The following is a 72,089-nucleotide window of genomic DNA, read 5'->3' on the forward strand; positions in this document are numbered from 1 at the left end:
CAGCTGGAATCCTGCAAAGAAGGGGGACACTTTTTAATATTAGTACTGTTAACTTGAGCGGCTGACAAAATAAAAGAATCTACATGCATTTCTGAAATAAAAGCAATCTAACTGATTATTACAGTTATTTACTAATTGTAAACCCTCCATTTTTCTTCCAAAATTGCCATTTTGCGGAGGGATTATTAGGGGAAGAGCAACATTTTGAGCCAAAATCAGGGACAGTTGAGAGGTTTGGATATGCCTAATTCTATAAAGCAATTTATTTGCATGTACCTCTCAACCTGTTAACGCAGGAAATCTGGACAAGGCCAAATACATGGGGGGATCATATAAACAGTATTAAAAATTGCTCTTGTATAAACTGACACAGTTGATAGAATAACAGGTCTTGCTTTAGCATGCATTTTTCTGAAGGTTATGAAGTCTGAAACTCAGTGTCTGTCATTTAGTGACTTCATTCCTAAATGATTTGACAGAAAACCACAAATTTTATGAGGAACAAACCAAAACTAAGAAGCAAAAATCTCTTCATTCTACAAAAATCTGGACAGTTGAGAGGTATAGTTCAGCTGGGGCTGTCTGAGTTTGCTGCCCTTCCCCCCTCACAAAATCATGGTCAAATGGAGCCCCCCCCCACACACACACACAGCCATTCCAATGAACTATTACTAGGCTATTTCACCCCATTTACCATAAACACTAACCGGGAAAAGCTGAAAAACAAAAACCATAAGCACTAATGTGCATACTGCTTTACTTTTGCGATGATTTGGACTTCATTTGAAAGTTTTATTTTGCATTTTACAGCGCAAACACTAATAGATATCATATCTGCTAAACAAAGCAATGCAGTCTCACAATGAAAACAGACTTAGCATTAAAACTTCTCTGCCCTTGAAAACTCACATTCACTGAAACAGCATTGAAACCCACATTCAAAGAAAATACATTTTGCCAGTGGCAGATTAACTTTGGGTTAGGGCTGTTTTCAAATCACAGGCCCCTTGCACACAAAGCATACACATGCTCTTTCATACACTTTCCTGATTGTATTAAATTATAGTCCTTGTACAATACAGTACAGTTTTAGAGGGTGTTTTAAATTTGTTTTGACATTTTTCCAGTAAACAATGAAACAAAATGCATGCACCAGTAATGACAAAACTGCCCAATTCAGAACATTTCCATCATAAAAGTCTACTCAAACTTCTACAGTCCACCAGTATCAGTACATATGCACAATCTCTGAAGAAGTAAAAGTCATCTAAATAATTCCACATTAAAGAGATCTGTAACTAATGAAGAGGTTGCTGCTAGCAAACAACTTTGTATTTCATTGTTTCATCTACAAATAAAGTGCCTGTTACCCTTGAGGAATATATTGCCTATCTTGCACTAAAAAAATGATAAGCTAGCAATATTACAATAGGGAATGGATGGTAAACTGATAACAGGTTCATAGTTACTAGGTATCTTCGCCAAAAAGGAGTGCAGCATCCACCCCCTTCGCACAGTACAGTATCAGCAATGCATCTATCTATGATGGGAGTAGAACCCACAGCCTTCTGCATCAAAAGCAAGTATACTACCTGTTGTGTTATTAACAAGACAAGCAAACTCAGTATAAGCAGCACTAAACTTTTGTTCCCCTGCAGCTCTCAGCTCCTTGTAAAATCTACTCATTCAACTGTATATCTGAACTTTGCAGCACAAAGAAATCTGGAAAAAGCCAAAGCTTATTGTGCGGGGGACAAAAGCCCAAAAACCAGGGACACATTTTAAACATTGCTTGTATAATGTTGGAAAGTTGCTAGAATAAAATGCTGTGTTACCACCATACATTTCACTGCCAAGCCTTAAACCCAGGACCCTGTGCAAAACAGTCAGAGCAACATACCACTATGCCAAACCAGCTGTTTTGTGAAAGAGGAAGACGGAAACTTAAATGGCTACCATTTAGTGAATTCAGTTCTCAGCATAGCACAGCTGTCAACCTCTTAGCACAAAACTCCTGAACAAAGCCAGTAATGGGTGAATACAGCCCCCATTCAGTGAATTCAGTTCTCACCATAGCTCTCAATCTCTTAGTAAAAAACACCCGGACAAAGCCAGTAATGGGGGAATATAGCCCCCAAACATATTCAGTGAATTCAGTTCTTACCATAGCTCTCAACCTTAGCACAAAAAACCTGGATGAAGCCAATAATAGGGGAATACAGTCCCAAAAATAGGAACAAATTTCAAATCTCCATCTTATACACTTAGAAAATTGCTAGAATAAAAGCTTTTGTGTTACCATGCACTTTCTGAAGAATATGAAGTTTGATATTCAGATGCGTGTCATTTTTAACATTTGTTAACCAGGAAAGTCTGACTTGGAACAAAAGCTAATTTTTAGCAGAGGCCCAGGGAGAAACACTCCAGACAGACATGTCTTTGTAAGATGGAAGGAAACTGGAGAAAACAAACACAAGGAGGGCATACAGACTCCACAGAGAAGGTAAGGCAACCCAGCCAAGAATCAAGCCAGAGAACTTGCAGCTGTCAGACAACAATGCTACCCCTGCACCAATGCACTACTGGCTTTGCAAGGACACAAAAATACAGAAACCACAGATTTTATGAGGAATAGAACAAGTGGTTGTCTTTCAGCTTTTCCCAGTTAGGGGTCACCAGAGCGAAACTCTGGTCTGCTAATGATTGGCAGTAGATTTTGACAAATGCTAAGGTGCCAGCTTGATGTTCAACCAAGGCATACCCATTTACACACGTCTTTCGAACACCACCCAGTCATAGGGAGGACATGCAGACTCCACACAGAAGGCACTCCAGCCGAGAATCGAACAGGAGAACCTCATGCTGTGAGGCAACAACACTAAACGCTACCACTGCACCACCGCAGATGTTAAATGTATATATAAATATATGTAAAAAAACAGCTCACATCCTCACTAACATCAGCTGATTGACATCACCACACTGTCACCTCACTTAAGCTTAGAGAACATTATTTACATAACCCAGTAGCAGAAATGCTGGAATGTTGCATTTATTAATAGTTTTATACCCCCATATACAGCCAAGTAATGAACAAACCAGACAGCAACAAAACCAAAATGGACATTTAATGCCATTTTATTTTGGTCAACTGCAGATTATCTTTCACGCAAAATGGTACCTGCTGATGGGGCACACATACCAGAAAATCAAAGAATATACCACTTTTAGTTATTAGCTAACTCTGCTTGCACTTTTTTGCCTTCACTTCATATATGACATTTGTCTAAAAGATAGTCTAAACTCTCAATAAAAAGTTAGTTACTGATTTGTCAAAAAAAATTCAAAATCACACTTACAACCAGCCAGCTGGTGTGTAGTGATGCAGGAAATGGACAGCATTCTATCCTTCCCCAGTCACCGTATTAAAGCCCCAACCAAACACTTCATAAGCCTTCTCAATTATAAAAGAAATTACATCAGTAAAGTAAACTGAAAACAGATCTTAAACTTTTTTTTTTGCAAATCTTAAAAATACTTTACAACTTCAGTCTTTCACAATGTCAGAATTTCAGACAACCAAAAACTTCCTTATTCTCAAAACAACCACCACCAGGTTATTTTCATATTTGTTTAGTTTTACCACATTTGTGCTACATTTGAACAGATCAGTATTGAGGAATAGAACAAGTATGAGGGAAAATCTGCAATGTTTTTACAAATGGTGGTGGGTAGGGAATTCAGGCACCTGCCACGTGAACTCAAGGTACAGGGTTCAAGCCTTATTCTCTACCCACCACCATGTAGCAACTGGGGCATTACACACACACACACACACACACACACACACACACACACACACACACACACACACACACACACACACCCTCCTGTTTGCAGCTAAGTCCTCCACAAAATGGCATCACACACACTACCTGTCCTCCATAAAATGCTCCTGTTTGCAGCTAAGTCCTCCACAAAACAGCTGCCAATCCATGAATCCTCTCCTGTGAAGCAGCTAAGTCCTCTGGCATTCTGACCTGCACATGGGTCTCCCATGAGAGATGACTTGTCCCACGAGAGTAGGCTGGAGCCTCCATCCTGTGGGCAATGCAGTCTGGTGACCTTTCAGTCTGTGCGGTTGTCACTGCACAGACCTCTGGGCTGGAAGGGCAGAGTTTCCTGCCTTTCCTATCTGGACTGCCTAACAGAGCAGTCTGGAGCTCTGGAATGAGCACGCATGCGTGCATGGAGTTCTAGTTTGCATAACACAGCAGTCGGGAACCATGCATGCATGCGTGGAGTTAATTTTCAATTTTATTGTTTTATTCTACAGGTGGGGGGGGGGGCTGCAGTCCTGCATTCCTATAGCACGAGATGCCCCTGTTTATTTGTATTTATTTGTCTTTGTTGATTGGGAAAGTCTGACTGGGCAGAGCCTATTTTTAGTGGAGGCCCGGGGAGAAAAGCTCCATCACAGTACATTTATATTAAGAAGTGAACCTCAGACAGTTCTCAGGAAAAACAACAGTTACATTTCTCATGGAAAAAAACAGAACTTAATTACAAGATGGGTATATACTGTATACTATTACTTCAACAATTGTTAAGTATATAAAGTTCTAGGTCTAAAATGTTGCAGGAGGTAAAGATTGATACTGCAGAAGGGAAAATGTTGCAAAGAAGTTTTTATTACATTTCAATAAAGAAAGGTTTGCAAGGAGTTCAAGATATGTAATGAACTAAGTTATAAAATTATGATGAAAGGGGGATTTTAGTATTATATAGGTTAATATCATAGGTATATGAAAGTAAATTGCAGCCTCTGAAGAAAACAAAAAATCAGTCTGCTATAGTGCACATGTAAGAAATTCCAGATTTGCAGTCATGATGAGAAAGGCTGGAAAATAAACTGAATAATTTGGAGACTAGAGCTTGTAGGAAGAACCTTTAAATTACAGGTTTTCCTAAATGGAAGAAAGATGAGCATCCTTTAGCTTTCATTAAACCAGAACTGGCAAATTTCCTGGCTGTGAGTGATGTTACTGTAGCAGAGTAAGCAGACTGAATAGCTTACAAGATGAGAACTGTAACTTTCCCTGTTGATGATTGTTCATCTTTAAAGTTCTGGCCTATAATCACAGAGTCAACATCTCAAAAAAAGCAAAGGAAATATTCACAAGCTTTACAGACTGCAGATCACGCTCCAAAAGTAGCCCTTTATTTTAGCAAAGCTTTATTTCATACCAGGAAAGCATGTATACTCTTCATCAGAAACATGCATGGAGCTGAACATGTAGGTGCAACGACTTCCTGAAAGATAACAGTCAAGATTAATAATTAATTACATTTGTCAAGGTGTTAATTCCCAAAAAATGGGGCAAACACATGATAGCAACTCCTACCAACTATCTAAACAGGAAGTCAGGCAGAGGTAACTCTAACTTAAGGGCAGTGCTATCACCTTCACGTTGGAAGCTGCCGTTGAGGCAGGACATCTTCATTACACAAAGACCAGGTTTGCGTTGGTACTTGATGTCGGGGACGAGGATAATGGGTATGTCACATCCATGCAGTCCATTAACATAACACTTCAATGCAAGAAATTAAATTGTAAAAGTCACAGGGATAAGAAGATCACTGAGAACAGCGGCAGCATCTATAAATACGACATGCGACTCATCTCTTGGCTGACTGTACTTCACTCTCATTGGTGCCTTTATGAATATCCTTCGGAGGCAGTGTGGTATTTGCTGTACTGCTATGTGGGTTAGTACCCAGCATGCCATAGACATGTTTACCTGTTAAAAGAATTAATGATTGTTTGGCTTACAGTTACAAAACGCGTATTAACCTTTGGATGCACAATTCTGTATGAATATAAGTTATATGCTTGTAATCTCATACAGATGTGATGTAGCCATTTCTTCATTATCCCACACCTTTTTTATTCAAACAAGTTGCCTATATGTAAGCATTGCAAGTTCTGTGGGGGGGGGGGGGGTTATGAACAAATGTTTCTCTCCATTGTGTATTATAGCCTCCACCATTTTTTCTTCTCCTCTCCCCCATGTTTTCCTCCCCTTTCCTTCCCTATATTTTCTTTCCCTCTTCCTTACTTCCTGGTGTGTAGCATGGAATGTATCTCTGCTGCTTTTGCTTTTGTTTTATGAGGAAGAAAATTCCAGGAGCATACTTTCCTGCATGTGATTGCAACTGTCTTCAGTGTGATATTGGTGCCACCTCCTAGTGCTGGAGCTTTATCGACTGAGAATAGTCCAGGATGTTTTCATGTTAAATGTAAATCACTTAAAAAAAACATAAAGAAGAAAGAAAAAAGGAAAAGAAGGGGGTCCTATCCAGTAGTCTGGTATGATAACCTATCAGAGTGATAAATGATGACAATCATTCCTCTCAGCTTTCCTGATGCCCATATTTTTGTCTCATATATTTGCTCTGTTCCTCATAAAATGTGTGTTTTTCTGGCAAACCATTGAGGACTGAAGTCATTAAATAATGACATGCATTTAAGTTTCATACTTCATATTTTTCAGGAAATGCATGCTAACACAAATCCTGCTATTCTAGCAACTGCCTCAGTTTAAAAGAGCAATATTTAAAATGAGTCCCTATTTTGGGCTTTGCAAACCCTCCCCTCCATTACTTCAAGCACTGCCCAGATTTCTTAGGCTAAGATGCTGAAAGGTATAATAACAGTTTAACTGCTCTGGGGCAGGGGGTGCCTTTATTCAGCCACTGGTTGCTTATATTCATTTGCAAGCTTATTAACCTTTTTAGGTACAAGTGAAGCCTGGGAGGATACGGAGGAGGAGGATGATGTTGAGGTGACAGCTTAGTTCTTGTTTTCTGATTAGGGAGTGACTTCTGGCATTGCTCTTGACTTAGGTGAATTAAGCAATAACCGATGACGTGGTGTGGTATACTGAAGATTTACCCACGGTTGGTATGGTTTAATCATGAGGGCGAAGCACAAGTGATTAAATAAAGCCAACCGTGGGTAAATTTCAATATACCACAACCACAGAGTCTGTTATTGCTATTATACAATGACATTATTTAAGAAAAAAAATACTTACTTTTCTTAAATAATGTCTTTGTATAACGGCGCATTACTGTTCTTCCACTGGTTGTGGTACACTGCTTCCTTGTTTTGATGTACTGAGCATGCGTATGGGACTTGCGTCCCATGCATACCCAGTCCATCAATGCTTTGAAACAGGACCAATGGAGAAAAGAAAGTCTGGGCTGCTCCATTGATTTCTTTTTTATTTGTTAAAAAAAATGTTTTTAGCAGTTTATACCAACAGAAAAAAGTCCGGGCGACCAGACCTTTTTCCGTTGGTATATTGTGGGATTTACAATAGGCACGCTGGCCAATGAATGTGCACGTTTTGGAATATTAACGGGGGGGGGTCATTGTATAATTGATAATAACCTTGTGCTGATGATGAGTAGAAATGCCGCTCATACCTTTCAACAGTGAGGTACTTTGTGTTGTTTTTCCTTTTCAGGATGGACTATTATTTACTATATTCTTATCTGTGATAAACTATTTCACAAAATAGTATTATTTATGTGGTTTCTTATATGATTGCATTGCTTCCCATTTATATTTCCTTTCCCCTGTTGCACTTTTGATAAGCTCAGGATGTTTAAACTAAGTAGGTTAAAACTAATAGTTGTTTAAAATGATACATCTGGATGCTTATCCATAACCAGGCCTACTAGATTTCTTTGCTGTGTCATTTATTATGGCAACCATGTGCAGCCTAGTACATCACAAATGACATTAATTGTACATTTCATTAGCCATGTCCTAGGCAGCTGGAGGACCCTGCAGGATGCATATATGAAATACTAATGACAGTGGAGTGCCTGTAAAGGTTTAATGTGGTTTAAATCAGATTAAGAAGCTTATAGATAATCCTGTTATATGAAAATAATTAAAAATAAACCTGCAATTGACAACATGTTGCAAGTGCTCAAACTGCTGTGCCATGGCAGGGTTGTTAATTCTTTTCTTTGTCTTCTTAGTTTGGTTTCTGCTGAAACTGTGGTCAGACTTTCAAGGCAAATGGACTTTATTGAAGATGGAAACATCTTCTGCTGGAGTTATTGTGAACAATTAGAAAAGACATAATGTGAGTGATGTGACGATCATTTTGGATATTGGCTTCCTTTTGAAATGTTGGCACTCAAAATGGCAAGTGTCGAAAAGCAGAAAAATAAAGACTGAAAACACAGGAGAAAACAGAATCTTGAAAATCGATCTTCTCCTTGAAACTTTTTTTGCAGGGGGCATGCGCTCCCCCATACCTCCCTCCCAAAGTATATATACCAACTACAAGATTGTGATATCTTGGAGAAATGGGAATATTCTGAGGGCCCATCTCTATACCCAAAAGAATGCAAAGTTCCTGTAATCATGGCTGCACAGATAAAAACTATACTCTCCAAAGCCAAGAACACAGCATCCATGGGACCTGACAACATCCCAGGCTGCATTCTACATGAACTACAGAATGAACTGGCACCCCACCTAAGCACCATGTTCAATCATAGCCTCACCTCAGGCTTTGTGCCCACTGAATGATGCACAGTGATGGTTATCCCACTCCACAAAGGGGGAGCCACCTCGGACCCTGAGAACTACTGCCCCCATTAGCCTAACAAGCCTGGTCTGCAAGGCCATGGAACATATCATCATGGAACTCATAAACAAAGACATTGGTAATTTCCAAACTCTGGACCCCACCCAGTTCAGGTTTGTAAAAGGCAGATCATGTCTCCAAAACCTGATTGACTTCTTTGAAGCAGTCACCAAAGCCGTAGACAAGGATAAGGTGGTTCACATAGTCTATCTAGATCTCACCAAGGGTTTTGACACCATCCCCCACTCTGGAATTAAAGATAAACTCACTAAACTAGGTATAAATCCTTATGACACAAGATGGGTTGCCATCTGGCTCACTGACAGAACCCACATTGTGAAAGTAGCAGACTCCAAATCTGACTTCAGACAAGTGACAAATGGAGTACCACAGGGTTCAGTCCTGGGTCCTCTCCTGTTTGGTATCTACTTTTCTGAAGTACAGGCTAACACAGAAGGTCTTTGGCTAATGAAGTTCACAGAAGACTGCAAACTAGGAGCCATAACTGAAACTCCTAACAATGTGGACATCCTACAAAAGGGCCTCACTGAGACTGATGCCTGGTGTCAAAGCCAAGGCCTCAAGCTCAGTGTCAAAAAGTGCATTGTCATCCCCTTTGGTAAAAACTCTGTACCCATGAGCTACCACATAGGTGGTAGTCTACTTTACACCGAAAGTGTGATAAGAGACCTTGGGACACAGGTGGACAGTAGTCTCTCGTTTGATAATCACATCGCACAGTAGTTAGGAAATCCTTCTACGTGGCACACCTCATCACAAAAGTTTTCTCATCCAGGAAAAAAGAGGTCATTGTTCCCCTCTATTCATCACTCATTAGACCCATTATAGAGTACAATGTCCCTTTTGGTATGTACCTCACAAGACATCTACAATAACTGGAAAGGCTGCAGAAATACCTCACAAAGAGGATTACCAGCCTCAAACAGATGCTCTATGCAGACCGTCTCAAAAAACTCCAGCTTTACTCCTTCACATATCGCCTACTCAAAGGCGATCTCTGCCTAATATACAAAGCTATGTCTAACCCAGAACTGTTGAACATGCCCCACTTAAAGAAATACCAATCCCTTCGAGCTACACGCTCTAGGGACCTAAACCTTGTCACCACAATAAACAGAACATGCTGGAGGGATAGATTCCTGTCCCAGAGACTTCCCATACTCTGGAACAAACTACCTATCTATATCAAACAAAGCTCCTCATTAGCACTCTTCAAGAAAAACTTGATGATTGGATGGGAAATAGGAAATTCACCCTGGGGATCACCTCTGTGGCTCTGCTCGACAGGTGCACAGGAAAATAATTTTCTTGGGTGGCGAAAGCCAGGGTACCTTTTTGGCTAGGCTTGTATTGGCCCTAGGGCTGATAGCCTAGTACATACCTATGAACCTATGAATTTCATCTTGGACTTGGTATATACAAGTCTGATCTTACAGCCATTCAGTCCCCATATTTTGGGATTTGTTCTAGTGGGACCTGACATTTCAAATGGTTACCTTGGATATTGCTAGGAAGCTGGAAAAGTTGAATGTAAATACCCCTCATTCATATAGCAAAGTGATTTCAATGCACCAACAGATCCTGCTTTAGACAAAATCCCTACAAAAAGAACTCAATTTCTGAATGTTGCCCAGCTTTTAGATTGTGCTTTTTGCTGAACAGCATTCATATGAAGTTTTACAAAGTTTGTATCTATTTGTGAAGGACTTCAATGCACAGCCCCTTCTACTTCAGTGACATGCAGGATGGATTACTGGCTAATCTATTACATGAGGTGATTATACATACATAGATTTAACTGGAGATTTGAGCTTTTTTATTGAAAGGCGGTACTGTGGTCCAGTAGATAGAGTTCATAGGCAATTTTTGGAAAGACTGTGACTCTTTGGAATTTTAACTGCCTCTAGACCCTAAATGCTTAAAATACTACCAAAAAGCATTGTCAAACTGGAGCTTCAGTGGCATAGAGGGATAAAGCCCTGACAATGTCCTAGGAATCCTAGTTTCAATTAGTAGCTTGGGAGAGTGACAGAATGTCAGGGAGGAATGGGTGTCCCCTTCCTGGGTGGGCAGGCAGTCATTGTTGATGCTCCCTAATGGGAGGTGTTGTCCAAAGGGAAAGGAGTTGCCTTCAGATGGAGCTGACAAGTGTGGGGGCAGACAAAGGGAAAGGGTAGGTCATACAAAAGAAACACCCCCTGGATGGAAGCACAGACAGCTGATTCCGACAAGATGTCCTTTGGATCCACAACTGGTCCCAGCAATACCTGCGTAGTCTGAAGATTATGAGGATGGCTAGTAAGGCATAGATGTGGGGTACTGAGGGCAGAGCCAGTAGTATGAGGTTGGAGGGCAACAAAAAAAGAGCAGTGTGGTTAAATTGATAGAAAGGAAAAATAAAGCATGTGAGGTAGGGCCATCTGATAAAAAAAAATCGGCGTATATGATCTCATCTTTAGTTAAATACTCAAGGCAGGACAGTTTACAGTCCAAGCCCTTTTACAAAAGTGTAAGCATTTCATCAGCTTAAAGTAACAAACTTTCCAGTGTGTGTGTATAAAGGATGATAGGTGATGAAGCTTTTTAAATAGGCTAAGGGGTTTCCCTTCTACATGGTACTGCACTTTAAGCTAAAGAAAAAGAGGGGAGTCTGCCATTACTTTCCACTGTAATAAAAGAAGAAATCTGTACCATTAGCCTGGGGATATCAATGAATGTATATTGGGGTTTATCAAAAGCTATATTGCTTTCAAGCTCTTCAGAGTGATGGACAGTGATAATTTTATTTGATCCTTGAATATTCTTCAAGTTCAAGTGGTACAACTCATCCTTCACACACGGATGGCAGTGGTCAGATGCAAATCCCATTGGTTCAAGTCCCACACTGGATGCAAATTCCACTGGTTCAAGTCCAACACCACATATGGCAGCATCATGTCCTCAAGAGGCTCCACCTCAACCTGCTGCACCATGGGGAAGAAGAGGTCATAGAGAGATTCACCATGGGTATGCATAACATGTCAATTTTACTGTATTTTATCCATAAATATAAGGACCCATGCAGGATACATAATTCACAATCCTTCTCATTTGGCTACTGTTATTCAGCATCTGAGTGAAAAAAGGAGATCTGTCTCCTCTTTTGGAGATGTTTGGAGTGTCTCTCCTGATGCTATAATCAAGTACTGGATATCTTAGCAGTATATTGCCATATGTTAAAATTACCTCTGCGTACAGCTGAGCATATTTGCTCTGTTTCTGCTGGCAGAAGACATGAGACACACGCTACACACACACACACACACACACGCACACACACACACACACACACACGCACACACACGCACACACACACACACACACACACACACACACACACACACACGCACACACGCACACACACACACACACACACACATGTGCGTGAGACATATTAGTGGGCACCATGTACTTGTGGTGGCAAACACATGCCTGATGTGGCATGCCTTTACATCATGCCTACCATAACACAGTGTCAAACATCCAAGGATCTGGCCAATTTATGTGCTGTGGGCATTGCCACAGCCCTGCAGGTCCTACTGTAAGCAAAATACACATCTCTCTATATTTACACAAAATGTCCATGCATGTTCAAGGTATGACTGGCATACCAATGGCAAATATCCTGTCATTATAAACACTCTCCCATGTGGTAAACATAATCTTACATCATGGCCTTTGCTAAACAGATGTTGATGCAGCCCATGTTTCTGCCATTGTATTGTATTGTATGTCTTATGCCCTTCCTCCTCCTTCTCTGTCTCCTTCAGTGCAAGGGGTCACACACGGAACCCTAGCTGCTGGGTTACACTCAGAGCTTCTTCTATCTGGTCCATGTACACCTTCTCATTAGCAGTCATTGGTAACAGTGTCAGCATTAGTAGCCCTGGTTTTAAAGTGCATCTGGCACAACCCATGAGGTACACATGTAGAATTTCTTTCAAAGGTAACAAAAGTATTATGGACGGTAGGTGCATGCCAAATGTGTGCTTTATGGTTAGTCCCAGATGTCTGTAGCATCCATCCTGCATGCATCAGTTGTATTTAGATACCTTCTCATAGCAAGAGAGTAGTACCTGTGCTGGGTCTTTTATGCATGGGTTTCACTGCTGTCAGTCCATTTAACTGTAGCTATGACCATTTTGTTCCAGGTATATGCATAGGGCAGTGAAGCCATACATGATGGGGTCCTTTACTGAATATTGCAGCTATAGTACATATACATCAAGAAGATAGGGGATGAGTGTACTATCCTCCTGGCTAATATCTGCAAAGTCAAAGGTGGAATGAGACATTTGTCACGATGCACTCAGATGTTCTGACTTTAGTCTGTAGTGAGATGTTACTTTCCAGCATGCATCTGCTGTGGTCCTGTAGTGGGGTCACAGCCAGTTTAATGTGTTTGCATGCTCCCTATACTGACCTATCTATACCTGCATGGTTATGCCTGCACACTGTAGCTAAGGCTTAAACCGATATCATTGGTATCTATGACATGTTAGTGCTGATGTCAATGTTTAGCATGGCTCTGGTGCAGTGAGTATTATTCATTATAATTGCAGGATTGCTATCTAATTTTTCCCATTTCTGGGAGTATTCCTCTGCACTGTCTCAAGCTGCTTGCCTGGTACCTTAGATGGCAGATTGGTATTTACGTGTCTTCTTATTCAGATTACACTGCAGGTGTTATGGATGCATCTCCCATGTCTGTTTTTTATTTGTACTATCATAAGCCCTTTCTTATTTGCAGTGGTGATGGACAAGTTGACAGACGAGATCAGACAGGAGTCCCCGTAGACTATGATGTTTGCAGATGATATTGTGATCTGTAGTGAGAGTAGGGTACAGGTGGAGGAGACCCTGGAGAGGTGGAAATATGCTCTAGAGAGAAGAGGAATGAAGGTCAGCAGGACTAAGACAGAATATATGTGTGTGTGAATGAGAGGGAGGACAGAGGAATGATGAGGATGCAGGGAGTAGAGGTGGCGAAGGTGAATGAGTTTAAGTACTTGGGATCAACAGTTCAGAGTAATGGTGAGTGTGGAAGAGAGGTGAAGAAAAGAGTACAGGCAGGATGGAGTGGGTAGAGAAGAGTGTCAGGAGTGATTTGTGACAAACGAGTACCAGTAAGAGTGAAAGGGAAGGTCTACAAGAGGGTAGTGAGACCCGCTATGTTATACGGGTTGAAGACAGTGGCATTGACAAAAAGGCAGGAGTCAGAGCTTGACGTGGCAGAGTTGAAGATGTTAAGATTTGCACTGGGTGTGAAGAGGATGGACAGGATTAGGAATAAGTATATTAGAGGGTCAGCCCAGGTTGGAAGGTTTGGAGACAAAGCCAGAGAGGCAAGATTACATTGGTTTGGACATGTGCTGAGGAGGGATGCAGAGTATGCTGGGAAAAAGATGCTAAGGATGAAGCTGCCAGGTAACAGGAAAAGAGGAAGGCCTAAGATAAGGTTTATGGATGTGGTGAGAGAGGACATGCAGGTGGTCGGTGTGACAGAGCAAGATGCAGAGGACAGGAAGAAATGGAAACAGTTGATCTGCTGTGGCGACCCCTAATGGGAGCAGCCGAAAGAAGAAGAAGATCATAAGCAAACATTTCCCTCATTGCATACCACTTGTAGTCATTTCTATATGCCTGTTATGTGAATCACTGCTTTCTGTGACCAGCCTTATTCATTGCACAGTTGCTTTATGAATCTTGTCTGTAGTATCTGCCAGACAACAAAGTTTGAAATTAATTACATCTTTAACAAAGAGCAGGCAAAAAGGCAATTTTAAAGTGTGTTTGTGGCTGCTATTAAGCAATACAACAAATATAAGTTTCTTCCAATTATATTACTCATGGCATAGTACAACTTACATTATTTTATTTTGGTTATTTTCCTTAGAGATTCCCTACATTTCCTTATTTGGCTGACTTCTATATTAACATTTCCTGCTACTACATATATAAATGACTGTTATCTTCTGTACACTAGAAAAATGTGCATGTGTTCATTTAAATTTCAGTGCCCTTGCACAATACCTGAACAATAATGAAGTGTATAATTAAAGAATTAAACAAGAAATTCTCGTATAAATTCATATTAAAGTAAGCTCTTTATAATTTGAAATGGATTCCAATTTCCCAAGTATTTTGACTGGAAGTTTCCTGAAATTTAAATAGACTTCCACTGAATTAAGACAAATACAAAGATGACAGTTTTCTACCTGTGTTAAATGTTTTTATGTGTCATATTTCCACAAGCTGTAGTTTGCCGGTTTGTAAACCCACATACTTACTGACAGAGCTAATCTTTCATAATGTTTCATTGCATCCTTGATGGAGAATAAAGAATAGCTCATTGCTGACACATTTATTAATGCTAATACTGTAACCAGTACTTGTGTGCTACCAAAAGATATGTAAATAATTTTCTCACAAAAATTGAAAAACACTGTTAATACAGCAGGTGTGCTTTACAGTCTGAAGTATCAAAACACAGAGAAAAGTGGCATTTGGGCTATAAAATCCTAAGGGAACATTTTCTCTCCACTCCTAGTCCATAGCACATATGTTTGCAAATCGAGGATGAAAGGAAAAAGAAGGCCATACACCTACAAATTCATGCACAGACATATACGTTTTCTCTGTACCACAGCAGATGAATTCAGTGTGGTGATTTATGAGCAGAACAACACCGTGTGCCACCACATGCTGGTACTTTCCAAATATGGAAGGAGCTGACTTCAGAAGGCTCAATCACATTTGTTTGTTGACTGGCATCGTCCTGTACTTCGTATGATTGAGTTAGGTGAGAGAAAAGGAGACTTTTTAACTTAAACATTTATATATATATATATATATATATATATATATATATATATATATATATATATGTGTGTGTGTGTGTGTGTGTGTGTGTGTGTATGTGTGTGTGTGATATTGATTTATTATCATTTTGCTGAAGTGCACTTGATCGAATGATAATATCATTAACTCATGCCCACAAAAAGTCACATTGCCGAATTCAAATATAGCCAAAATACATACCAAATTTGACCTATGAACAGGGGTTAACATGGGTCAAGATAGGGGCGAGATTTGTACATTGATAATATCAGAGTTCAGCATTTTTAATGTTTGAGTTTCAGACTTTGTGCAAGGTGGATTCGACCGAGTGCACTTCAGTAAAATGATAGTAAACCTATCTATATATATATATATATATATATATATATATATATATATATATATATATATATATATATATATATATATATATATAGATATATGTGTGTGTGTGTGTGTGTGTGTGTGTGTGTGTGTGTGTGTACATATATATATATATATATATATATATATATATATATATATATATATATGTGTGTGTGTGTGTGTGTGTGTGTGTGTGTGTGTGTGTGTGTACACACACACACACACACACACACACACACACACACATATATATTCCAAATTTTTGATTGAAGCATGTTTCTTCCATTAAAAGTTAATTATAAAGAGAGGCTCGACAAGTCACATGAGCTATGTTCCAAAATCACAGAAAGTGGAAACACTGAAAACACTTGAGTAAGAAAGGCCTAACCATGAAATCATTAACCATAGGTAAAACAAGCATCAGTATTTTACTGCAGTTAAATCCAAGCACTGTCTCACCTGGTAATTGCATGGTCGGAAGCATGAATTCCAAAACTGTTATAAATAAACACATAAATAAATAAATAATGAAATAATAATACAAAAAAATTAATAAAATACACACACACACACACACACACACAATATTTTTAAGCTGAATTTGTATTTTAATTTTACAGGCATGCATTGCAGATTAAAGAATGACATGTTGAATCCTAAAGTTGTAAATAACTTATGTCTGATAAAATTGAGCTGAGAACAATCTGTCTTCCTACACATCTGTGTTGCTCTTCCTATACAATCAACTTACAGTATGTAACTAATAAAATCACTACATAGACCAAAGCTGATGAATGTACTACTTTTCCAGCTAAAAACACTTGAGATACAACTGAAAATTGTTTCTTACTACACTTACATGGTTTCGATAGATTAAATAAACAGATTTGTTATTGCTGCTTACTTTTTAGTCAATTGTTTCTATTTTTCTTTTTCTAAGATTACCTCTCTATCCCCTCCAAACATATATCTATAAATGTAGTTATATGAATTCTTTTTTTTTTTTTTTTACCAGGTAGGTGACCTGAGCCATCTGAGACCCTTTCAGCCATGAGTCAAAGGTCAAAGGTAAATACAGTATATAAGAAAATGCAAAGAAGCCACTCAACCAGTTTGTTCTCCTGTTATAGGGTGACTGGTCATAGTAAAACTATAATTCTTTGCACAGTATAAATACACTGACATACTAAACGTGCTGTAAAAGTCACATTACATGTGACCCGCAGTTAACAAACCAGCTCTTTTATTTTGTTAACTTGGTAATCAACAAATTCAATGCTGGTTTAAAACATCCATACTCGGTATGTCTTTTACATTTAAAGGTGTCCATACTAACCTCAAATAGATGTTTTTCGTTATTTTACAAATATTATACAGTAAAACCTTTTTAAATCAGTATGCTAACCATTTCTTCTGCGTTATTTTCATTTTCCGCAAGACTTAAGCGCTTTGCAGATTTTTTATGGTGTTTCAGAAGTCATAAATATTCTATAAACATAAGTCACTATAATTGACATAGCAAGCATATGGAACTTCTGTACTAAAAACGCATCATTTTCACAGTTACTGATTTTATTTCATTATTCTAACTAGACCAATATAATTTGCAAGAGTCTCTATTTTTCCTTAATAGATGCACTTCAGAGATATGCAGTTTCTTGAATATCACAAACATACTCGGACTAAAATATAATTTTGATATTGTGTACTCTGAACTTGTACACTTCACTGTCAAATGGTTATATCCATAGTGTAGTAAATATGGTATTGCAATCCCAACTCCATGAGAGTAAATCGTTAGTGGAGAAAAACTGATTTTGAAAACTTAGTCATCCCAGTTTAATCTCTCTGATAGTAGTTTATGTAGCTTAAATACTGTGACTTTTTCTGTAGTTCATCATGGCTGCATTTTGTCATGCATGTCACAAATTGATTCCATTTTCCTTTAAAGTAGAGTATGCAGTAAGGTTTCCCAGTGGTTAAAATTTCTGCTTCAATGCCTTATATCCAGGATTGAAGCCCAACCTCTGCTAATTGTCTGTGTGGAGTTTGCATGACCCCCCCCCCCCCCGGCCACCACACACACTGCATGTCTACATGGGTTTACCCTAGAGACTCCAGATTATTCCTGAAAACATGCAGGTTGATTGGCTAATTCAAACTGACCAAGCGTATTGTATTTACTCTAGCCTTTTTGGCCAGAGTCATGACTGAAAAGAATTAGTGATGACCAGTTCATTCACTTGGTTGACAAGTGAAACAAATCTGAGCATGCAGCTTGCTATTTAAAATAGGATTTTATATTTTTATTGCTTCATTGTTTAAATTAAAACTACAAATATTACTTATTTTATTTATATCCACTGCCATAAAAAAGATACACTAGTTACAAATCCCTGTTTTTAAGTGTTCTCCTGGAGTTGGTCTAAAAGAGGGTCGTGCTTAGGGTCACACAATATGCAAACTGAAAACAGAAGAATCAGACCAAATAGCTAACTTCTCATTATAATTTGGGTTCAGATTTGTATTTCAGGCATTGTACATGAAGACATTTATAGCTTGGTCATTCTATGTGCTGCCTTTTATTCACATTTAAGATTCAGGACATCCAAACACAACTTGTCAATGAGGCTACCTCCAAATTATAAGCAAACATTTTGGCATGGGATTGCATCCCTTTGTGTGTTGTGCTTCAGCACTATCTCATTTTTTTGTTAATGTAACAAATATTAATTATGAGCCATCATTGAAAAAAGGAACAAATGAGATCTCTCTCCCTCTCTGCACACACACACACACACACACACACACACACACACACACACATATATATATACCATCTGGATCCCCTCCTAAATTGTGAATCCGAGAACACATGCTGAGACAAAAATACAGACGACTGACAATCATGAACAGCTGATGTTTCCCATTACTTGCTCAGCATGTGGAAATATGGCCTTTTCCCCACTGTAGTGCAATCCCAGAGTTGGTATATATAGTTGGAGGGGTGTGGGGGGTGCAGCCCCCCACCTAGGTGGTCGTTATATAGGTGGTGGACAAGTGTTTCCTTTCCCTAGGGAAACCTCAGCCATTTGTGGTTGTTAGTCATTGGTATTGTCATCTCAACATTCTGAGCATTCTAAACGTCAGTGTTCTGTGATTCACGTTTTAGAAGGTAATCCATATATATATATATATATATATATATATATATATATATATATATATATATATATATACATATACATACACACACACACACACACACACACACACACACACACACACACACACACACACACACACACACACACACACACACACACACACACACGTGGGGGGTCTGCTGCACTACTGATTGTGTTGTCCTTTTGATGAGATGTTAAACCGAGGTTCCATTTACATGAGCACCTATTGAAAAGAATAGAGGAAGTTCCTTGATGACCTGGCCAAATTTCCCCTAGAAGTAAAAATACCATCTCTGATCTCCCCTAAAAAGAGGTCACTAGCCTTGTGGGACTAATTTAGTTAATGAAGGATAAATAAACAAATTAATTAAAAAAATCCAAATTCCAGAAAATTGCATATTCAAAGGGAATGAACTCTTATGAGTTCTTATGTTCCCTCAACTGACACTGAAGTAGGAGTTAAGCTTGTCAGTTTGCCACAAATGAACCCACTGCTCGACACTCAGCTACTGCTGACATGGTTAACAACTGTCCAGTACTGCTATAGTTTACTCATTGCCTGCCCCAAATAATTTCCATTCTGTCAATCTTGTATTCGTTTAGCATGTTTGTTGACTAATATATACAATTGCATGCATATTGTCAAGAACTGATCACTCCTTAATACATCATTCTTTGGTGTTTTTAATCTGTGCATTGACCAAAAACAAAAAAATATGAATTATGCATTAATATGTTGCTATGTGGATAGCAGTCAGAAAAGATCAATTAAAATACTGTTAGGTATCAGTGAAATAAGCTCATTGCTTAACTGTACTCTGCTGTTCAAAGATGCTTACTTATTTCCAAGTGTGTGGTATGCTTTCTACGTGACCATCCCACCCCACCCCCTCAGCTACCAGGGAGACAGCAAGTGACCATGCACCTTACAGACCACACAATAACTCAATGGGAAGTTAGGGTCTTAGAATTCCTCTCTAATCTGCATTCAGTCTGCCTTGACTAGTTTATCTGTCCTTTGTTATCGATGCTCAATCTTACTAAAGGAAGGGGTCACGGGGTCACACTTCCTATTTCTTTCTACTGCGAAAGAAATGTCTTTTGATTCTTTGAAATGCTTCCACTATGGAGAGGAGAGTGAAGGGTTGGGGCAGAGAAGGGGGGCCTCCTCCCTTCACCACATAACTCATGTATGCCGACATACACACACACACACACGCACACACGCACACACACACACACACACACACACACACACACACACACACACACACACACACACACACACACACACACACACACACACACATCAGTACTACATTTCATTAAAAGTTTTGCGTTTGCCTGAAGCAGTAAATGAGGCCCCTCCATCAACTGGGAGTTTAAGTGGAAAAACATTACTTGCCTTGAAAAAAGAAAGCTTGAAATAGGACACCAAATGAGGTCTGGTTAGCCACATAAGAACAGACATCTACAACTCCTTGAATGTGGTGGTTATGCATGCTTTTGGTACACTAATACAAGCAGACAAATTCCAAGAAGATGCAGTCATCAACATCAGACAGGCGATTTGAAGACAGGAAAGGGACTGCAGCTGCCTTCTGCAAAGGAGAGAAGATTAAAGAAAAGCTGCGGTTTTAAACTACTTCTGTTTAAGGGTTTGTTTTTCTCTGCATGGCTGTGTTTAAACAGTGGCATGGGAGAATAATTGTGCAAAGGGCTTGCATAAAACTATTGCAGAAAATGTCCATACTACAAAAACAACAGTGAAACAATGTCATTGTTTTTTCATTTGTTTTAATTTCATCATAGGCTTAATGTACCTACAATCCTACTATCCAAGTTCACTACTTGAACAAAAATTTCCCAGCCACATTAATCTTTCACAATAACAGCATCCTCTAATTTTCTATCCCTCTTTTGTTAAGACATCTGGGGCACGTTAGTACTTCAGAAAATGAATCCAGTAATGCTTGAGGAATATTATACATTATGAAGCCTGAGAACACGTTTGATTGGCTGGTGTGACAATAATTAATGTCTTAGAATTTACCAGCATTTTGGTAAGCATTCAGTGTGAGGTTCATGCCATTCAGCTCATAAATTTTAAAGAATTAAAAAAAAAAAATGGTGGAAGTGGTTATTGGACTCAGATGTGAATTTCAAGTAATACACTCAAGACAAAGTTACATGTATACATGAAGAACTGCATATAATATGATACCATCCACAAAGCTATATTGGTTTCTAAGAAATTATTAAGTTATTGATAATTATCAATTAATTAACCATATCACTGCACCTTAATATTTCCTGCTGTGATCGTCTGGGTAATGGGCTGTTCTTTCCTGAACTGTAGGTACTCAATGCATATATTCCCACAGCTAATAAACCTGGAAGTATCAGATTTCTGTGTGTAGTGCTCAGCTGTGCACAGATGCTGAAAATGCAGTGATCACAAAAAGGAAATCCCTCTTTTCATGGGTTATAGTAAGCTTAGAGTAGAGCATATTAGTAAAGCTGGGCATAATAGGCAAAGCCTACTGCAAAAAGGTTTTGGAAGCTTTCATCCCATTCACCCTACAAAAGAAGGAATGCTCAAATTTTGCTTCATGTACACAGAAACAGAATTCGAGCAAATGCGCTATAATCTCACTCATGTTAGCCTTGATAACTTTCGGTGCAGATACCTGTATTCAGCTAGTACTCACTTGGCCTTGTACCCAGTGCCACAATTAGTTTCTGTACATTCCATAATACTATGAACACTGAGAATTTAAGAGCCTGTTCCTGGTACAGTCATATAGCAAAATAGCTATTTACGGTAAAAGGTGAAAAATTGTTGAATGATTGTCTTAGGTACTGATTAATTTCCCCAAATGTAATCATTTTCGCAGATGTTTAATATCTGTCTGTAGCAGTCCATCTGTAAGCACTTGCAAGGTTAGTTTATTTTCTGCCTGCACAGAACCTATAACCGACTAAATAAAGAAATGCACTGATTTTGTTTTCAAACATTGTGCCAGGTTGACAGGTAAAGGTGAACCATACTTGCTGAGAAACTAATTGTTGTTATACTTTCTCTCGGACTGATTATTGTGCTGCTGGTAACTACATATTGAAGTGTCTGGCTTGGTATGTAAGCTTGGACTGTGAGCTTACCTCTTACATAATAAGCAGCGATCACTTGTTTGACATCTGATGCTTAACAGCTTGTGGCAGCAACTGCTTTCTGAATTAAGCCTTAATTAAATACATACACTGTTTTTTTTAAACTTACATTAAAATTAATTGCATACATGACTGACTGGATGACTTCAATAAGTGTTATTCCAAAGAATGGGGTAAACAGGGGGTATTAATCTACCGCAGAGAAGTAGCTTAGATCACTCAAGTGTTTTGTATCAGAATAGTTTTATGTTAATGGGAGAGACCTGCAGTGCAGAGGAAGCAGCCTACACAAGATGCTGAAAAGGTGTATCTCATTTTTGTGGTTAGGACACAAGCCATGTGTGGGTTCTAATGTTTAAAGCACATTTCTGGAACAATACATCACTGCAGTGGCATGCTGTATAGAACAAACTCGATCAGTGTGACCTTTTCTTTTCAGGATTTGCTAGTCATTAGTTTATCCATGTAACTAAATCCTGGATGTAGATTGAAGGGGATAATTCCTGGTATTGCCTTTTTCAAACCAGTACACAGTGCTGGTAACTCCTACCTATATACCCCTGATAACTGCTAAGAAAGCACGTATGTTCAACATTTAGTACAAGGCAGGGGAAGTTTATACCAGCATCATCAAACAAGCTAGTTAACAAGGCAAACTCATGATACATCACTCAGGAGGTCTTGCTGCAAAATGGAATAACCAAAGGAACTGAACAAATTACTTTTCTTCACCAATGATTAAGATTAACATAAACAATATAGTTTTGCACAGGCTATAACAGGGTGTAATGGATGCATCCCATTGCTTACGTGATCTAGTCGTTCATATAATGAGTTAGCAGTGGGCTATGCCATACAGAATATAGTGTGATGTAACATCTTTTGCCTGTTTGATATATAAGGAAGGAAGATTCTTAACCAGCTAAACTTACATCTCATAAGTCATTCTGAATATCTGACTATGACCACTGCCTATTTATCAAAGGCAAATTGCTATTCATTTGATATGGTTGTAGCTAAGCCAAACTGCTAAAGGGGTAACACATTATAGCAAGAAGCAACACACACACACACACACACACACACACACACACACACACACACACACACACACACACACACACACGAGCATGTGCACATGCACACTTGACTATACCATATGCTAAGCAAAGCCAACTTCCCCAAAATACTTACAGTTGAAAAAAATAGCAGCACTTGGACAAGAAAGTCGAAACAGCCTAAAAAAATGTTTTTTTGAAAGAGGGAGCAAGATGCCCATACTCCCCGCATGCATTAGAACTTTAAATATACCAAGAGCAAGATCACAAAATAGTGAGAAAGAAAAAAAAAAAAACTTCCTCAACTGCATTGTTCATCAATCGCACAACAACATGTCTTGCCTTGCATTCACTCAGCATCTAGCAGAATACAATACACAATATCCATCACATATACACACACTCACACAAACACACACACACATATCTATATATATATATATATATATATATATATATATATATATATATATATGTGCAGCATTTATAGATATGGGAGTAAAATCTTTTGTGGATGAGTCCATTCATCAGCAAGAGACAGAGCTGATACAGCTGACTAAATATCAGCTGATGGAAGTGTACCGACTGTGACTGTGTGAGACTGCTCTACGGTGGGAATTGAGGAATATGCCCTTTGTCCAGTGTTGTAAGATCTCAGAGCTGGTATATATATATATATATATATATATATATATATATATATATATATATATATATATATACATACATATACATATATATATATATATATATATATATATGTATATATATATATATATATATATATATATATATATATATATATATATATATATATATATATATATATATACATATATATATATATATATATATATATATATAATTTGCAGGCAGTATGGGGGGGGTTGCAGGGAGGCTTGTACTCTTCTAAAAAATATTGTGTTGTATTCTTTTCCAGTTATTGGTGGATTTGTCGATCATAGGAAGTCACTAGCCTATTGGCCCTGAGGCTGTTATAAGCCTAGCCAAGAGCTTAGCCCATGTTTAGACAAATCAGCACCTGATGCCCCTGTCTAGCAGGGACATGGATGGAATCTCAGGGATGTATTTTCTATTTCCCATCCAGTTATCCATGTTGTGCTTAAAAAGGGGTAAAGAGGTACTCTGCTTTATGTAGAGAGGGAGTCTATTCCACAGATGGACGAGTCTCTGGGACAAATATCTGTCTCGCAAACAAGTCCTATTGATGTCACAGACCAGGTTGAGGCCGCTCATGTAGGTTACTTGAGTGGAGCTTGACTTGCGGATATGCAGCAGTCCTATCAAGGAGGGGGTCTGAGATCGTCTTGTATGCCAGACAGAGGTCACCTCTGAGGAGTCTGTATGAAAATGAGTAGTGGGGACAGGGCTTTTAGCCTATCTGTGTATGGTAGATTTTTGAGGCCCTGAATTCTCCTGGTGAGGAACCTCTGTGGTCTCTCCAGCTGTTGCATGTGCTTTGCGAGGTACATGCTGAATGGGGCATTGTACTCAATAATGGGCCTTATAAAGGAATAATACAGGGATGTTATGAGCTCCTTGTCCCTGGATGAGATACCTTTACTTATGAAATGGGCCATGTAGAAAGCTTTCCGTACAATGGAAGCAACATGGTGGTGAAAAGTCAGGTTGCTATCAATCTGGGTGGCCAAATCCCTCACGACTGATTATGTGCTTAGGATGTGGTTATTAATGTGTTAATTTGTGGGAACGTCACTCTCCCCAAAGGGGATGATGATGCATATTTTTGTATTCAGCTTGAGGCCATGTTTCTGGCACCAGTCATTTGTTTGGGTGACCCTCTTGGAGGATGTCCACATCACTAGAGGAATTGATGACAGTGCCCTGCTTGCAGTCATTTACAAACCTGGTCAGCCATAGCCCACTGGTTTTGGCCTGCACCTCAGAAAAGTATATCACAAATAACAGAGTCCCCAAAACTGAACCCTGGGGTACGCTACTTGATATGGGTCTACTGCTTGAGGTGGCTTCCCCTATTTTGACTAGGTGGGTTCTATCAGTGAGCCAGTTAGCTATCCATCTGGTAACATATGGATTGCTGCCTAGTTGAGAGAGTTTATCTATTATGCCCAAGTGGGGAGTAATGTTGAAGGCTTTGGCCAGGTCACAGTAGGCAGTGTGCACTGCCTTCTCCTCATCCATGGCTTTGGTGACCGTCTCAAAAAAGTCAACCAAATTTAAAGGCATGACCTCCCCTTGATGAAGCCAAACTGTGTGGGATCAAGTGTTTGGAGGTCGCCAATGTCCTTGTTAATGAGGTCCATGATAATCCATTCCATGGCCTTGCAGATCAGGCTAGTTAGGCTGATGGGTCTATAATTTCCCGGATTGGTAGACATTCCACCTTTGTGTAAAGGGATGAAAGTGACTATTCTCCAGTCAGCTGGGACAAAGCTGGTACTCAGGTTTGGTTGAATAGGATGCCTAATGGTGCTGCAAGTTCTTGCCTGAGTTCATGTAGGATGTAGCCTGGGAGGTTATCAGGTCCAATGGAGGCTGTATTCTTTACCTTTGAGAAAGCAGCGATGACCTGATCCCTAGCTATACGGGGAAGGGGGCATGTACAGGGAATGTCCTGATTTACTGATGGAGGGGATAGAGGGGTGAAATTTCACTGAATCTGTCAGCCAGCAAGTTTGCTATATCTACAGAATTTGTATATGTGGTGTCCTTGACCACCAGTTCTGAACATATCTGGGTGCTCCTTTTGAGATTATCGACATATGTGAAGAAGGCTTTATGATTGTTTCTAGTAGACGTGGCCAATTTGGACTCAAAGTTTGCATTGGAGCATTTCAGTAGTGCTCTTATTTGCTTGTTTAGGCTAAGGAGAGATTTCTTCCAGTTGGGCACCTGCTCCTTCTTGGTCCTGGACAGCATTATTTTTTCGTTTGTTATAGAGTTTAATATTGCAGATGTCCATCAGACAGGTTTACTCTTCCTTGCAGAGGATGATTTAGTCCAGTCAGGTATACCTGATTTCATGCATCTCTATAAATGCTTGTATAGTAATTTGTATAGTTTTGGATACTGGTGCCAGTTCCTGGGGGGAGGGGCTATGAAGCTGTTTATATCATTCCTCAGGAGGCTGTAATTAATCAGCTTTGGAGAAGTTTCTTTTTTGTTTGACCCTAGCTAGAGGGGGGTCAGGGGAGATGGTGACTTCAAACGTGACCACTTTATGGTCAGATCTTACAAGGGATGATGATACTGCAGGGATGCTGCAGTGGTTACTCATGTTGGTTAATACCAAGTCCAAGATATTATTACCTCTTGTGGGGGTATCAACTAGCTGTTCCAAAGCATTTGCATTGACAAAAATCAAGGAATCTCTGGGCATTTGTATTCTGGCATGAGTAGTTCTACCAGTCTATGTTTGGGTAGTTAAAGTCACCAAGGATCAGGGTAAAGGGTTGAATCTTGATAGATTTGAAGAGGTCTAGATAGGTAGATTGGGCATCTTGAGTCAGATTTGGAGGCCGGTAGCTAGCTATAATTTGTCTAAGGGTCTTGTCAATGGTTAACTGCACCTGGAGTGTCTCCTGTGTGTCATACTGTTGGACCAGCATGGAAGTGTGCATGCACAGTTTAGGGTCTGAATATATGATAGTATGAGAAACCAGGTATAGCTGGGGTGCTGTCCACAACTTTGAACCAGGTTTCTATGACTGTGCAGATGTCAGCATTTTCCAGGGTTAAGAATGCTTGCAATGAGTGCAATTTCATGTTTAGACTCCTAGCGTTTACCAGCATGGCCTTTAATTTTTATGTTGTTTAAATTTTTATGTTGGTAGTTTTAACCTCATCACTTTTTCTAAAAAAGGCACTATGGGGGAGGCAAGTGCCTTTGCCAGAAGCCTGTAGCCCAAGTAAGACAGGTGTTTGGTTTTTTGATAGTTATGTGTTGATCATTGTTGGATAACTAGTTAATGTTTCAAAAGAAGTTTAGGCCTCCTAATATAGATAGATAGCAAGATTAGATAGATAGATAGATAGATAGATAGATAGATAGATAGATAGATAGATAGACATATAAGTATATATGGGTCTACCTCTAATGAACAAAAACCCACTTACCTGAATCTCTGAAGGCTGAAATGACTTCACCAAAAACAACTAAAGAATGAACACTTGGATCATTGAGTAAAAACTTCAGGTATGTAACCACTTATCTGCATCACAAAAAACATAAAAAAATGAAGCAAATTAAACCCACCCATGTGGAGTGCTGTGCCCACCAACCCCCCCCCCCAACTAAGAATACCATCTCGGAGATCGCACTACAGTGGGGAAAGGGGAAAAGTTTTCGGTGGTCAAGTAATTCCTTTCCCAGGGTCACTTGTAACTTTCCAGTCATCCAAGCATTCATTTTTTAGTAGTTTCAGTGAAGTCGTCTAGGTCTACAGAGATTTGGGTAAGTGTTTTTTAAAAGCACAGATCCTTACAATAATTCCAGGCTTGGGTGGAGGCGGTGAAATGTCTTCCTCTCATAAGGAGACCACAGGGAAAATTGGTACTTGTGAGCATGGCTGAGAATCCTAAAAAAATCAGGATAAAAGAACCATGCACTATAGAGAAGCTCAGTTTAGACTTCAGAGTAATCAAGCAATTATAACCTGGGGTGGACGGGTGTAGCCAAGATGCTGGCTGGTTAACAGCATTTTCTCTCAGCCCTGCTATCTAATATGCATTTCTAACAGAAAATTTTTAAAAACCGGGGCCAGTTAACTTATTAAACTTATGGATTAATATTTCTTATAGTTCCTGGATGACTATACTAGAATATAATTTCTTTATTTGCTGATTTTTCTGTCAAAATCTTCTCAAAAAAGACACTGATGTTTCCTCAAGATGAGTTACTCCAAAGGCAGTGTACAAGATCAGTCTATGAATTAAGAACTGCAAGCCTTGCTTTCCACTATGAATGATTTATCCATAGAAAATGATAAAATGGACAGTAAACTGGATACTTTCAAAGAAGAGAGCACTAAACAAATGGAACTTATGAAAGAAATGATTTTATAGCACAAATTCCAGATTGACAGTATGGAAGACTCCCTAAATGACCTGGACGGTAGATTCATTGATCAAGAGCTTCATTTGGAACACCTCTTAAAGCAAATACTTTTTTTCCTCAGTAAAATTGATGATCTAGAGAACAGATCAAGAAGGAACAAGCTACATATTTATGGTTTGTCAGAAAAAGCAAAGGGAGACAACATGGTAAACTTCCTCACATCTTGTTGCCTAGCATCTTAAATAAACGAGAGTCCTTCTCTTTTGGCATAGAGAGGGCTCACAAGTCATTGGCAACTTCCAATTTTCTAATAAGGCAAACTCTAATCCAAGATCTGTTATTGTACACTTTCTCTCTTGTCAAGAGAAGGAACTTGTATTAAAAATAACAGTTATAAATTTATAGCTAACACATTAAAACTATTCAATGATTAGCTAAACAAGAACCCGGATATTAAGCCATGGACTTTTTTGTTATTCATTTTTTTGGGATCAGTTGTTACATACTGGTAAACTATTAACAATGGAACAAGTTATACATAAATTTGATATAACTAGTAGTATGTGGTTACCAATACAGTATCTAAGGCAATATATTATAAATAAATTAGAATTAATGAATCCAACCATTAGACAAAATGTCCCTAAATTTATTGAATATATTGTTTATTTAACAAATCATGGTGTTCAGGCAAAAGGCTACTTATCTAAAATTTATAAAATAGTTAAAAGCACTTTAGCATATTATAAAGAGAATTTTTGGGATTATTACAAATTAATTAATAACAGAGCTCTTGATGAAAATGAAAAAAAGATGGAAGCTTGTTTCTCCTAAATTGACATCCTTGCCAATCCAATGGAAGTTATTTGCATGTAAATTTCTTCATAGGTCTTTCTGGATCCCTCATAGGCTGGGATTAATGTTTAAACAAAATATGGATTGTTGGAGATATAAAGCAAAATTGAAGACGGACTGGCAACACGTGTTTTTTGATTGTCAACTGCTTAAAGTATTTTGAGACAAAGTGAACTACTTTTTACAAACAGTTTTAATGATATGTTTTAGTTGTCTAAATCTTTATAGGTTCATAGGTTCATAGGTTCATACTAGGCTATCTGCCCTAGGGCATTTATAAGCCTAGCCAGAGTGTGTTTGGCTTTCGCCACCCATTTCAAATGAATTTTGCTATGCCCTTTTTCGAGGTTAGTATACTGTGCCTCTGTCTAACAGTGACACAGAAGTGATAGCCGGGGTAAACCTATTATCTCCCATCCACTCATCAAGATTCCTCTTGAAGAGATTCAATTCTGTTTAAAGCTCTTATTCCACAATGTGTACCCAGAGCAATGTATTCACTTCTTTGAATCTTTTAGCTCTTGCACACAAGATAGTTACAAGTAACTGGAAGAATGAAACATCTCCAGCTTTTAAGGACTTCAGAAATATTGTGTTGACTGTATCTTAGATGGAGTTAAAAACTATCAGGAAAAGAACAGAAAGGATTACATATTATTATATCTCTTGGCAAAAAGTGGTAGAAGTATTAGACAAGAATGACTGATCTACTGTATGATTTCATATTATACTTTGAAGACTTCTTTTTATGGGTTTTATTTTTATTCTTTGTTCTCTTCAGCTTAGGCACCTATGTAAATAGCTTGCATTGTTGGTTTGCTATGTATTTTTATATTGTTATATGTGTTGTTAACCAACAAGATAGGTTTAATTTCCTATGTAACAATAATTCAGATTCTTGTTTTATGAAAATTCAATACAATATTTTCAGTAAAAAAGCAATTATAACCTGATTAGAAATCAAAACTTCTTTATTGAAAAACAAATAGATGAGAACTTTTGCTGCCTAGTTGAGAGGTTCAGAACTAACAAAGCTCTTTATGGAGGGGTAGAAACATTTTGGGATAAATCCTGATGTAGTTTCTTACTCCTTGTTGTTAAGCTATTTTTGAGCAGTATCACTGACTGTAAGATTTGCTGAGTTCATAGCTACAATGACTCAGTTATTTTCTTACCTCACACGTTCCCAACATGACCTATCACAGAGTGGATGGTGCATGTACACCTTCCATTGTGAACATCTGGAGCAGCAATATTGTGATGTATTAGCCAAAAATGAGGCATGGACGATAACCTCTTTGGCCACCATTTTATTTCTTTATTGCAGTGCATCAATTATAAGCCTTCAAAAGAAAGAAAGAAAAAAGAAAGAAATAGCTGAGAACAAAACTACTGTAACTTGATCAACTACTCAGACTACTCCTACGGTACCGATGTGATCGCATATTCCAATGGTACTGATGTGATTGCATACTCCAGTGGTATCGATGTGATCGCAAACATGTAACATAATTAGACACCCTCCCTCCTAGCAATAAGCTAGCTCATTTCTTGAATTTTAAGGTAGTGAAAAGAAGCCTAACTTTTTAATAAATTAATTTTTTTTGAAAATACTTTTCAAAGTTTTGAATAAAACCATTAGATTTATCTGCATCCAAGGTAGCACAAGGTCCTATAACTGACAGTATAAACAAAGATCTGTTAAATACAATGTGCTTTCATATCATTGGCAGTGCTTAGTAATTTTAAAGCAGGTTTTCAGAGTATTCATACCACAGGCCTGTACCGTGTAATAAGGAGCTATCACTGCCCAATTCTACCTCAAATGGTGTCTGAAGTTGTGACAGAAAATAGCTTTTGGGTTGGAGTCACCTGTTTATATTAGCATAATTATGAGAAAAAATTCACTAGTATTAAAGCAGGTTCGTAACTTTGACAATTATCAATAACTTTAGACCAGGCTTTCACAACAGTCAGTATATGGACCACCTTATTATCTATGATACTTTTTAGTTGTATTCAAGGTTTATTTTGCAAGTATAAATCCAGGATAAAAGAGTTGCTGTCAGAAAGTTTGATGGTGTGTTTTGCTATGTTTTGTTTAAATAAAATAATATTTTATTGTTAATAATTTAATACTTGGCTGACGAAATTCTGAGGGGGTGGGGAAAGAAGTTTGTTCCACTTTTAGGTCAAGATACAACCACAAATAGGGTGGGGAGACCCAACAATAATAAAAAAACAACAATATACCAACACTATGGTTACACAGTTTGGAACTTTTGATGGTAAAGTCAAGGATATTTTGACTCACAACTGGTTAGTATTGCAATGTAAACAATAGTTAAGTAACAAACTGGGAGAAAAACACTATTTAAAACTAAGGTGGGACATAACTTGAAATTTTTGTTTGAACATCCCATCCACCAACAACCCACCCAAGGAGGTACAACTAGTTTTGGTTTATGCAAGTATTGTCCCTACATTTACACAGGTAAGGAATTAGTGGTAGGTGACCCCAAAGAAAGATTCACTTGAAAAAAGGGAACTGTGATAGCAGTGGGTTAGTATATATAGTTATTTGTCAAGACTGTTACATGTTCTATGTGGGGAAAACAGAGAGATCCCTACGTAAAAGAATATATGAACATTTATATGCTATTGAGACACACAATACTAACAATGCGTTATATATACATGCACTCTCTTGTGGGGTTAGGAAGGATTTTGTTTTGATATCTTGGAAATTATTAAGAAAGTTATTAGAGTGGGGACTGGTCAAATAATATATATAGAAGTGAGTATAGATGACAGATTTTGTTAAATGACACCCACCCTCCAGGTCTGAATGACCATGTTTCTCTTGTACCTATACTTAAAGAAAGAGCGATTAAACTATGAAATGTGAAAGTTTTTATAGAAAGTTTTTTGAACAACATATGTTTGTTTTGTATTAATAATTATTTAATACTCATATTAATAATTTTCATTTAAAATGGTAACACCTAATATATTGTGATTTTAGAATGACTACTTGAATGTTTTTAAAGTTCATGAACACTTTTATTGAATAATTGAATTATTGCTGTTAATTAATTCAAGGATAAAAGCACTTTGTAATGGGATGTTAATTGTTTTGATAAAGTCCTGTAGTGTGGTGCTCGAAAGCACTTGACTTATTTTGTGGCTGTAAATAAACGGAAGAATTTTACTTTGGACTCTTCTTTTGGTATCAGGTCTAGTTCCATGAGGTGTGTTGGTTTATATAATATTTTATTGTTATTATGAGGTGTCTGGCCTGTTATTTTGAGACTGCTGAGGCTATGTTTTCACATTTGATTTTCTTGCTACAAACAAACTTTTAGAACAAAATAATGCAGTGTCACCATATTAAAGTGGAGGTGGAGATCAATCCACAGAGAAGGATTTGTGAAATGAAATATATTTTCATATGATTTGGCAGTTATCAGTAATATATGGCCTTTTCATTTTATGTATATTAGGATCTCAGTCCAATGAATTACAAGAACTTCAATGAATGACCTCATCGCAAAGGATTATTTTGCATTTATCTTATGAAAACATGTTTTAGAAAAGAATTATGCAATGATATTGTCAAAGTTCATGATACCATATTTCTTCATGTTGTTTAAGCTTTGGAACAACAGTGAAAATAGTTGCCAAGATGTAGCCATTTGTTGTAAATCTCATTTTGTTTACTATCAACATTTAATTAGAGAAAATGTGTCTCTGACCTGTAATACAAAAAGTAAGCATCAACAAAGAGTTAGGCTGGTGAAGTGCCTGTGGTGCAGTGGTTAACGTTCTCAACTCACAGCAAGAGGTTCTCTGGTTTGATTCTCAACTGGGGTGCCTTCTTTTTGGAGTCTGTATGTCCTCCCTGTGTTTTGAATTGAAAGCCAACAAGCTTAAAAAGCTATCGAGAGACAGACACGCTTACCAGACAAATTCTGCCTACTTGAATTTGTTTAAAAAGGCTAATAGACCAGGTAATCATACGGAGAGTGACTTTCAAGTGTTGGAAAATTCTAACGGGGAGGGGGTTGAACAACCTCTTACCGACGCAGGTTTGGGTAGTGATGGAGGAGAAGAAGCAAATGAGCAAGGCCCCAGGAGAAGTAATAGGATCAAATCCTTTAACAAGAAAAATAATAACAATTACCAGAAGCCTTTTTTAGGGAAGAAGGGCAACCGGTACCAGAGGAACAAGAACTGGAATTGATTGAACCTTTTATTTACCCATTAGGTGATGTATCTGAGGTGAAGCAAACCCCGTCAGTGTTGTCTAACTTAAAAGGGGATTTCTTTATTTATAATTTTTCTGACGTCATTGTTGATGAAGAATTAATCGAACTTTTGGCTAAAGGCTTGAATTTTGTTCCTGATCATAAATTCAGGCTGGCTAAAACGCTAATGGACTTAAAACTTTTTGTGCGTAAACTCAATCTGAATGGTTTTTTCAACAATGACTTGCCTGTTGATACACCTAACTTGAAGTTAACTAGTTCTTTCAATCCTCCCTTACACCCCAGTTTATTCACCTTTGAGAAAGCATGTGAATTGGATTTTAGACAGTTATCCACAACAGGGAGGGATGATGGGGTTATTAGGAACATCTCCCCTGACCAGCTTATGGCCTTGAATAAAATTTGTAGTTTGGCTGTGAGAGTGATCAAACCAGATAAGGGTGGGGGCCTAGTCATTTTTGACAAAGCGGAATACACTACTAGAATGCTACAGGTATTAGATTCACCAGCTTATGAAAGTTCCTTGTTAAACGAATTAACGAGTACTTATAACAGAATTAAAGGCTATTTTAGGGATTTATACCTTGAGGGAAGGATTAACATTGACACCTACAATTTCATTGATATTTCCTACCCCAGGGTCCCTGTTATGTTTGGGATCCCTAAAATTCACAAGAGCCTTACTGATCCACCTATGCGCGCTCTGGTGGATGGTAGATGTTCCATTACACATCCATGTGCCCGCCTTATTGATAGTATCATTGGTAAATACTTGAAAACCATTCCCCAAATCTGTAAGGATTCATGGTCCTTTTTGAGTTTGATCAATGAAGCCCACTTCGGCAGCAGCCTCAATTTTTTGACCATCGATGTGGTTGACCTTTATACATCAATACCACATGAGGAGGCTGTCGAATGGATTGAGCTCATGCTCCGGGAATGTGGAGCGTCTAACAACGATATCACTCTGGTTACAGTATTACTTGACATTGTTTTGTCCTCCAACTTTTTCATGTTTGAAGATTACTATTACCTTCAAAAGAAAGGTATAGCAATGGGTTCCCCATGCGGCAGCAGTGTCGCTAACATGTTTGTTGCTTACTGGGAGAACAAGTACCTTTTTAACCATCCAACTTTTGTGGAGTGTTCTAAGATCTATACCCGTTTTCTTGATGATGTGTTTGTGCTGTTTAAAGGGAGTGAGGATGATGCCTTGAACCTGTTAGCACATATGAATTCCTCAACAGATTTTTTGAAATTTACGCACCACTTTTCGTCCTCTGAGATTGACTATCTCGATGTCCAGTTGGTTAAAGACACTAATAACAACAGATTTTGCTCATCCATTTTTAGGAAGGCAACTTATTGCAATTCTTTTTTGCATTTCACAAGCTGCCACCCTTGGAGGCAGAAGCGTTCTATTGTCAAAGGCCAATTGGTCAGGGCTGCTCGCATGTGCAGCACAGAGGACGCTTTTGATAAAGAATGTTTGCTGTTGACTGACATGTTCTTAAATCGTGGTTACCCTGAAGACCTTATTTTTGACTTAATAGGGGAAGTGTCAACTAAACGGTTGAATGGCACTTATTTACCATTGCTATTACCTAAAGAGCAACAACCCCTGGTTGAAAATTGTGCTTTTTCATCTAGTCTTTTGGGGAGTTTAACCATGACTATTGACAATAATGCTGAAGCTCTCAATGTTTGCAACAAGTCAAATTTTTCCATTGGCTTTATTTCTCCTTTTAACATGAACTCTGGGTCCCTGTGTTCAATTATCCGCAAGAATTGGTATTTTATTACCAATGCTGGGTTACACGAAAGATTGGGCATAACCCCGTTATTCACATTTAAAAGAGGTAACAATCTTAAGGATATGTTACAGAGAAACAATTCAGCTGATCTTATGGTTAGACAAAAAGGGACACACACTTGTGGATGTTGTAAATGGTGTACCCATTTACGTGTAGGAAATTCTTTTTCCATTGGCAAGAGGAAATATGCCATCAACCACAAGATAAACTGTAACACTAAATCCATTGTGTATGTGGCCTTTTGTGAATGCTGTCATGCATTCTATGTTGGTAAAACGGACCGGCGATTCAGGGACCGTATTTACCAACATATATATGCTATTAAGAACAAAAGGAGTGATAATGCCCTCTCTAAACACATTTTGAATAACTGTGGCCACAGTTTTAAATTTATGGGCATTGACAATGTCAAGTTTGATATCAGGGGTGGCCCGCAATCTCTAATTTTAGAGACCCATGAGTTAGAGTGGCAATTACAGTTAGATGCTTTCTCCTATCCGGGACTTAATGATAACTGCAATATTGCCTCTATTTTAAAGTATAGAAGTTACCTTAGGTAACTGATGCTTATGGTATAGCTTCCACATGAGCTCTATGAATTACGCTAGAATTGTTATAGCAGTCAGTTTTACAATAGTTTTATTAATTTCCTAGATTTATGCATAGGACAAGAATTGCTTTGTAAAAGGGTCTTAGTAAAGGCCCTTTGCGTATGCCCTGGATTTATACTTATAACTTGTCCACTTGCACTTATTTAGGCAGTAAGGCTGACAGGTTGAATTTGTTTGCTTGTATTATTAGTACTCATATTGGTACACTTTCATATATGCTTTTAAACACAATGTTTTATTAAGGTATATTGGTTTTAAATGTATTTTGAATTGTCTAATTAGGAGTGACATCAACAGCACGTCACCCAGAAGTTTTTAAATAATGTGAGCTCGCGCTCTTTTAATGCTGATGAAGCTTCTGTCTTAGCAGGAGCGAAAATGCTGGTTTATTTGTCTGAAATAAAGTGCGTTACATTTATTTTGAATCCTTGGCTTGTTCGGGCACTTTTGTTTGTTTTCAACAGTTTAAGTGTTTTTTCCAGTACTATCAACATTTAATTAGAGAAAATGTGTCTCTGACCTGTAACACAAAAAGTAAGCATCAACAAAGAGTTAGGCTGGTGAAGTGCCTGTGGTGCAGTGGTTAACGTTCTCAACTCACAGCAAGAGGTTCTCTGGTTTGATTCTCAACTGGTGTGCCTTCTTTTTGGAGTCTGTATGTCCTCCCTGTGTTTTGTGTTACCTCCAGGTGCTTCAGTTTCCTCTTAAATTCCAAAGACATGCATTTGGAGAGTTTCTCCCTGGGCATCCGCTGAAAATAGGCTTGATCCTAGTTGGACTTTCCTGGTCAACAAATGTTAAATAAAGTTGGACTACAGTGTAAGGATCAAGAAAAAGCATGTGAGAAGACAATTATGAGTATTTTTCTTTTTTTTTTTTTAATTCAGGTGGGGGGGGGGGCATGTTTGTTAATTTTAGGGAAATGACATTGCTGATGTAATCATTCACAAATTCGGTAATTAAAAACTGTTGATGGTGGAGAACTGACAACCTTGTGTCAATTTGCACTGGTTTAGACTTAAGTTGGCTATGCCGCCAGAGAGCCACATTGAGTGAATGGTGAATTGTTATATTTTATTTTATTTGCTAGAACTATATTTGTACTATCCTTTGAAAGACTTTCTTAAATTCAGGAAAATGATGGTAGTGGGCCTGTTACCTAACAGTGTCATTACCTGCATGATACTGAAATATAAGACACCACTACCAGCATTGTAAATAACATGGGTTTGGGTAAATAGAACCAAATTGAAATGAAGGGGCATGAGACATTTTTAATGAACTCATACAGTTTAAAAGTACTTATTTTTGCTTTTTTAGTTACAACACAGCAAGCTGGATTCTCCTAATTGTAACTGTATTTGTAAAACTGGCATTCCTGTTTCAAAAAGACTGACTTGCCCCTGTGTTACAACTATATGTAATTTATCTTCTTCACTTTAGCTACTTCTACTATGACAATGTATTGTCTTGCATTTGGCCTAGCTCATGATGAAAAGGATTCTCAGACCAGCTCACAGATCTGCTTAATATGGAGCAAATAAATAAAAATTGCTATTATCTCTGATACTGAGGGATAGAAAAATCTCATTCTCTCTGTGTTAAATGGTAAACTAGAGAACGATAGCTTTCAAGATGGTACAAAAACAGTTTTGATGAGGGAGTTGAACTATACTAAATAGGTGAGGCTTTCTTATAATACTTTACAGAACTGACACAAGCATTTAGAACTGGGCTGATATTCTTCCATGCAGATCAGCATTTCTACATTTGCACCCACTCCCTTACTTGACTATATCCCCTGGCCAATATATAAACTGCCCCTTTCATTTTTTTGCCACAATTATACATTTCTGATTTTATAAATATTAAATCACACACTCATTTATTTTCTTCTTCTTTTGACTTTTAGGGGTCGCCACAGCAGATCACCTGTCCACTCATGATTGGCAGTGGAGTTTTACAGTGTTGAGTTGCCAGGCTGGCACACAACCTTCCACAGAAGGCACACACACACACACACACACACACACACACACACACACTCATGCCTTGGGCCAATTTAGAGTGTCCAGTCCACCTAGTCCCACCTACTCACTCCTAGACCACCAAGTCTTTAGGATGTGGGAGGAAACGGGAGCACCTGGAGGAAGCCCATGCAACCACAGGAGGACATGCAGACTCCACACAGAAGGCACCCCAGCTAAGGATCAAACTGGAGAACCTCTTGCTGTGAGGTGGCAATGCTAACCATTGCACCACCGTGGCTGCCCAAATTGTGCATTCATTTATAATAACAATATTTGGCAAAATATCTGAATTTAACTATTTTCGTAAATTCTAATTTATTGATCAGCTAGCCTATCACTATTTTACTCCTGAAAACAACCTAGATGTTTAGCACAATTTTCATTTGTTTTTCATAATCAACTAAGCACATGCATGCAAACAAACATTAAAAGGTTAAAAATGGCAGAACATTCTCAGGCATATGCAAAAGTGAGTTGCATTAGTAAGTGCTCCAAGACATGCACCCATACCTCTCAGCCTCTTAGTGGAAGAAATCAGGACAAAGCCTAAAATAATGGGGGGCAAAGGCCTAAAAATAGGGACAGATTTTAAGTATTTCTCTTATAAACTTATAAAGTTGCTAAAATAACAGGATTTGTGTTGGTATGCATTTTGTGAAGCATATGAAGTGTGAAACTCAAGTGTATGTCATTATTTAGTGAGTTCAATATTCAGTGATTTGCCAGGAAAACACACATTTTATGAGGAACAGACCAAAAATATAAGGCAAAAATGTGCGCTTTCTGCAAAAATCTGGGCAGTTAAGAGGTATGCATGCACCCCGAGAAGGGAAACTTTTTGCACTCCACCTGTAATCATTTACTCTGGTATTGAAACCATGTAAAGATACATAAGGATGGCTAGATGAATGATTTCCCTCATTTGCTGTTGCATTTGTCTCCTGAGTTTCTGTGAGAAGCAATTTCCTATTTATACTAGTAGCTGTAGGTTTCTATTAAGTCCATGCTAATAATGCATAGCATAGGCAATGGTAATTCACATTGAAATGTGGTAGATATTTTGTCTCTTGAATGTTAGTGCAGTGGTTAGTGTTTCTGCTTGCAGCAGTTGGTTCTCTAGTTTGGAACTTGTCTTGGTGAATTCTGCATAGAGTCTTTTGCCTCTTAATGTTACTGTGATGCTTCCTTTTTGTTAGATTTCTTTAAATCATGCTAAAGATATTTAATTGCAAACAAATAGCCTTTAAATGAAAATGAATAGTGTCCAATCTAGTTCACTGATGAGAAGAATGTATGTACTTGTATATTAAACATTCAGAAGGCATGGTAAGAAAGACACATTACAGAAATCTCTCTATCTTTGTATTTATTAAGGCTTAATATGAATGTGTGAGGGCTCCAAGATTGTGTGTGACCGAATTTAATACAGTGACAAGGCTACCTTGCCTGTGTGTGAGCGAACTCAATACAGTGACAAGGCTACCTCAACTGTGCGGGAGCAAACTCAATAGTGACAAGGCTACATTGCCTGTGTGTGAGCGAACTCAATACAGTGGCAAGGCGACCTTGCCTGTGTGTGTGAGCGAACTCAATACAGCGACAAGGCTACCTCGACTGTGTGTGGGCGAACTCAATACAGTGGCAAGGCTACTTTGACTGTGTGTGAGTGAACATAATACAGTGGCAAGGCTACCTCGACTGTGTGTGAGCAAATTCAATACAGTGACAAGGCTACCTCAACTGGGTGTGAGTGAACTCAATACAGTGGCAAGACTACCTTGCCTGTGTGTGAGTGAACTCAGTACAGTGACAAGGCTAGCTCAATTGTGTGTGAGCGAACTCAATACAGTGACAAGGCTACCTCGACTGTGGGTGAGCGAACTCAATACAGTGACAAGGCTACCTTGCCTGTGTGTGAGCGAACTCAATACAGTGAGAAGGCTACCTTGACTGTGGGTGAGCGAACTCAATACAGTGACAAGGCTACCTTGCCTGTGTGTGAGCGAACTGAATACAGTGACAAGGCTACCTCGACTGTGTGTGAACAAACTCAATACAGTGACAAGGCTACCTCGATTGTGTGTGAGTGAACTCAATACAGTGACAAAGCTACCTTGACTGTGTGTGAACAAACTCAATACAGTGGCAAGGCTAGCTTGACTGTGTGTGAGCGAACTCAATACAGTGACAAGGCTACCTCGATTGTGTGTGAGCGAACTCAATGCAATGACAAGGCTACCTCAATTGGGTGTGAGCGAACTCAATACAGTGACAAAGCTACCTCGACTGTCTTTGAGCGAACTCAATACAGTGGCAAGGCTACCTCGACTGTGTGTGAGCGAACTCAATACAGTGACAAGGCTACTTCGACTGGGTGTGAGCGAACTGAATATAGTGGCAAGGCTACCTTACCTGTGTGTAAGCAAACTCAATACAGTGACAAGGCTACCTCGATTGTGTGTGAGTGAACTCAATACAGTGACAAGGCTACCTCAACTGTCAGTGAGCAAAATCAATACAGTGACAAGGCTACCTTGCCCGCGTGTGAGTGAACTCAATACAGTGGCAAGGCTGCCTTGCCTGTGTGTGAGCGAACGCAATACAGTGACAAGGCTACCTCGACTGTGTGTGAGCAAACTCAATACAGTGACAAGGCTACCTCAATTGTGTGTGAGCAAACTCAATACAGTGAAAAGGCTTCCTCAACTATGGGTGAACGAACTCAAAACAGTGACAAGACTACCTTGACTGTGAGTGAGCAAACTCAATACAGTAACAAGGCTACCTTGACTGTGTGTGAGTGAACTCAATAAAGTGACAAGGCTACCTAGGAACATGTTAAAAGCCAAGTATGCTAACTACATGCATTTTGTTGCTGTTTATTATTTTGCATTATGATATTGCTGATTTTTAGGGTTGCTAAATTTTGTTTCTAATAAAATGTATTTTGAAAAAAAATATGTAGAGAATGTCTCTGTATTTGAAAGCAGTGTTTACCTCATGATTATCTTATTAATGATTATTAATATAATTATTACAACAAATCAATATACAATCGTATTTTTTTCTTATTAAGTCCTGTTAAGCTGCTGCCTACTCATGGTGATTCTATGCATGGTTTTCCTGAACTGTATTTTGTCTCTATAGTAATCCACACAACAGTATCCATTGCTTCATTACTGAATTGAGCCATCATATGTTCTGGTCTTCCTCTTTTATATTGTCCTTTATCCTATCCAAACACAAACTTTTCTAAAGATCTTTATCTTTGTATAATATGCAATCAATGTCGTCATGTCATTTGAGCTACTTACTAGAAAACACTTAGGTTTTATACCTGCAATGCCAATTAATTTTCTACTTGGGTAGTCCATAATATACACAGTATTTCTCACCAACATGTTTTTTCCTTGTCTACAGTTCACATCCAGATGACATTACTGAAAATATCATACCATGGATAAGTCAAATCTGCATATGAAAAAATATAGTTTTCTACTTGAAAATTTTTTATCTAAATCCATCATGGTCATTCTGTCAAGAATGATTCATCATCAAATTTTGGCCAAACAGGCTGGTTGTCTGCTATTTACATTTCTTCACATTAAAGAAAAACCTTATTGCTTTTTCCATTTATCAGCATCTTTGTGTTCTGCATATAAATTAGACAGGTATTGGGAAAAGATACAGCCTTGACATGCATCTTTACCAAGTTCTACCAGCTGCAAACCATTGTGTTACATTGTTCTTGTTCACTGTAATGATTGTGAATGAGAATGGTCAGATATTCTGGTACATGCATGCTTCTCAATATGGCACAGACCTTTTTGTAATCACCTCAGTAAAAGGCCTTGTTATAATCAATGATAAACATATAGTCACCCTTTTGACATTAATTTGTCTTTTCAATGATCCATCCCACATGTGTCTTATTTCTCTCTTTTTCTTGCAGTTCCGGCAATTCTTTTCCCAAGTGTGGTCATACAATGTTGAGAAGAATCTCACTGACATGTTGGATGAGAGTGACTTCATGATTGGTGTAAATACGGCTCTTTTAGAGCCACTCATCCATGATGTGTTCCAAATGTATTGGTAGAGCCTTGTAAGCATTATAACTGCTTCATCCAGATGCTGTAATAGTTAAACAGAAATGCCATCATTTCTCAGTGTTTTGTTCTTTGGTGGTACATGTACTTTCTCTTTCATTACAATAATTTCCTGACTGCATGGTACACTTTTAAATGGCTGTTGATTTCATTGATCTTCACAGTATAATGTCTCCATTTCATTGACCTTAACAGTATTAGGACTCCATTTCATTGACCTTCACAGTATAATGACTCCATTTCATTGACCTTCACAGTATGATGACTCCGTGTCTTTTTCCCACCTCTTCCTAACTTCTTAACATCATTCAGTGTAGATCCTTTTAGTTTTTATTTCTCCCTCTTTCTCCTTGCTTTATTCATTCCAGCCATCTCAGTCCCCCAGCCATTGCTGAGTCGACATGCTCCTCCTTCCTCCACTGGACTCATTTATGTGAGATGGTACCAGAGTGGATATTAACGGCATCTTAGAGGATGGCTACTACAACTGCCTCTGCTGTTGGGGGTAAGGTTACCAACTGTCCAAAATGTTTCTGGACAGCCCAGAATTTAGGGATATTGTCACTGACATTGAAGAACACAAGAATATGTTTGATTGTGCACAGTAATATTGTAGGACAATACCCTTGAGGGGAGGTTAAACACACACATCTATTCTGTATGCATTTTGCTTTCACATACATGTCCAGAATTCTTGAAATGAAAAATTGGCAAATCTAGGACTTAAAGGGGCTTATAATGCCCTTCCCTTATTTCCCCACTCCTGCAGACCTGCATTTGCCAACAATATCCAATAGCTACTCCTTTCTTTGGACCATGCCTGCCCTCATAGGTTCATAAATTAGTATTAGGCTAACTGCCCTTGTGGGCCATTTTATACCTAGCTAATTACCACATGTGAGAATCAAACCCTGCTCCTTGCAATTGGAAGGTAAATACCTTAACTATTATGCCAAACTGCCAACTCATGGAGTGTCTTTGACAAATGCCCTCCCTGCCATTGCATCAGATGCTTGAGTTGCTACTCAAACCTGGGTTGTCTTGGCCATAGTTAGAGCTTTTTCCCTCTCCACTGCAGTGCTGGCTTATTTAATGTAGATTCTTGAGCTTCATTTAACGTTTTATGTTGAGGGTGGAATTTTCTATTTAACTCTCATACCTTATTTATTAAAAATTAATGAAATGGAACAGTATTAAGATATTTAGCTAACACTAATTGCAAGCAAGTAAACGATAATATATAGAAAGTATTGTTTTGTAAGTGAGATTTTAATGACTGAATTTTGAAACAGAACATAGTTCATTTTTGGAATATCAATAGTATAAAAACTAAACAAAACAATTTTCTGATATCGGTGAATATTTATAAATAAAGTGCATTGTTAGAAAAAGGCAATCAGCCTTTAAAGGTAAAATTAGATTTTAGCAACTGTGTGATACAATGGAATAAAGTCCTGACATTAACCCAAATAACCAAAAATTAACTACTGATTCAGATGTTCTGGAGCCCCCTGAGGAAGATTGGAATTTGCAGGTGACACTGTCTCGCTCAGCCTCAGGGTGAAAGGCAGGCCAGTTTAATGCAATCCTGATGATGACAGAGGCTGGGTGTCAAGACAAGACAACATTGAGGGCCACAATAAGAATTTTCAAGAAGCATTTTCTGAAGCCATAAAGTAGGTTCATGATTGTGGATTCTCACAGATCATTGATATCAGCATTTGGAATCAATTTCATGCTAGACTGCTATGGTGATAATTGAAGAAAACTATGATAACTGCCTGGAAATCCTTGGGAGCAAGCAAAAGAATTCTGGTGGTCAACAGATCTAAGGAGGAAGAGATTCAGAACAAAAATCGAATGAAGAAATGTTAAGGCATTAAATAAATACAAAAATGTGTGATAGCAGCTTAAACAACCATCTGGCCACTTAAACAAGGAGCTGTTTTATTCAAATGAAGAACTGACCATATATTTAGTGTATAATCACGTGCCAAAACAGGTATCACACTTTCAAAAGTGGTCAATCAACTCAATTTTGAAGACTGTCTTGAGTATGTTAGTAAACCTTAGACACTGGCTGGATGTCAATGGCAATTTAAAATGAATACTTATGTGGGATGATGTGTTAGCACTTTATGATTCTACACCAAAGACTGGAAACTTCCATCAACAGAATGGTGCTATGTTGTTTTATTCTAGTAATAACCATAATATTGTTACAACATGTCACTAAAATCTAATACAATCAAAAATATAAACATAATGGACAAACTACATGTGCCAGTATCACAGAAAGGGAAAAAGAAATCTAACAGAAGTATGAACTAAGAAGTAGTTAAAATGGCTTCAGTTAATGGGTGCACTACTGAGATCCTGCAGATTGCAGTTAATAGCAATAAGAGCAGTAATCCATTCATTACAAGTCAAACGTTGTTGTGCTTTAGGCAGATATTAACTATTTGTTTATCAAATACACAGGAAAGATAAAAATAATAAAGGAAGGAAATGAAGTAGAATTACCCTGCCATATCAGGTCCTATATCAACCATTCCTTATGCTTTAATACCTAAAATTGGAAATGAAATGCATTAGCTGGAAATGATGGGGTAGTGTCTAAGGTAAGGAGCTACAAACGGTTTATAACCACAATGATAGTAATGAAGAAAGGTCAGTCAGGGAATGTTTAAATAATGAAGGATCTCAAGCTACTGCTAGTCTAGTATTAAAGGCCATGCACTATCTTCTGCCAGTAGTAGAATGTGTCCCTGTATGGGAAAAATGTTTTTTTTTTTTTAAATTGCCATAATGTAAACATAATGCACGGATAGACATATAGGAGACTTCTGTGAAGTTCTTGACAATTAACATGCATAAAACATTGTTCCAAAACAGCAGATTCATTTTCAGAGAGTTGTCTGTTTGTCCTATATGGCAGCAAGCAACAAATCAAGTACTTTGAGAAATTCTTAATAGACAGTGTTAACCAAATGCTGTCTTGGAAGATTTCCTATCTAATCAACATTTGTAGCAGTAACATAAGTGGTAGGTTAAAATTTTGTGCTAGTTGCTTAGATGGATCAAGTTCACTTATCTTATGTAACAATCATGACCAACAGTTTATAGAAATATCAAATATGATACAAATAATTAAAAAAATGCCAGTCACTAGTATAATTTCTGCCGTAAAAAAAGCTTAAATTAACTTCAACAATTTACCACTCTTTGTTATGTCAAATGATGTTAGAATTAAATCATATGTTATAAAGTGATTATTGGTAATATATGAAGATACTATTATATTCTAATATTAATGAGACAGATATTTTGGCAGTGCCCAGCTATGCCATGCCATTACTGCCTGGAAAATGTTTGTTTGCTCATTTTAAAGGCTTTCCATAACATCAGAGGTAATACCTGAAATGTAATCTTTATTTTATGTAAGCCTTTGGAGATATGCCTGACTTTAGTAGTTACCTGAGAACATGCATTATAGCACTGCCCTTTATTAGAATTATTCTGGAATTAAATTTATTTTTTTTCCAAATGCTGAGCAGTTCTGAATATTCAAAAATGGTGCTAGAATAGATTATCTTAAGACATTACATGTTTCTAGTCAGACAAGAGTCAAGTAGAAATCAAAATGGTGGGTAAAAGAATATAAAAATAATAAAATGTCAGACCTAGATGGCCTTCATATTGAATACTGAAAAAGGGAGACAGACAGCTGTGTGACACTTATTAATTAATTTTAGTGTGAATCATTTGCAAAAAACATTAAACATGACTGAAATAAAACTTCTTATAATATATAAAAACAAAATTGAAGATCCAGCAAACTATATACTGAATCCATTACAAAATGTAGACTTTAAATTTCTTTCAAAAGTACTGGACAAAAAGCAAACATGATCTTAACTAAACCAATCCAAAATGGGCACTATGAATGTTATATAACATACATTGTATAGATAAATGGTTGTTCCTAGCTAGTTTTTTTAAACATGAAAGGGGAAAATTATGAAATATATGACGGCATTATTTTATTTGATATCAGAAAAGCAATTGACAGTCAACTAGGAATTTATGTTTGAAACTCTTAAAAATACAAACTTTGATGAAAAAATCCTGGTATGGTTAAAAAGTCAAGGACTAATCAATGATATAATGTGACAGTATAAAAATAACTAGGATAAGTAAACAAGGTTATTTGTCATACTAGTTAATGAAGAGCTTGATTTAAAAGACAGGAAAGAGCTAAAGATGGCTCTATAAGGAAAATATAGGTCCCAGCTGACATTATTTGCTAATGCTTGCATATAAATGAAAGAAAAGGTAGAAAAAGTCTTACCAAATGTGCCAAATATATTCCAACAATTCCAAAAAAAGTGTAGGATTACATTTTTGATTAGACAAGTTTATAGATACTAGAGTGGGAAAGAAAAACATCTGGATAACGGAAGTAAGATACAAGATAAAGCTGAGCCAGTTCATATAGGGTTAATAACAGGAAAGGACTTTAAAGACATAATTGACAAAACAGGAAATCACACAACTGAAGAGAAAATTACACATTATTTCAAAACAAAGTTTTAGAAGCAATATCTAACAAGAAAATGCATGCAGTTAAGGTTATAATTTCACCAATTATTTTGCATCTTTTAAAGTATTTACCCATTCCAGATGGTCATGCTGCTACCGCCACTACTGCTACTGCTGCTAGTACTAGTGCTTCTTTGACTACAGCTGCTGCTACTACTACTCCTACTTATGCTACTGCAACTACTACTGCTGCTAGTAATACTATTACTAGTACTATTACCTCTATTACTGCTGCTACCACTACTACTGCTACTGCTGCTAGCACTAGTGCTTCTTCGACTACAGCTGCTGCTACTACTACTCCTACTTATGCTACTGCAACTACTACTGCTGCTAGTAATACTATTACTAGTACTATTACCTCTATTACTGCTGCTACCGCCACTACTGCTACTGCTGCTAGTACTAGTGCTTCTTTGACTACAGCTGCTGCTACTACTACTCCTACTTATGCTACTGCAACTACTACTGCTGCTAGTAATACTATTACTAGTACTATTACCTCTATTATTGCTGCTAGTGCTACTACTGCTACTGCTGCTAGTACTAGCGCTTCTTCAACTACAGCTGCTGCTACTACTACTCCTACTTATGCTACTGCAACTACTACTGCTGCTAATAATACTACTACTAGTACTATTACCTCTATTATTGCTGCTAGTGCTACTACTGCTACTGCTGCTAGTACTAGCGCTTCTTCAACTACAGCTGCTGCTACTACTGCTCTCTCAGGTGGGCATACAAGGCATTGACAGAAATGACTCAGCAGCAATGGGGTTAGGGAAAATGGGAGAAACCAGGCTCTGCAGCAACAGGAGAATGAACAAGTAGAAATGGAAAGCACTAAGGAGCAAGGATGGTAGTTAAAGCATGAGTGGAGAAGGGGAGTAAAATGGTTTGCAGTGCAAAAAGAATGAAGAATCAAAACTAAAACAGATAAGCAGAAGTAGTACAAGGGAAACTTAAAAATTAGGAGTCTCATATTGGTGTTCGGAGGTGGGTGGGTTTATAATGAAGCCAATAAAAGTGTATTTTTAAAAGTTGTACATCTAGACAATAGCCATGCAACCAACCTCACTAATGTTTAAAGCAGGTTGAAGCTAAAACAATCATCACATTAATGGGTTGTATAATTTTCAGCTGTTGCTAAATGGGGGAAGAAGCAGTAGGTACAAAAGAGGAAAAGCAGCTTCTAAGTCTGTGCTGAAGATGCTGACATACGTAAAAATGATATGAACATTGTTTTTTTATACATGCCTTTTCCTGGTCACATAAATGTAGCAATGTGCATGTGCGGGTAATGCAATCACTAACTGATATTAAGGCTGATTTCAGTTAGAGATGAAGTAAAGAGATGAGAAAAACTCGGTGGCAATGAAAGAGGGGTACTGAAGGTGGATAAAGATGAGTTTGTCCATCTAGACTAAGAGGGAATTAAGAAAGGGAAGTAAGTGGGGTGGTGACTTCTGACCTGGGATGCAGTAAGTATCAAACACATTATAAAGAAATAGAATTGCAAGGAGATGTGCAAGAGAGGGAGAAGTTATTTCCCTACTATCAGAAACAAAAAGAAAGATAATATTGCAGAAGAAAGTGATATTCTAGGAATATCATAAAGAAATCAAAGTCCATGTAGAAAGGCAGGGTTCACAATTCTATTTAGGTTTTGATTAGGTTCATAGGTTAGTACTAGGATAACTGCCCTTGCGAGCCATTTTAAGCCTAGCCAGTTATCCCCTGTGAGATTCAAACCCTGTACCTTGTGTTTGTAAGGCAAACACCTTAACCATTAGGCCACCCTCCCAAAGAATTTGGGACTGGCAGTGAAGGAAGACAGGGCATGCTTTCCTGAGAAAGAAGGGTGGATAATCTTGGAAGGAGAACTTCAAGAAGTGAACTGGAAAACAGAAAATGCATAAGCTTCAACTACAGGTAACAGGTTATTTGAGAATTTATTCAATCATTGTGAAGAAAACAAGGGATGGGGGCCTTAGCAGAATGTATGGGAAGGATTACAATATTGTGCTAATACAAGAAAAGGAGAGAAAAATCAGGAAAGAAAGGAAATATTAGCAAGAGACTGACTGATTTTAGAAAACCGATGGAGTAAGGGGTATTTGAGTAGACATTTGAAGAGAATATCATGAAGAAAAACAATTTACATTCTAAAGAGGAAGACAGATCAGGGAAGTAGGACAGATGAGTTTATGATTACAGGGGAATATGAGGATGGGGTAGTAAAAGTAGAATGAAATCAGCCAAGATGAGAACTACAAAAGAGAAGAGAGGCAGCATAAAGAGACCGGACAATTCAGGAAGCGGTAGCATGGAAGAACAAGAGAGGTAAATATTTAAAAAAATGGGAAATCAAACTGAAGAAAGTAAAAAAAAAAATGGGCAGGAGGGGAAAATGGAAAAAAGAACTAGAAGAAAAAAGAAGAGCGGGATGTCTGGAAGGACAGAAAATAACCAAAACTGAAAAATAAATAGCAGAAAGTATGGACATGTGGTGGCTTAAGGTAAAAAAAATCAGGAAAGATAATGACATGGAGGCTAAATTAAATGCATTTAGATGGAAAAAATAGCAAAAAAAAAAAAAGAAGATAAAACTGAGTTACTTTCAATAGTTTTGAGTGTTTCCCTCCTTAAATCATTTGATTTGATTATGTATAGTTATTCCGTGTTAGTTAGTGTATCTCTCTATAAGATGCCGACTGAGTTGCATCCCCTCCATAAACAAGGTCACAGTTACACTTAATTTAGGCTTTGTAAGTCTCAACTAAATTCTCAGAATCATTGAACAAAAATGTTAGCTCAAACAACTTGTTTCCCTTCTGCTGCCAGCCTCTTCTAGTCTCTTAACACTTAGTATGCTCAAACAATGTAGAAACTGCCTCTTAACACTTAGTATGCTCAAACAGTGTAGAAACTGCCTCTTAACACTTAGTATGCTCAAACAGTGTAGAAACTGCCTCAACACTTAGTATGCTCAAACAGTGTAGAAACTGCCTCTTAACACTTAGTATGCTCAAACAGTGTAGAAACTGCCTCTTAACACTTAGTATGCTCAAACTGTGTAGAAACTGCCTCTTAGCTCTTAGTATGCTCAAACAGTGTAGAAACTGCCTCTTAACACTTAGTATGTCAAACAGTGTAGTATGCTCAAACAGTGTAGAAACTGCCTCTTAACACTTAGTATGCTCAAACAGTGTAGAAACTGCCTCTTAACACTTAGTATGCTCAAACAGTGTAGAAACTGCCTCTTAACACTTAGTATGCTCAAACTGTGTAGAAACTGCCTCTTAGCTCTTAGTATGCTCAAACAGTGTAGAAACTGCCTTATGCTCACAGCTAATGAGCTTTTACTCAACAAAAATAATTCCATCTGTTAGAGCTGCAAATATTTAACTAATCCTTATCCTGAAAAACATAAACTGTGTGAACAGCACAAACTTCTACCATAATCTAAACAAACTCACATCTTAAAATGGCTTATATTAAGGGTATACAAATTCTTTACCAAAACTTCCTAAATCTAGGAAGACTAACTGTAGGATTTGTGCATTCCCCTGCTTGCTCCCCATTTTACCATCTAATTATGGCTAGATGGTACTGATTTCCCATCCAACTATATAATAGCTAGAACTTTTTTGGCTGTAGCTGCGTGTTAATGCTCAATGTGCACAACCAAGCGATTATGCTTTAAAGAAAAGAAATGGTGAGCAAGAAGGGGAATTGACAAAGTGAAAACAAGGCAGGAATGTGCAGGAAGGATGTAGGAAAGAATCATAGCTATCTATTTCTTCCAGAATAAAACATACACGTTTTGCTGAATTTGGACTGTCATCCCCAGAGAGAGGGGTAACCACAACACAATCTGTTGTATAGAGAATTGGACAGAATCAAGTGTGTCATGAAGACACTTATGCAAATTGAAGAACTATGTATGGGACAATATTTTTTGTGGGACAGGTGCCCCTTTTTTTTTTGAGAGAGAGAGAGAGAGAGAGACGAATGTTGAGGAAGGGCAGTAGGGATGTCTGGGTGAGGTAAGTTAGGCAGGTGAGGAAGCAATTGCAGACAGACAAGACAAACAAGACAAGAAACAGAGACAGTGGTGGGGACATCACATACCCATGGATATCAAGTTGGGTGACAATGAGAATTGAGTTCTCACCCAGTGGATTGTCATCACTGTCACCTCACTGCACTGTTGGCTGCAGTGTCTGATGTCTATGCCTCCTTGTGTTATTTAATACAATGATGGAGAGCAGTGTCTCCAGTGAGCGTAGGTGTGCACCAACAGTGTGGTGCATACTCCTACACACTATCCCTAGCAGTTCATCATGGATGATACACTCACCACCTCTGCCACTGCTCCCTGAGGGAGCCACAGGCCTATCCTCCTGGGCAGAACTACCTGAGGGGCTGGGTACTGCAGGGGGGTACTACCAGGTTCTGCACCAGACATGCTTGGCATTGGTACTGTAGCCAATGCAGTGGGGGCAGGTGGATCCTGTGTTTGACAGTCCTACCCTGCTGTGCTGTGGGGAAAAACAAAAAATATAAAACACACATAAAAGAGAAAATAATAACCCCCCCTCCAAAAAAAAAGAGAAAAGGGTTGAGGTGAGAGAAAAAAGGGAGAACACTAGTAACATCATATGTGACATACAAAGCACTGACACAATTATTTTACTCTGTCCTGTTACCTTTACTTTTAACACTACAAACTCCAAACAAATACCTTTGTTTACTGTTAAGGCTGCCTATCTACTAACAGATGCACAATATACTACAGATTGCAGTAAGCAATCATGGATGTGTGCATACCTTGCACATATGCATGGTCCAAATATATTGATTACAGTTTACAGCAAGCCAATGGTGCCACTGCTTCACAGCTCTGATGTTACATTGCAGCATTGATAAAACCTTAACAGTATTGTATATTTGGGCAGTGTGGATTTTGAAGGCACAGCCTATGATTACTTTGTAATAATGAATTGTTCTTTTGCCCTACAGAGTAATGCATGCGTACTTCTCTGTTTCAGTCAAGAAATAAATGCTTAATTTGATACAACTGTATAAGTAACAAATAAATGTGTTGTATGTTTTAGTGTTAAAATAACCCCACTGTTGGGATGCGTACATACCACATGCATTTTACATCCATGCCAATCTAGCGGCATGGGTTCACACATTTAGTTCCTGGTCTGTGATGGTTGTGGTAAAAACAGACCACAACAGAATACCATTAAGCATACCAGTCCTGACTATATCCAGCTTTTAATGCTGACAAGTAGTCCCTGTAATTGTTACACATCTGTGGGGTGTCTCCAGTCCCACATTCCTCCATTTAATGGTTGAGGGTAGCCCTCTTCCTCACCCTGAGGGCTCTGTAGTGGTTCCTACATTGTTCAGCAGTGCTGGGAGACAGGTAGCACTGGTCAGAGTCTGGGCCAGACTATTCCATGCCTTTGCTTTGTAATCCAAGCTATGATAGCACTCTAAAACAGCCTGGGCCCATGTTCATTGACTAGGAGTCCAAAAAACACTTTGGAATTGTGGGCCCCCCCATCTTTGAGCATGGAATATCAAAAACTTTCCAAGAATGCCAGCCATGCCTATCACAGATCAAGACCAATGTAGAATGATGTTTTCCCACCAATTTCAGGTATCACACTTACCGAGAGTGCTCACTTTCTGGATTTGCAACATTTGAAAGTATCGTGCTTCTCTTACCATCGTTGAAACATGTTGCATGAGAGTACGCACTGCCAGGAAATGTGTTAGTATGATGGCCGATAGAATGTGTTAGTACGATGGTCGATAGTATTAATTGAATGTATCTGGTCTATGTTTCTGGCTGTCTGAGTCCTGTCTGATACCTGAGTGGTCCCTTTATCTAGTTTGTGTAGTACCACACGACATGCAAATGAAATGTGGATAACCAAAGTCATTTGTGGTAAGGGGAGCATCGTACAAACAGTGGTCCCCCAAAAACTAAAACAGAAAAAACTATAAAACATGGAGAATTAGTTAAAATGTGGAAAATCAGTCTGTAACATACAGAGTAGAAACTGTTAGTACACATGAGATATGACTACATAGGTTTGGATTCCAACTCTCACTGCAATTCACTGTCACAAAACAGGTGGGGGACTTATCCATCTTTGCCCCACAAATACCTTTGCAGCAAATACATGACATAATTCCTCACACAGCCAAATGCAATAGTAAATGTATATTTTATATATCTGGATGTAGTGCGCTTAGTGATCACATGACCTGTTATGATTATTCTCTGCAACTATATAGCTGTGTCCTACCTTTCTGTGTTTCTTGGTCATTCATCAGTTATCTGACTAGTACTCAGGGACATGCAGTGTATAAGCCAGTCTATATCATTTACCTTAAAATATGTAAGGATATTCACTGGGAACAATATCATATGCAGTTGCCATCAAATTAATAGAAGTTTGGATGCCACAAACAAGTATAGACTGCTGTTTTGGGTGTGGGGAGCAAATTTGGGTTCCTGTCATGGGGCTAGATCCAGGCTGAGCTACTGTTATGGCACAAATAAGGCTATGTTGCACTTGTTACTCTCCTTGTTTTGCATCCTGCTGGTTTGATCTTGTGAGGGTGGTGAAGCCAAAAACTGCTAGGTTTCCTCATTACTTCCAAACTCCTTTGTTACAATTTCCCATTTCAAACATATGTTGCTAAACTGACGGCATGCAGTGATCATCATTATTTTGAGGAGGTATCAGTGTGTGAATCTTTGAGGCCTGAGGCCTACTACTACTTGCTGATCGACACATACAGGTCAAAAACGTCTCTGGAGTCACATGTGATATTAATTTCTGTATAAATCTCACACCTTGCAGTTGCTTACTGTACCAAGTGATGAAATACAAGGACATGTCATAATATTATCATACAATACAGTACCTGTTCAGGACTTACCTTGTAAATGTAGCAATTGACACAGTATTAGTTTAGGGCTGACTGTAATGCAAGCAGTACACAGCCAATACATGGGAGACTAAGGCTGTGGCTCTGATCTGAGGCTAGCAGGGGGTCACAGAATTCCTGTATTGTGTCCCTGTCCACCCTGTAGCACACTACAATATCCATGCCATGTATGCTGTGATAAATTAAATGTGGCCTGAAGACTCTTCTCTGTCTTGGCCTAGGGCTATTGGCAGCAACAGCAGCATTTCCTGCAGCCTGTAGTACATACAAATGGAGTTAAGCAGCAGCAGCTCCTAACATTCTGTATGTGTAGACTTTCTATTTCTGTACTCCACTACTTTGAAAATCCACAGGAAAAAACAACGAGTTTAAATGATTGCTTTATAACTTCTTGAACAGCTTCACCAGATTGATTGGTTAGCATGCAATTCAGCTGCTTATGCTGCAATTAGCATCTCTGAAATACAGCCTAGATAAATGAAGTCCATTAATAATCTACTCCATTACAAAAAAGAAAATGTGTAACTAGCCAAACTGATGGTGAGGATACTTGCTACATGTTCAGCAAAACAATATATTTCCCAAGCTCTCTTTACAGAGGATTATTGAACTCCAGCAGGTATGTTGTCATTTTTTTACCTACATAATGCATATGCTGGAATATATTAATGAATAATGTGAAGCAAAGCCGTTTACACTATCTGTATGCATTATTTAGAAGTGTACTGATGGCATCTCCATGTTTGTCAAGCCATTTCAGAGGTACAAATGATTGACAATGTATGAAAATAGTAAGCTGTGCAATACAGGGACAGGTCCTTTATTGGCTTTAAGCCTAGCCAATCACCCCATGTGGTGATCAAACCCTGCACCTTGCGTCTGTAAAGTAAACACCTTAACCATTATGCCAACCTCTCACTCGTTAGCAAAATGGTTTGTGTGGCTGTCCTTTAGTGGATGGGAGAAGCAAAGAGAAGTTACTGTTATGTCATAAACTAGAACGGACTGTTCTTTTGGGGGGGCACAGATAAGTAACTGCTATGGCACATACAAGGATGTGTTGCTCTTGCTACTCTCCTTGTTTTGTATCCTGCCTGTTGTTAGTATTTCACATCTTTGTTTTGCATCCTGCCTCTTGTTAGTATTTCACATTTGTCGTATGTCTTATATTTTTCCAGTGGGCACTACTAACTGCCTACCTTAATTGTTTTATCTGGTAACAGTTACTTTGTAGTTATATGATAGTTGTGTGTAATTGCCATTTTGTTGTGTTTTAGAACTGAAAATGTCATTGAGGCTCACTACCCCCCCCCTTTCAGTGAGGCAGAAAACACAATAATAGTGGTGCTTTTCTTCTTGGAAGGGGTTGTCTCAATATACCAGAGAAGCTGAGGATATGGCAGCAAATTATTGATAACATAAATGTTGGGAGCCAAGGCAGTACTTATGATCAGGTGTGACACAGGGCCACTGACATGCTCACATCTGCACAGAGGTGTGCAGCTGCTGTTGCCTGAGATCAGAGGGTAACCAGGGGTGGGCCTGCTGCAAAACCACCTCTCACCTCCAATGAAGAATTTCTGGCGAATCTTCTGACACAGGACAACTCACAGCAGAGTGGCCCACAATATGTCCTTGATGTGGGTGCAACTCCTTCTCAGTCCCAGGAAGATCTTCCAGGTAGACTTTGTTATATAACCAGTGCAATACTGTTGTATAGTAAAAGAAGTGAAGTAAAAGTTACTTCTGTGTCAGTTGTGCTTTTTTGGGGTGAGAGGAATTTAATATTAGTACAGTGATAAGCTCAGTTTAGAGTTGTCAGTCACATTCTTGTTAAAGTAACATGTCATGCTAATTGAAAGGAGTACGTATAATACCTCCTGTCCTACTGTTAAATGTGATGATGTTGGCCTTACCGCTTGCTTAACTTATATCAGGAACATCAGGACTCCAGCAATGTAGGCCTCCTGCAGGTGGTAAGCCAAATCAAGTTATTTCAGTACTGCAGATCAATTTCTAGAAATCGAATATGTCATTTTAGGCCTGTTGTGTGTACTGCTGTACTGTCATTAATAGTGGTAGCACTGTTAGTTGTTTAGTATATATTGCACCATGGTAGTGCAGGTTTTAATGTATGACTGTGTTTCTCCCTTTTTATCATGGGTGATCATGACAGTGGGAGTGTGGGCCCTGTGCCAGCTGATGTCAGTGTCTCATCAGACACTGATGATAATGGTGGGGAAACTGGGGAACTGTCATGGGGGTGGACAGACTGAATCTGACACAGAGGTTGACATCCAGCTACCACCTTCTTTTCCCCCTAACACAGCCAGTAGGTCTATACCTACCCAGTCTACTGAGCCCATAAATATAGGACAGGTGAAGGGTGATGGCAGTGAGCAGGGAAGAGTGGCTACTGTAGCTTCAGTGCCAGTTGAGTCTGGCTGTAGCCAAAGTGTTGGCAAAGTGCCACACAGAAGGGTTTATAGGGGTGCTCAGAGAAGGCCTGCTGTCCTTCCTCCACCTGGTGCAGGTGTCTCTTCCTGTGACAGTCAACGTATGTGTAGGGCTATCGTGGAGGGACAGACATGTTCAAAAAGATGCTCCAGATAAATGCTCAGGGTTTTAGATGTGGCACAATCTGATTTGCATGACTGCCTCCACCGTGTGGCAGATTCCCTGGATCAGATGAATGACACATTGGAACAAATGGTGTCGGTGAGGGACCAAGGGGTGTCTGTAATGGAACAAGCAGTGTCTGTGATGGAAAGTCTGCTGGGAGGAGAATGGTGTCCACATGGGCATAGGTCAGCCACAGCATCTGCTGCGAGCCAACAAGGCCATTCCCGATCACAGTCCTGTAGTAGCAGTACTGCTGCTGGTCCATCAGGGAGTTTGCTGTCTACACCCAGATGTGGCAGGCCATGGGGTCATAGTGCCGGGCATTCCCATGAAGGGGGCAAGTCCAGCATACATTGGTCACGCTCAGGTAACAACACTCCATCTGACCTTAGTCATGAATGTGCTTGTGCAACTCCTGACAGAGACAGTTACCATGGTCAGTGGCAAATTTGATTAACTGCCACCTCTGCCATGCATGGTATACACCTGTCCAACATACCACGACATAGAGCTAGCAATGAGCTTGGCTGTGTTCATGCAGACTCTCACACACCACTTTCACATGGAGGACCCCTACACACACACACACACACACACACACACACACACACACACACTTGATCGCAGTGAGAACAGAACCCCTACCTGTCTAAGTGCACACACTACAGAACACAGTACTATATGCAAGCCCCACAGCCACACCATTTTTTTTGGGTCAGGTGCATTTTTTTTGAATAGAGAGAGGAATGTTGGGAATGGGACATGGGTATGTCTGAGGCAGGTAAGGTGGCAAAGTGAGGAAGCAATTGCTGACAGACAGGACATACAAGACAAGACACAGGGATGGTGAAGAAAACAAGAGGTGGGTGAACACCATGGTTGGGGAAAGGATATGAACCTCGCAAACCCATGGATGTCAAGCTGGGTGACAGTGAGAACTGAGTCCTCACCCACTGGGCTGTCATCACTGTCAGCTCACTGAGCCAATGGCTGCAGTGCCTGACATCTGCATCTCCTTGTGTTATTCAGTAAAATGATGGAGAGTAGTATCTCCATCTGGCATAGGAGTGCACCTACAGTGTGACACACAATCCTACACCCTGTGCAGCAGTTCTTCTCAGACGAAAATCACCCCCTCTGCCATTACTCCCAGAGGGAACCACAGGCCTGTCCTCTGGGTCAGAAGTACCTGAGGGGCCAGGTAGTGCAAGTGCAGCTCAAGGGGTGTTTCCGGTTGCTGCTCAGATGTGCTAGGCCTTAGTGCCATAGCCAATGTAATGGGAGCAGGTGGATTATGTGGACCAGGCCTATCTCACTGTGCTGTGGGGGAAAGAAAAAAATCAAAAAAAAAAAAAAAGGGGAAATAAGGGTTGAGGTTATTTTATTTGCTTGTTTAGGCTGAGGAGGGTGGTCTTCCAGTTCTGGGTTCTAACTTTTGCATTTGTAAACAACACCTTCTTCTGCTTACTGTATAACCTAATAATATCAGATGTGAGTCTGTCCAGGACAGGGTAACAGTGTCCCATATGCTGCTGTAAAAGGCTCACTGTAAAGTCCAGCAATGACTCACACACTTAAACACCACCCCCATTTGACTGCAGTGAGAATAAAACTCCTACTTATCTAAGTACTCAAACTGCAGAACACAGTACTTAATGCACACACTATGGCTCAAGTCCAACTTGGAGTGTGTGTAAAAGATGATCCATGATGATGACATCAACAGCGTCTTTTGAGGACAAGATAGCAGTGTCCCACAGGCTGCTGTAAAAGGCTTATTGTAATGTCTAGCAACAACTCACACACACAACTCCCCTCCATTTCACTGCAATGAGAGTAGAACTTCTACTTATCTAAGTGCAAACACTACAGAACACAGTACTTAATGCATGCACTATGGCACAAGTTCAATTTTGTTAGGACTGCAAGTAAACTTATAGTAGATGACATCAACAGGCCAAGTAGAAGAAAAGAGGTTGGGAGGCCTGCATAGGTACATTGCTTCATAGTGTCATCTGAGGCTAGTAGCCTAATAGCAGTATGCTGTTTGGAACCCTAGCTGTGTAACAACACAAGGACCCTTATTGAGCATACATGGCTGTTTGAGTTTTGCAGAGCAAGGCTGTGAGCACTACCAAGTGGCCCTGCTCATAAGCGCGCCCACAGCATTATGTATAACACTTTGGATTGTAGTTGATATATGTGTGGAAAAGGTAAAGAAACTCAGAGTTGTAGTGCTTGTTTAGGGTGGTTTGGTGGGAAACAAATTGACATATTATAAATATATGACATATAGTTATATTGTGCCCTTACAATGTTCCCACATGTAGTTTTATGTCATACAAAGGAAATGGAGAATAAACACCAGTAATAAAATATTGCATATACAATTCCATAGTGCAATAGGCATTGGATTTGAGTGATGGTTAACAAAGTGCACACGCATATGAGATAGGCCTGTTTGCGCGCATGGAAGCAGTGTGCAAACAAGAGCCACATTGCTTATCTTTGCTACTATACCCCGGTCCCATCTGACACAAGCCGCATTGCTAATCTTTGCTACTATACCCTGGTCTCATCTGTACTCCTGGCTGGCTGCTTGCAATGGGTAAGAGTATTAATTGAATGTATCCGTTTTCTATTTTTGGGTGTCGGCTTTCTAGGCAATCTGGTTTTCCCCTGTTTCTACAGTGTTGCACTTCACACAAACAAGATAAGCAAAGCAAAACATTTTTTGGGGATGGAAAGCATCCTGCAAAAGTGGAATTAAAAGAAGACAGAAGAAAAGATGCTAAAAATAAGGAGCACATATGCAAAATCTGTAAAAGCACAGTATAACTTAATAGTACACATTACAAAATTCTACATATGTCAGGATTTGAACCCTCACACCAATACAACTTCAGAAAACATTAGGGATGCCTTAGTCCTCTTTGCCACACAAATAGCTTTGCATCAATGAAATAAAGTCATTCTTCACCCAACCAACTGCATCACAATATACACTTGTATCAAACCATCAGCTGTGATTTGTATATTTAATTCACTTTACTATATTTGGACATAGAGCAGTTAGTGATCACACATCCTGTCATAATTATGCTTACAAATATACAGCTCTGTGTTACCTTTCTGTGTTTCTTGATCATTCATCAGTTATCTAACAGATGCAGTGTGTGAGTCATTCCATATCATTGGCCTTAACTTGTGAGAGGATATTAATTGGGAATAATATGATATGCAGTTGCCAAAGAAGTCCAGGTTGGATGGCACAAATGCCCATATACTGTTCTTTTGAGGTTAGCATAGCTGAGTTACTGTTATGGCAGGAACAAGGGTACACTCCTATTTTTTGTGGGGTGGGCCAAACTCAATTGCTGTTATTACACAAACAAGTCTGATGTCTGAAATTGCAATGTGCATCATCATTTTCTAACTTCTTTTTTTAATAATTTACCAGTGCAAAGGTATGGTGCTAAACTGAGGCCATGCAGGGAACATCAAATTTCTTCACAGGTATGACTGTGCGAATCCTTAATAAGTGAGGCCTACTGACTACTAATGGAGAAATATAAGCTAAAATAAGTGTCTGGTGTCACATGTTAAGGTACTTTTATACAAATCTACCACTAATTAGTTGATTATAGGTTCATAGGTTCATAGGTTCATACTAGGCTATCTGCCGTAGGGCATTTATAAGCCTAGCCAGAGTGTGTGTGGCTTTCACCACCCCTTATGATGAGAATACTATACCCATTAGTTTGCTGTGCCTCTGTCCAGCAGTGATACAGAGATGATTCCCGGGGTAAACCTACGATCTCCCATCCACTCGTCAAGATTTCTCTTGAACAGAGTCATTGAGGGGCTCTGCCTCACATGGACTGGGATTCTGTTCCATAGTGTAGGGAGTCTCCGGGTGATGAATTATTGTGCTAAGTTAGAAAATACAAGGATATGCCACAATATTATTAAGGAATGCACTCTAGGTTCAGGACTTACTGGTTGACACACCTTTAGTTCAGGGCTGACTCTGTCTGATACATGCAGTATACAGCCAATACATGGGGAAGTAAAGATTATGTGAGTTGTCTGGCATCAATTTTTCTATATGTATGTGAGTAGGAGAAAGGTATTAGGTCCCTAGGTGGTCAGTGAATGTGGTATGTGTTGTCTCTTAGCAAAAGCAAGGGCATACTGAGCATCCCTATGCCTGCCTACAGGGACAGCAACTGGGGGGGTTCTCCTCTGAGTCCTCTGACTGTGGCTGTGGTGATCTAGGCATTCGTGGGGGATGTGTGTCCCTACCCCTTGCTGGTCCTGCTGCATCTGTTTCTGCAAGATCAGATTGTCGAGCATAGCACATACTCTGAACATTTGTGTACATATGTGGATTATACATCACAACTCCACCAGATATATCTAGGCACCAGAATGGTGACTTCAGAAGCCCAAACACATGATCTATGATGTTTCTAGTTTGAGCATGTGCCTCATTATGGCATTTTTCTGTGGATGTGTGTGTGCACTTCTGAAGGGTCTCATTAGCCATGGTTCCAGAGCATAGCCAGCAACCCCCAAGAATGGTCCTTTAATATGTCCCCCCTAGCAAACATTTGGTACAGCTGTGATGTGTGCCAGATATTGGAGTCACGATAACTGCCAGGGTTGCCAGCATACTCATTCAAGATAATTCCCTGGGCTTTACACAAGGCTTAGCAGTTGATGGAGTGGTATCTCTTGTGGTTAATGTAGATTCTACCCTGCTCACCAAATGGTGCCTTAGTGTGTACATGAGTGCAATCTATGGCACCTAGTACTTCAGAGTAGTGTGTTACATGGTAAAACAGTTCCACGTTGCTGGCCCTCTCTTTAGAAGTACTGGGGAAAAATATGTGCTCACTGGCATGCATGAGCATAGCATCCAGAAGCTGTTGGAGGATACTGGAGTCCGATGCCTATGACACACCAATCATGTCCTCATTTGGTCTTTGAAAGGTACCAGTAGTTAATATTCTAAGGGCTACACATACCTTAATTTCCACTGGGATGGGTTCCCCTCAATTGGCTCTGGCTCTGAGTTGAGAGTGGCAGTGCTCATATAATTCTTGTAATGTGTCCCTGTCCACTATGGCTACATATCTCTACAATGTCCAGCTCATGTAGCACCTGGAAAGTTACTCTGAGCCTGAACACTCTTCTACTTCTCAGTCCAGGCCTATTGTCAGCAGCAGCAGCAGCATTGGCTTCAGCCTCTAGCATGTACAGATGTAGAATAGCTACAGCAGCCCCTAGCATTACGTCAGTTAAAACGTCCTTGTCTCTAATCCAAAGATATTGCAGGATAAAGGAAAAAACAGGATGGAGGCTGCATGGATACTTTGTACATTGTTGAATAGCTCCACTGTGTTGGATTGGTTGATTAGCATGCAATTCACCTGTTTATGCTATAACTAGCATCTATTAAACACACCTGTTACTTGCTCATTAGCACTCATTTGCAGCTATGCGCACCTTTGCACACTTCCATGCATCTTTGCATAAATAAAGTAAGCACAGGGAAAATTGATATTTTCTCCTTTCTTGAGATATCACAAAAACATGGACTATAAAAGTGAAGAAAAGGTTGCATGCCCTGTAGTCAAACCCACAACCATCTATATTCCAGTCTTAACACATACATGTGCTCCCACAGGGATAGTTATACAAAACACAGAGAAACCTGTCAATCATTCTACTGTTTATTGTGGTTGTGCAAACAATGGAAAAAGTAAAAAAAAAAAATAAAGGTAAAATGGACAGAGACCACACATTTTAACAAACAAATAAAGAGGATGACACAGAACTTAGGAATTGTGCACTGCTTACATGCACTTTCATTCTTCACAGCCTTACATATTCACCTCTGCACCCCCTGATGTCAGCATTCACTGTTACCATGCATGCAACACGAACATTGTGGAAGTGCCTAGATGAAGTGAACATCCCTGCATGGTTACTCTTTTTTGAAATTCAACAATTTTAATAAGTTTTGACTTCATTTACATATTCACCATGCTGACCACCCAGAATCTCCATGGCTAGTAACTGTGTGGGCAGGAAAACAGCACAGGAGCGAAATGTTGTAACAATAGAATACTGTAATCCATCAGCTACATCCTGCATATGCTTACATTACAGTATAATACTCTGTTTCATGGAATTTTACACATTTTAGCAGCCTGCATTACTTACAAGTATATTTGCCATTTGGGGTTGGGGGAGCGAAGGTACGTTTATGTCATGGCACTTAAAATTACATTGTTATGATTGTTACACTGATTTTCTAGCATCCACCATGTGTAATTAGGTCAGAATATGTGTGGTGTTACATGTTAAGGGCAGTTCTGCAGAAATGTAAGAGCTTTTTCTTGCTGTTGTTTCTGTGTAGACTCCTTTCCAAGGCTGTATTCAGAAAGTTTTGGAATACACAGCCAACAGAAACATGGAGTCCACGTGGTTGCTTTAGAGGTTGTTGAATTGCTCCACCATGTTGATTTGCTTCATTAGCATACAATTTAGCTACTTATGCTGTAATTTGCATGCCACAAAAGTTTCCATATTTGCATGTGAGAGCGTGCCGCTGTGTGCTGCTAAGCAGAGTTTACTGAATCTAAAACCTTTTGCTGCCATGTGTGCATCATGCAGCAAAGCACATACTGTAAAAATGATCATGTAAAATTTATTGAATCCCCCAGTAGGTCTCCACAACAATCCAACACCTCATCTTCTTAATTCACACCTACAACAGTCATCAAGAGTCATACCAGTTCAAGTCTATTACTCCAAACTCTGTTCTCAACTGTACTAATAATACTAATGGTTTAGTGAATGGTGACTCAATAGTTAGGCACTCAGATCTTCCACTCACAAGGCTGAACAAAGGCTGGGTTATAGTGAGTTCTGTTTCAAGCACCAGGATCTCTGACATCAGATGAGCTCTAACAACCTTTTCTTCAGATAAATATATGACCGTGACATGGTGATGGCCCATCAGAAATATTGAATGACTTGGGACATAAAACCCAAAATGGCATGCAGAGAGATATATAGAACTCTCCATGCATATGAGAAATGCTGGAAAGACAATTGTCCTGTGTGGAATCCTTCTGTCTCTAAGAATGATGTCTACACACAAAAAAGTCAATTGGCTTCAACAACTGGTTAAGTAGTTATTGCCATTTCAGGGGATCCAACATATGTCAGCATGGAGATACTTGACAGTTCAGCTTGATTCACAAAGGATGATCTGCACTTTTGTTTCCAAGGTTTCTACATACTCTTTAAAGCCTTTGCTGTCCCATAATTTCAGGCAGTGTTCAGCTAATGAACATTCAAATGTAGCAAACTTATTTAACCTGCAACCAGATCATATTAAGGTAGTTCTTGTCAATGCGAGAAGTCTTAACAACAAACATATCAGTCTTAAGGCTCTCCTGCATTTGGAGGCTTGGTTTAAATGTAAAGACAACATTCATCACTGTAGTGGGGTTCTGTGCTGACCATGCCTTTAGGCATGATGGTAACTGTGGTACCAGTTCCATATTTGCCAAGTACCATAACATGTCCTGGCAGATTCCCACAGACTCATGAATTGAACTCAGAACTCAACATCACCATAGACAAAAGAAAATATTAGCCTATAACCTGTTACAGGACACACTGAGTGTACTCTAATAATCATTTAAGATTCTTAAATGTATTTGCTGAATTTCTTATTAATAAGAATTATATTGTATTGAGAGACTTTAAGTACACCTCAGTAAACTGCCATCTATATAGCCAATCTAAAGTATTCCAGAAGTTCTTAGAGTTAATAAACAAAATATGCATGGTACACATAGTTAAACAAACCCACTAGAGGACAATCTGATCTCAGTATGACTTTCACCTTCAAAATCTCTAAAGTCCCTGCTTCTAATATATCTGAATTCAGGGATTTCAGATATACTAACCTCATCCAGTTCTATCATGAGCTTTCAAAATTCATTCATGGCAGCATCGGCCCCAACAGTGACTCAGCAGGTAGTTTCACAGAGGAGTTCTATACTCATTTAGATAAATGTGCAGAAATCTCAGTCTGAAGCGCAAAATAAAATGGAGAATTGAAAAACAAACCACTGTGGCTGTCCTCCAACACAAATAATCTTTATAACAAAAGGAAAAAAAATACACATTTTATTGTAGATTAGATAAAAAAAACCCTCATAGCAAACATAGTATCAAAAATATTACTAAAAACTTGAACTTAGGGTAGTAGGGTAACAGTTAAGGTAAATTATAAATCATTCTTTATCTACATTAATAACTTAAGAAATAACACACAGCATGGCTCTGCACCTGTTTAAAATGGTGCCTCCTACCCAAGTCAGACTCAATAGATATAGTCCATATACTAAGTAACAAATTCAGCCCACACTTTATCCCAAGAACTTCTATCCAAGGTCCACCTATCCCTGAATTCCTTAAATACCATAGTAACACAAATGAGCATGTATTGAAGGTGCTTTCTAAAAATATTTCATGCATGGGTCCTGACAATACACCTGGCTATTGACTATATAGTGCTAATCATGCCCTTGACGAACTATTCCTCAAATTGTTTAACCAAAGTTTAGGTACACATTTTAGTTTTGTTAACCACAGTGATGATGCCTCTCCATAATGAAAGCCCTACTTCTAACCCCAGAATTACAGAACCACCAGCCTGATGAGTCTCATCTGTAAAGTCATGAAATGTATTATACCCGACCTCATAAACTATGATATCAAAAATCTCGTTATGTTTGACCATCAGTAATTTGGCTGTGTCAAGATGAGATACAGTCTGATGAGTCTGGTTAACTTCTTTGAGAGGGTTATACAGGCTGTCAACAGTGGTTATGTTATTTATACTGCATATCTTGACTTTACCAAAGTATTCAACATAACCATGCTGTCATTGTAAGTAAGTTTAATGTTTTAAAAATAGATCCCTATTAGGTAATATAGATAGCAAACTGGCTACAAGACAGAACCCACACAGTACAAATGGCAAGTACCTCATCAGAAAGTATGAAGGCAAGCAGTGGCATTCCCTAGGGGTCAGTGCTGGTGATCCTCTCACCTCCAGACCAGAACCAAGACCTCTAGCTAACTAAGTTTATAATGACTGCAGACTGGGAGCTGTTGTCATGTCCCACTCTGATATTAGAAGACATCATTAAAAACTCACACTCATAAGTACCTTATGTACTGAAATGGACTCAGATTAAATAAAAAAAAGAGCAATTTCATCCTATTTAGTAGACAACCCATCCACTCAACATACAAAACAGATAATACCCCACTTCAAAATCCTTCTACTTAGTGCAGCTAATAATCAGAGGGATATCATCCAAATCGAAAGTAATTATATTCAAGATTGAATAGGCCAATTACTGAGTACAATGCCCCCTTACAAATGTACCTCTCTAGACATAACAATTAGAAACACGCCAGATGTTTCTAACTAAGAATATCTTGGGTTTAAAGACCCTTAGCTAACAAGAGGTGCCTGATGCACTGTCACTTTATGCAATATGGGAGGGATGATTATTAGGATAAGAAGAAATGGGTCTATATTATAACATTGAAGTCTTAAAACTTCGAATGTTATAATATCGACCCCTATTCAGTGAACACTTGAAATAGCGAAGCTGCAGAACACCGAATATTTTCCTAGGGAAAGTATTCGGTTGGCTGTTTCTGCAGCTTCTCTGTTTCCTCGACTGTGATGCAAAGGTGATGGACTGGGTTAAGGTAAGTGTGTGAAAGGACCGAGGTAAGGTGAGTGTGTGATAGTTAGGGACCTTAGGGATAGGGAGCGGGTAAGGTGAGTGTGCGATAGTTAGGGACCTTAGGGTTAGGGAGCGGGTAAGGTGAGTGTGCGATAGTTAGGGACCTTAGAGTTAGGGAGCGGGTAAGGTGAGTGTGCGATAGTTAGGGACCTTAGGGTTAGGGAGCGGGTAAGGTGAGTGTGCGATAGTTAGGGACCTTAGGGTTAGGGAGCAGGTAAGGTGAGTATGCATTAGTTAGGGACCTTAGGGTTAGGGAGTGGGTAAGGTGAGTGTGCGATAGTTAGGGACCTTAGGGTTAGGGAGCGGGTACGGTGAGTGTGCGTTAGTTAGGGACCTTAGGGTTAGGGTTGGGTTAAGGTAAGTGGATAGCTAGTAGTGTATGTATGGTTTAGTGTAGGGTTCTATGAAGTGTGTATGTGTAGATTATGTATTTTGGTGTGCTTGTGCTGTGTGTGAGTATTCTTGGAACAGCAAATTTATTCCCTTGGAAAAAATTCGCTGTTCTGAGCATTCAAGTATATCACATTTCGAGATTTCAAGGTCGAGCTTATGGTGTTTGATCTTTTGGAATTTCGATAATGTGATATAGACCCAAAGAAACAGATATAATTAACAGACGAATAGATAATGAGGAGGTTAGAGAAACATAAATTACCTCAAGGATAAAGGCAGTAAGAAAAGATGAGTATCACTTAGAGTTGTATGACTTAGTACTGGGGGAAATAGAGAAGGGAATAACTAGAACCTATAACACTGGAAGATACAGAGAGAATCTGCCAAAACTATGCAAGATCAAAACTTCTACTATTACCCAATGAAAAAAGTTAAACAATGTATGTAGGTGCTTTAAGTGAACATATACTTAACAAATATGGATTTTACTAGCAGAGAAAGTAAGCATGTTGTTACCAAGGAACATACAGGAAGGGCAACTGAAATTTGTAAAGGAATGAAACTCATCACACAATTGATGGGAAGTATTAGTCTTTGATTTAAAAACATCCAGGAAGGAATCATGTTATTCAATTAAAAAAAAAAAAAACATTTGACTTGCCAAGTTTAGAGCTGACATTAAGAACCCCAAAGGTATTTCAGAAATAGCTGAAATCTATATATGCAAATCCAACAGCAAAAGCAATAGAGCACAGACTGCAAAGATTAAGTTAAAGGGGACTAAGTGGGGGGAGGACATCTATTCTCACTGAGTTTATTCATCACAGCTATGGGTTTCTTAGCATGGGTATTGGAGGAAGTGTTAGAGATCAGCAAGCCTAGAGGGGGAGATGGCCAACTCATGATGCTTGCAGATGACCCTATACATATGGCAGAGGATATAGACTTGGTAGCAGTAGTAATCTAACAAAAATATGTGACCTTTAATCAGGAGTTGGAATATATCCTTAAGAAGGCAATTATTGTGATGAGACAGATAAAAGGAAAATGGAGAGGCAAAGGGGAATGATCTTTGGACATCCAAAAAGTAGCGTGCAAAATAAATAAGGTTATTGATATGGATAATCAGTGGGAAAAGGAACTATCGGAGTTAATGGAACCAATTTTAGGCAGTCTAAGAAGATGGAATGGCAAAGCCTTTAACTTTGGTGGCAAAAGCAAATAATATGTCCAAGACTGGGATGTGTACTAAAACAAATCTGTATGACAGGGAGAGAAATGATGGTCATGATAGTTTAAAGCGGAAGCTGTAGATTTATGGGATTATAAACACGTGAGAATAACTAAAGGGCAGCTCAGAAGTGGCATACATAAGTGAGAATGGGGCCCTCTGTAATTGTAAGATATGGTAAAGCTTATGCAAACTAGTAATGGTTGAGGCAATTTAAAACTCATTAAGGTACCCAGAAAGAGGTGGAGAATCAGGAGAAGGGAAAAATGTAAGGAGGGGGCTTGAGAAAAGAACTAATAGATAAAGTTAAAGAGGGATTGAGTCAAATGGGAATAAATAGGTTACTGTAAGAAATTATAGAGCTCAAAGGCAAAATAGGGCAGAGGGAAGAATGGAAGATAGAGACCGAAACTTGGAAAGGAGAGTATGACATCAGGAAAATGGAATAAATTCCAGAAAGTGCTTCAAACAAACCAGAAGAAGGACCTAACATATACAGAAAAAGATTAGAAAAGAATGTAGAACCAGGAAGAAAAAGAATGGAAGAAGAGCAAACGATAGAAATAATCTCGTTATGTTCTACTACATCATAAAATATCACAGCAGATTCTAGCAGTCAGCAATGTGGTATTGCAGAAATGGCTGTGCTGTAAATACTGTTCTAGTGTTTTGATTTTCTGCATGATTTAAAGAAGAAAGAAATCATTAGTTTTATTTTGTTTCCCACCTTTTGCTTTTTTCCCATGTTTGTGTAATCTCAGAATTAGCATATACACAGATTGGAGGGTGAGGCTTCTCTCCAGACAGGGCTATGTAGGGGGCTTGTCCTCCCTGCAAAATTTGCTTAATCTTCTTATATGATGTGTTCAATGTTGCTGCTTTTAAATGCAATGATTTTTTTTTTAAGTTTAGTTGTTTTAATGAGGTCTATATTAGTTCATCGAAGCTCCAATTCTGCGAATACCTATTCATTGACTCCTATTCAACGAATATCCTTCTATCACAAGTTCAGATCTGTGAAATTTTTCCCAGGGCACTGAGTTAGTTGAGCAACATGTGGAAATTTGTCCTTTTCCCCAGTGTAGTGTGATCTCGATGTTGGTATATATAAATAGGGGGGTATGAGTGAGTAGCCCCCCAGTTTGCTGGATTTGTTATACTGAGGTGTGTATCGCTCGGCATGTTGGCCTACTAAATTAGTTACCTTGGAAAATGTTCACTAATTTGTGCATTTGATAAAAGGGTAGTTGGCTGAATAGGGGTGATGAATAGGTATTCATGGAAATGGAGTTTTGATTAAATAATATAGACCCATTTTAGTGGCAAATTGATTAAAAGAGATGCAGTCAATCACAGCAAATTGAGTAGGACAGCATCAGAGGAGAGGAAAGGAGGTGTTAAAGAAAAGAAAAAAATATCTTCTAAAGTAGAGAAGACAGATTAAAAAGAAAAAAAAGAGAAGTCGGTGCAGAAATGATCATTATATAGGTTAAGGGGTGGAGGTATATGATATACAATGACAAGGGAAAACAGAGATGTAAGATTGCATAAACATGGGAGAAGCTGGGAGGAGAAAGAAGGACAGACACACAATGGTGAGGAGTGAAAAGATGGGACAAGTACATCTGAATATTAAATACAGAATATCTAACTTTGCTCAAGATGAAAGAGGAAAGGAAAGCAGATTGTGATACATGTTGTAGGTGTGGTACAGAGAATGCAAAGCTAATGGAAATGTCTTGAAATTTTAATGGGAAATAGAACTGTAGAAGGACATTGAAGTTATGATGCAGAGATAGCAGGAAAATACATATGTTCTGGAACTGTTGCTGGTAAAAAAATTGTGGGAAAAGGAAATGAGAAGACAGAAGGAAATATTGGGGGAGAGTGAGGGTGAGAGTTTCAGAATAGATGAGGAATATGGTTGTTTGGGTTAGATACACACTAACGAGAAATTCAGAAAAGAAATAGAAAACAGTTTTTAATATTAGCTCTTAACTTCTTTGCTCAAGAATCTGGGACAAAGTCAAAAGTAATAAGGGATAAAGGACCAAAATCAAAGAGTTTTTAAATATTACTGTAATTCAGGTAGGTGACAGAGAACAGGTTTTGTATCAACATGCATTTTCTTAACAATAAGAAGTACATGCCTCTAATTCTTGGCATTATTGGCTAGTTATAATAAGCGGCACCATAAAAAAATCTACTGCCAATTATTAGTGGACCGGAGTTCCGCTGTGGCGATCGCTTCCTGGGAAAAGCCAAAAGAAGAACATTGGCTAGTTATAATCCTTAGTAATTTACCATAATTTATTTTTATGAGGAACAGAGCAAAAATATGAGGCAAAATGAGGGATGTTTGGCAAAATCAGGACTAGTTAATAGGTATGATACTAATTAAGTGTGAAACGATAAGAAGGAAAATAGCACAGCAGTGGTTAGACAAGACAGAAGGAAAAGCACGGGACACAAGAGTTAAACACGCAATACACAGTGAAAAGTAACAGAGGAAGTAAAACTTAGAACATGAAACAGAAATTTCCTGAATGAATGGCATAAAGAATGGAAAATATCCCAAATCAGAACTGATCTTATACCAGAGGACTGAAATGATGATGAAGAAGGGGAAGAATGGAGGGGGAAAGGTGGTGAACATACCCCTCAACTGTACAGGTTTTCGCAGAATGTCCAAATTTTTGCCTCATATTTTGGTCCATTTTTCACAAAATTAGAGGTTTTAGCAAATCACTGAATATCGGAAATCAGAAAATAAAGACAGATATTTGAGTTTCAGACCTCATAGCCTTCAGAAAATTCATGCTAATGCAAAACATGTTATTATATCAACTTTCTAAGTTTGCAAGAGGAGTATTTAAAAATTGTCCCTATTTTTGGGCTTTTGTCTCCCCATTATTCATGGCTTTGTCCAAATTTCTTTCTCTAAAAGGTTAAGAGGTATTGTGTTGAATGGTAACAAAATGGTGAGCTGAGGGGGTCAAAGGAAAAAAAGAGGCAGCCAGAGATGGGAGAAATATCAAAAAAAAAAAAAAAAAAAAAAAAAGAGGGGTAAAGAGGCTGAGTGCCTGGCATTAGTTTAAGAACTAAAAAAAAAAATCCAAAAAGAAAACAAAAATTAAACATTTACAATGGCCCTAGATGTGCTGCATGTGTGTGTGTCTGTTTGTCTGTCTATGTATGTACAGAAGCCCACACTCACCACTGGAACAAATTATCAGACACTGTTCCAGCATGTTGCCTGCAGGTACCAAAGGAGGAGTATAGTGAATAAAAGCTGCCTTTCCCACTGCATAATGTTCCACAGACAGCGATCTCTCACCTTTATTATGGATATATATCTAGTAAGACATTAGAATAAATGTGCCATTTAGGTGAGACATAGAACTGATTATTGTTGAGAGGGAAAGAAATGAAACACATGAGGACCAGTATCATGCCACCAGGGACTACCATGATTCATAGCTATGAACCACAATAGTCTGCTGTAGAGAAGCACAAGCTTGACGCTTTATTGAGTGGTACCCCAATGCATACTAGGTGGTCCTGTGCGCAGGCTGACAGGCACCAGGCAGTACTCTGTGGTGTGACAGCAATACATAGCTCAGTGATATAAGGCATTTAGCTACAGTTCAATCTGCCTTACCAAGTAGTTATGTGAAGCTCCTTGACAAGGCAAACTGTACTGTAATTAATTAACTTATACCCTATGCTATGCTCAACCATCATGCCTGACTGTGATTCATAAAGGACTTGCGGGTGTAAGGCATGAAAACACTCAAGGAGCAATTATCATATTATGATAATGAGAGGAGCTGGTATTGTACAATCTCCCATTGATGGGAGCCCATCCACATTTCTGTCTGGTACAGGACAAGGTAATATATTTTAGTGGGTTGTTCAATTAGCATGAGGGAGTGAATTTATAATTCAAAGACAGGTATAGCTGCAATGAGAAAGACCTCATTATCAGCTCATATCCATGTCTCTGAGTCAAACACCGGTGCTGTAAAACCTGAAAATGCTAGTATTCTTCTTAGCAATCCATGCATTGTGTTAACAAGGGTACCATTCCCACATGCACACACACATACATACACAGACACACACATGCAGATACACACAAACACTCGCAGACATTGCCACACACAAACCCCACATCCACTCATCAATAAACAAGTCCATGCGCACTCATCACAGTCATGGAAACACTGGGTCTATATCATAAGAGTGAATCACATAAATTGCGAACGCTCATAATATCGAACGTACTGGACCTCAAAGTGCTTTTTC

This window comes from Protopterus annectens, chromosome 11.part0 (assembly GCF_019279795.1).
Source record: "Protopterus annectens isolate FY-2018-M chromosome 11.part0, PAN1.0, whole genome shotgun sequence".
NCBI classification, from domain to species: domain Eukaryota; kingdom Metazoa; phylum Chordata; order Ceratodontiformes; family Protopteridae; genus Protopterus; species Protopterus annectens.